The sequence below is a fragment of the Leptodactylus fuscus genome, chromosome 6, assembly GCF_031893055.1.
Source record: "Leptodactylus fuscus isolate aLepFus1 chromosome 6, aLepFus1.hap2, whole genome shotgun sequence".
Lineage (NCBI taxonomy): Eukaryota > Metazoa > Chordata > Amphibia > Anura > Leptodactylidae > Leptodactylus > Leptodactylus fuscus.
Window position 1 is genome coordinate 19,541,446 of NC_134270.1, and position 55,967 is coordinate 19,597,412.

The 55,967-nt window shown below is 45.3% G+C and overlaps 1 protein-coding gene across 2 annotated transcripts; it reads right to left on the reverse strand.

Annotated features, from left to right (window-relative positions):
* Positions 1-3,175: 3,175 nt before the first annotated feature.
* On the reverse strand, positions 3,176-34,866 carry FOXK2 (forkhead box K2). 2 transcript variants are annotated; one of them, XM_075279440.1, is made up of 10 exons: positions 34,431-34,866; positions 11,747-11,941; positions 11,420-11,567; positions 11,193-11,339; positions 10,714-10,907; positions 8,551-8,726; positions 7,048-7,344; positions 6,749-6,958; positions 4,890-4,949; positions 3,176-3,389 (listed from the first exon to the last, which is right to left on the reverse strand). In XM_075279440.1, exons 1-10 carry the CDS (start codon positions 34,727-34,729, stop codon positions 3,181-3,183), a joined length of 1,935 nt encoding a protein of 644 aa, XP_075135541.1. In that variant the 5' UTR covers positions 34,730-34,866; the 3' UTR covers positions 3,176-3,180. The 2 variants fall into 2 exon arrangements, with proteins under 2 accessions (XP_075135541.1, XP_075135542.1); XM_075279441.1 differs by lacking the exon at positions 4,890-4,949 and having other exon boundaries at positions 34,431-34,865.
* Between the last annotated feature and the right edge of the window lie 21,101 nt (positions 34,867-55,967).

A 55,967-nucleotide genomic window follows, 5' to 3' on the forward strand; every position in this document is an offset into this window, starting at 1 on the left:
CATATGTCTACATAGGAGCTGCATAGACTTTTTTTTTTAGCTGAATTTTTTATTTTTTTTACACTATTTTTGAGGCTGCACAAAAGTAGAGCAGATTAAATAAACCAAATGGTCTGAGAACGACTCACAAACATGTTGGTACAGATCGGGCCAGCAGCTTGGCCTACTGGTCAGCCCAAATACCAGCACGTCTCCACTGACGTCTCAGTCTCACGCAATGGCCCAAACTGGAAAGCGACAACTCACAAAGCAAACAAAAACACAAGAAAACCAGAACTAAAAATATTTATATTCTTGGGCCGAGGTCAGCAAGGAGTATGAGATTTTGCATGAAGCATAACATGGTTTACACCAAACCGACTGACAAAACCGAGGACGGTTGTAGGTCGGCCACGTGGACGGATCCGAGGGGCAGCGGATCGGCGGCAGGTTGGAGTCTCCAGTCTCATATTCTACATCACCGAGGCCATGGTTAGAGGTTCCAGAAGTTTCCTTTGTTGCTATAGAACGAGAACTGCATGACGAAACGCAGGACATCTCCAGAGCTGGAATCCTAAAACAGTCACTGTGCAGAACAATCCAGCATTTTATTGACCCTCAAACAGTCCATGGGTCCACCAAAGGTTAAGTATAGGGTTAAAAAAAAATAAAATAAAAATATATATATTAAAACTAAAAATAAAAAAATTGCAAAAAGGAACAAAATAAAATGAAAGAAACCAAATAAAAAAAAAAAAATTAAAAAAAAAAAAGTTAAATTTATGGAGAATCAGTCACCGCTCCCAAACTTTAGTAAAAACTTAAAAATTGTATTGTGCAGTCCGTTATTTAGAAATTTCCAGGAAGAACAAATTAGGAGTCACGGGTTCCTGTGAAGAGGCGTGTCTAATGTTGACCAATCAGCTAAGAGTAAGGACTCGTTCACACGGGCACAGAGGGGGCGGATTATGGCACGTAATCCACGTCATAACCCGCCCCTTGCAACGGTGGTCTATGTAGACATAGGAAAAAGAAGCGAGCTGCCCTTTCTTCAGGCGGATTCCGGGACTCGTTGAGCCGCGGCGTCCGCCTCCGTCGGGGTCGGCCCATTCGCGACAGTCTTGTTTTGACCCGAGAGTGACTCTCTGTGTAAAAATACGCCTGAACGCTCCCCGTATGAACTTAGCCTTACACTGTGCAGACATGCCCCCAAACTGGTAACCAAAAGGCAACTCATTCATACATTTCCAAGAGGAACAACAGAGGGACATGAACCCTTAGATTCTACGATTTTATGGGAAATATAATTTTTTTTACTTTGACACTTCGGAAGAGGTGACTGACCCTTTATTAAAAGAAAACAAGATCGAACTGGAAAAATGTTTCATGTAAAATATCATACTCCGAGGTTTATTGAATGTCAAGATTATAAATATTTTAATGGTGCCATTAACAAAAAAAAAAAAATATATATATATATATATATAAATAAAAGCCACCGTTTTCCATCATCCAATCTCCATTCATTTACATGGCAGGCCAGTCATGGTTATAAAGGAAAATATCATGATTGAGTCATTAAACAAACAAAAAAAATTAAAAATTAAAAATCCAAAAAAAAACACTGCAGCGGAAGCGAGGACAGTGCACCATTGGAAACAAAGATACTGAGAAAATTTTTGTGTGTGTTGTCTTTTAAGCAGCATGTACGACCAAGACGTCTCCCTGTATGAAAAAAATAAGATTTATGTGCCGGCTGTGGGGTCACAAGTGTGTTTTTTTGTTTGTTTTTTTTTAACCCAAAAAACTAGTAACGGAAACCAAAATAGACGCTACAGGAGAAATTGGCTTTGACAGTTCCAGTGTTCTGAGCCTTTTTTTTTTTCCCTGAAAATTTACCCTCGACACGTTTTCTTTACTATTTTTTTTTTTCTCGTTTATTATTTTTGTTTCCTTCTTCAGGTTCGGAATTTTTATTTTTTTTTCCTTTTCTAAATGGGACTTTTAACAGCAGCCTTTTTGCCATTGAAACATACACAATATTAAGCAAGATATTTTTTGAGTTTTTTTCCTTTTTTTTTTACCTTAGAAGTAAAGTTTTTTGGGGGGAGGAGAGTGTAAGATTGGGGGGAGGGAGTTGTAGGAAGGGGCAGGATAAGGAAGGGGGTAAATTAGGCCGGGGCACAGAACAAGAGGGACGGAGGAGGGGGAGAAGGAGTTAAGTGCAGCTCTGATCAAAAACTGATAGCAGTTTTTTTTACAATTTGTTAAACGTCTCTTACAATTTTTTGTCTTCTTTTTCTTTTCTTCTTTCCGTTACATGCACGCTCAAAAAAAAGGATTTGATCACCACACGTGGTAAGAAACAAAAAAAAAAAAAAGTATCAGGCTAAAAATAAAAAGACCCCAGGAGAAAAAAAAAATTGCTAAGTGTAACATAAGAAGGTCACAAAAAAAAAATCTAAAAAAAAAAATAAAAAAAAAAATTTCTACATTCAGTTTTTCAAAATTAAAAAAAAAAAAACCTAAAAAAAGTCAGAATTTTTTTTTCAGAATATTGAAGTGGCTGGAAATTCTGAAATGTATGACCCATTGACTTGCTGAAGTGGGAATATTTTTTTTATGTTCGGATAATTTTATATAATTTTTTTTTTTTTTGCAGAAAAAAAAAAAAAGTCAAGTAGGGAAGATGTCCGTCTTGTGCGACTCCAAAAAGGGGCAGAAGGAGGGCTAGCTGCCGGTCGTTGAATAGTTACAGTTTCCCTTTAAAGGAACAGATGCGGAATTAGGACGCCGAGCCAGGAAAAAAAAAAAAAAAAAAATTGTGGGTAGGGGAGGATCTGACAATTTTTTAAAAAAAGTTTTCTGATTTGTCTGTTGATCCTTGCACATACTACCACAAGGGGGCAGAAGACGGGGAGTTTAGGATGTCCAGGTAGTTGGAAAAAAAAATTTCAAAAATTTCCCAAGACCGGTCAGATGTGATCTAAGGCCACCTGCGCCAATTCAGTGCCGTTCTACAAAGTCGTTCAATCTCCTCACAGGCCCCCTCCCCTCCCTAGTATCATACGAATGAGACGGTTTTTGGCACCTCTGTGTGTTTTCACTTCCAGAAATGAGGGAAACCGGGAGGAAAAGAATGAAGAAAAGAAAAAGAATTGATGTTTTTTTTTTTTCTCTGTGTGAAGGGAGGGGCTTTTCCTATTTTTGGTTGCTGTCTTGTTCATTTGACGCCGCTGTTCCCTCCGTTTGGGCGTTCTCATTTACAGATATCACTAGGGCCTCGCGTTCTTCCGTTTTGCTCCTCTTTAGCTCCGGCTGGTCGTTCTGGTCTCCGTTCTGCCTCTTGGTAGGGAGGGAAGCGGAGGCCGAGGCGTGGGTGGCCAGCATGTGCAGGGGGCTCGCTGCAGCTGCAAGAGGGGGACAGAAGAGACCAAATTTATAGAATGAGCAAAAACACCCGATATCTACCCAACAAGGTTTCCAAAAAATTACAACGCCCCATACACTAAATGTCCTTAAATCTCCCAATGAATGGAATAAGAATGTCCTGCTGTTCTGTTTTCATCATGGTAACAGACTACAATCAACCCATGTAGTCCAGTCTACTTCACTTTACTGCCTAAATTTTCAGGATCCAAGACCCGCCATCACACTGGTAGTAATCCAGTTACGCCAAACACAGAATTTTGTTTTTTTTAACCACTTCAGTACTGGGCCAATTTAAGAACCAGGACTAACCACATTTTTTCGTTTTTTTTTTTTGTATGTGCGGTTTGAGGGTTATAACATTTTTTTTTATCATTTGCGTTATTCAACTAATTTCTACGTCTTTTTTCGGTGACACAGAGGGCTTCACCTTTAGGTTTTTATTTTTGCATGTGTATATAGCCAGAAAAATATAGGAGGGAAAAAGTGTCTGTTTTTAGAAAATTAAATTTAATAACAGTTCTACACAAGTTCTACTAAAAAAAAACCCCAAAAAGCCCAGAAAAACAAACATTTTAAAATAGTTTTTACTCTCCATTACGGTAATTTTTATTTTGTATGGTGTTGTCAGCGGTGGGGCTAGAACATGCATTATTTTATTTATTTACTCTTTTTTTTTACTATTTTATTTAATTTGTGTTTTTTTCTTTACTTTTCTATTTTTTATTTTTTTTTCCATTGTGTTCCCATGATATCATAATAAACTTTTGTGGACACCCGATTGTTTATTTTTGTTATGGGGGAGGCCGATTTCCCCTGTAACCAGGGCTGGTACATTTGGCCCCAGTTGCAGGAGGAATCCAGCCTCCTGCCCGTTACTATAGAGCTGATCCGAGTCCTCTAGGACCCAGCAGCACTAGCAAACGCTGATCTTGGCAGATCACGTGACTGCCGGGTCAGAGAGAAGCTGCAACATGGCAGTGTATACAGTGTTCATGGAGTGCTGTATACACAGTGATCAGGGAAAGCAGGGATGGTAATGAACCTTCCCTGCCTTCACTATGGGAGCTCCAGTTACAGCCGGCTCCCCGTTTCAGCAGCTGTACGATTTCGTACCAGTACACCCTTGCAGATCTAGACAACCACCTTCCGAAAGTAAACACCCAATGGATGGGTCCGGAAGTGGTCAAGGGTCACTTCTGTACTACTGAGGCTGTTCATTGGTTACAGCTATCACATCATGGCAGGGAGGATCGCAATAGCGACTGGTGTGGTGGGAATCCACTAGATAAGCAACAAATCTTTTGTTTATAACATAACCCCCCCCCCACCTTCCACAGATTCTGCCCAGTCCCTGTAAGGACAGCATAATATAATCGGCCCATGGGGTCATATATATCATATGGAACGATGTCAAAGGCCTATCTGGCATCCATTGCGGTGACAACTATAGGAACACAGACAGACACAGCAGATCCTACCTCGGGCTCCATTTCCTCGCCACTGCCAGGGGCTGTCAATCGGGGGGTAGCTGGAGTTTGCTGAAAAAACACACCCAGCTAAAGATCGGGATCAGAAGACGGGACCAATCAACTGTCCCGCGAGATGTCATCAATAGTGTCAGGGGATTGATCAGATGTGATTGGTTAGGACATGAATCTAAGGTACAATCTGATTTCATTCTCTCTGCTTGCTGGGAATATTCCCGAGATCCACAGGCTGGAAACCGTTCCCGGATATCACGGCGTATGCGCTCTAGACAATCCTCCGTGAGCTACTGATATCAGCGGCAAAGTCTGTTCTTTGCTAATAGTTTGCTACAATGTGTCAGTGCAACATCTTACAACACTGGAGCAAACCCTCAGCTGTAAAAGGTGAGAACAGGTTTTCAGCCTCAGCATGTAAAACTACATTACAATAAAGTGACTGCAAACACCCCAAGTACATCACAATGTGGCAAGACTTGATGGGAATTTAGGGACTACAGTCCTAAGGATGGGTCATCAATATCGGACAAGTGGAGGCCTGACTACTGGCACCCGCCCACAGGTTTCAGCGAGCAGTGTCACAAGACAGAGGTGCAATACCAGACATGGCCACTAGCAAGAGGTATGGCGCTGTATCTGGTAAACATAGAGGACATGGGACATAAAAGGGATTCTACCATTAAAATCACATTTTGTAGATCAAACGTATAAATAGCTTTAAGAAAGACTATTCTTCTCCTACCTTTAGATGTCTTCTTCGCGCCGCCGTTCGGTAGAAATCCCGGTTTTCATCTGTATTCAAATGAGTTCTCTCAGCACTGGGGGCGTCCCCAGTGCTGCGAGAGAACTCTCTAGCACCGCCTCCATCTTCTACTGGAACGCCCCCTCTCGTGTCTTCTTCCGTCCTGAGTTTCGGTCTTCTAGGCCTCAAGACTCGGGCAGAGCAGATTGTGCATGCCCACGGCCACAAGAAAAATTGCCGCTTGCACAGAAAGTAAGCAGACATTCTCTTGTGGCCTGTGGGCATGTGCAGTTGGCTCTGCCCGAGGCCTAGAAGTTTGAACCCAGCTCCGGAAGAAGACACAAGGAGAGGGCGTTCCAGAAGAAGATAGAGGCGGCACTGGAGAGTTCTCTAGCAGCACTGGGGACGCCCACAGTGCTGCGAGAGAACTCATTTGCATACCGAAGAAAACTGGGATTTCTACCGAACGGTCGCGCGGACAAGACATCTAAAGGTAGGAGAAGAAGAGACTTTCTTAAGGCTATTCCTATGTGTGATCAACAAAAGATGTGATTTTAATGGTAGGATCCCTTTAATGCTAGGTTCACACTACGTTTGGGTATCTGTCCTTCAGTTCCACTTCGGGACCCAAAAGACAGAAACCCTGCCCGCTTAAAAAGCAGTTACCTGCAGAAACCCACGGACCCCATAAACTATAATGGGGTCCAAACGGTATAGAACCGGCCCCCACTGGAGTCTGACCCCCATCGATCAGATAGTGATGACTGGTTTCCAATACTGTAATCCCCTACTGAGCTGACAATGAAAGGGCGACACTGCTAGGAAGGAAGGCAATGGGAACACAGTACAAAGGCAGAGGGGGCGGCCTGGTACCCAGAACATGAAGAGGGTGAAATCCATAGGGGCCATCACCAGGGAAAAGCACAGCTCACTAGGACACGACTTATATAAGAACTCCCTAATATCAGCCTATAATCCCCTGGTGAGGATGGGTAGTGACAGTAACATCAGACCCCCGATCACCTAATACCGAGGACCCCTTTAATACTAGGACTAAAGGCTATGAAGTCCTGCAGAGCACAGTGTTGGAAGGGACTGTTCCGGATCTTACCTGTGGTGACCTGTCCTTGAATGGCGGTGGTGATGGGCACGACATGCGTCCCGTTCTGTGTGACCGCTTTGATAGGGAGCTGGTGTTGACCTAGAGGAGCTTGCTGCACTATAGTGACCGTCTGCAGGGGGGCGGACGACGATGTCTGGATGATCCGACTCGCTGTGCTGAGAGCTGAATGACTAATTGCAGGAATTGTTTCTACTTTCACTGCAGGAGGAAGGGGAGAAAAAAAAACACAAGCTCAGGATGAGCGCTCGGATCCTAGTCACTGACCGCAGGCTGGCTACACCACTCACCTTTGACCTCCTTGTGGTCTCCATTTTCTTGAGGCTCTATTTTAGGCTGGGCGACCACCGCAGCTTGTGCTACCACTGCCTGTCCGCCCACTGTGTAGGTGTTGACAGGAGTGAGGCCCGATACGTTGGTGACCGAGACGGCTGGTATCTGGTGGACCACGTGGACAGTCTGCATTACAGTCTGCTGGGACGTGGAGGTGGTGACCGGCGTGGCCACCGCGTAGGTAACTGGTTTTATAGTCTGTGGGAGCTGCCGTTGCACAGTGATGAGGACTGGCTGGCTAGAGAGGGGAGATCCTGAAATGAGGAGGGGGCGGAAAAATCATTACTGGCGAGCAAAGACCAACCACGGTACACAACATAGCAGAAGCCGCCCAGACCCCGCAGAGACCTGCTGTCACAGACGTGCCGGAGGAGGACGGTGTCTCCCCCAATGGATCTATGACTGGAGGTCTACTGGCACACAGCCTAATGTCGGGGTCTCAGCAAGTCTATAAGTCTAGGGGTTCACCAGTCTAAGGCCCAAGAGAGACTATGACAGGTCAGCAACCTTCAACACTCCAGCTGCTGTGAAACTACAACTCCCAGCATGCTCCATTCACTTCCATGGGAGTTCAAAGAACAGAGCAAGTGTGCATGCTGGGAGTTGTAGTTTTACAACACCTGGAGTGCTGATGGTTGCCGACCCCTGGGTCTAGGGGTTCACTGGCCAAAGGACTGACCTATATTGTACCATATGTGGCCCGTATGGCTCTAAAAGGGGCTCCATCATTGGATTTTTGTCGTTTGAGATAAACATATGCCTGAATAGGCTTTAGAAAGGCTGTTCAGGTCCTGCTAATCGTTTTTGAAAAGACCCTCCCCCCCCCCCCCCCCGTTTTAATGAATTAACGTTAGAATGTATATGCAAATCAGTCCTACCGTGCACCCTGGGCGTTCCATGCACCCCTCTACATCATAGCTTGTTCACGCCCTCCTCTCTTGCCTCTTCTTTGTTAGACCTCCTCCTCCTTGCGATTCACCGCCTCCAAGTGTCTTTATTCCCGTCGGTTTCGATCAGAATCTCGCGCATGCGCCATTTTTGTGTAGAGAACTGTGCGACCGTACTGCGCATGCGCAGCATGCTCGCATAGTTTTCAGGGGAACTGAGCATGCAGTGCTCTACCCAAAAATGGTGCGGGAGCGTGTGCAGTAGCGCTGCGCATGCGCAAGATTTCAGTCTTTTCAAAAATGATTAGCAGGACCTGAAGAGCCTATGCCTTCAGGCATATGTTTATCTCAAATTACGAGAATCCAATGATAGAGCCCCTTTAAAGGGTTTGTTTCAAATGTTAATAAAACTGAATAACTTAAGACAATTACTAAACTCATTTGTGAATTTGGCCAGAATCCCCAGACCCTCAGAGAATTAGAAGTTCTGGCCAGTGACCTGACAAGTCTAGGGGCCTGTTTATTAGAATTTGGACCACCAGAAGATAAAAGCGTATACGCCAATAGCCTTACCTGGAGCGCTCTGTGCAAACCGTGCTTCCTGGATCACTGCAAGCTTTGGCTGGATGGTGCTGGGTTCGGGATCCATGGGGACTGGGGAGCCCTCTCTGGACAGGCTCTCCGGAGTTTGGACACCACTTGAATGTGCAGACAAGACACCAGAGTGGTTGGGAGACGCTGGTGCACTCCTGAGAACGTGATAAGACATGTGGAAATGAGGATTTATCATTCAGACATTAGGACATCAACAAACATGGGCTGGTCTCCAATCCCTGCATGTAAGACGCAAAATGCACCAAAGCTTTTAGTCTCCCTCCTGACTGCTGCTATTCTGATGACTGCCACAAGGGGGCGGAGGAGAGCTGAGAAGGGATTGAATTGCAGGCACGGCTCAGTAAGCGGTTGCCTGGGAAGGGATAATGTGAAGGAAACCGGAGACGAGCAGACAAAAGCCGAAGCGTAACTTGCTCTGATGAAGGACGATGTAGACGTAGGTGGGGGGGGAGAGGGCCATGGAAACAGAGTCACAGGATCTAACGCACAAGCTTTATCCAGAGATATCACCACATGAAGGAAAGCAGAACAGGACAACCGTACTTGGGGCTTTTAAAGGGTTTCTCTAGAATTTTAACAAAAAAAAACAAAAAACGGCAAAACTGGAATAAATAAAATAAATGATAGCTTTTACACCCCTCATCACTCCGGGGGGTCCCTGCTGGTCTTTGCTTGCTTTGATGCAGTGATGACCTGTCATCCACGTGACCACTACACTGTCAGTCATTGGTTTCCATGGCCATTCAGATGAACCAGACAGCATCACGTCATCAAAAATCAAAGATGGTGGGAGCATCCTATATGTGCAGTATACAATCCTGACCCCGACCATACAAGTGAGAATGATCCAGATCTGTCAGACATTGTCCAATCAGAGAGGCTCCTGCAGATTGATCTGGTGATCTATATACCCTCTCACAGCAGCCAGTAGCGTCTGTTCTGCCTCCCCTATGGCCTCCGTCCTGCCTGCTGTAAGGGGAAAGCATACCCTGATGTATGGCACATCTCACCGGATCACACCGCAGGAGCCGCTCTGACACGGTCACAGTTCAGGATCACACCAATATTCCATCCCGGGAGGGGACACGTCGCTGGAGAGACTCATTGGCATATTGGGCAACAACACAAGTGACATGGACAGGGATGAAAGGGGTTTTCTGGGATAAAAAGATTGATGACCTGCTCTTAGGGTGACATCAATATCAAGTTAGGGATGACACCCGGCACCCCCACCGATCAGCGGCCTAATCACTAGTTACCAAGTGCAGCCCCAGCAGTTCCTGGCAGCTCCAATAGCTCATTGAACATCACGTACACAGCGATCAACAAAGCAGGGACAATAATTAATCATCCTGCCTTCCGTCCTGGCTTTCAATCTTCTACTGTATAAGCGGCCATTTTCTTGTGGCCCAGGCATGCGCAGTTGGCTCTGCCCAAGGCCTAGAAAATTGAAAGCCAGGACGTAAAACGACGCAGGGAGACGGCGTTCCAGAAGAAGATAGAGGTGGTGCTGGAGAGTTCTCTTGCAGCATTGGGTACGCCCCTAGTGCTGTTTGAGCTCTGAAGACCGCCCCCAGTGCTGCGAGAGAACTCATTTGCATACCGGAGGAAACCCAGATTATATACCGAACAGCGGCACAGAGAAGACTTCTAAAGGTAGGAGAAGAATAGCCTTTTTTAAGGCTATTCCGATGTATTAATCGAGAAAAAAGGGAATCCAATGATAGGATCCCTTTAATAAGAGCCGGCTCCCTGATCCTATAGCGGCACGAGCCCTGTAGTGCTTAACTCTGCAAGGGCGTACAGGTGACCTCCGGAATGTGTATCGTCAATAGGTAGTCAGTATCTGGTTAATAAAGATCCAGGATCAGTGACAAGGAACAGAAGAGCAGTGTGTAGGCCGCAGCAGACAGGAGAGGGGCTGGGGGACTAAGTCTCAGATATTCCTCCTGACCTGCGGCTTTCTTACACATAATCCCATGTACACACTGTACAAAGTATCCCTGAACTAGAAAACTTCTGTATCACGAGCTGGACAGTGCAGTAAATACCGCCAAACTGAGAACAATGGAGGCCCTACCCCCGCTGTACAGGAGTGCGGACTGCACAATGTGTCCGTACCTTGAAGAAAGAGGTCCTAGAGGGGTCCTGAAACACGGCACGCCCCGGGGCCTTCGTTTCCTAAAGGCTTGCTCTATAAGTTTGCTTTCCGAGGCGGGGTCTATCCTCCAGAACGAACCTTTCCCAGGTTCTTCTTGGGACCGGGGAACTTTGATGAAATATCGGTTGAGAGAGAGGTTGTGACGGATTGAATTCTGCAGGAAAACAGACAGTGTGAATGTAACGTCCGTCCGGGAGAGAAGACTGCACCGCACCCCAGTGACTACAGGGGGCGCTTTTCATCCCACAACACACTGTTACATCCATCCATGGGATGATCAATGTCAGCAGCATCCAATAATGGCCGACTGTATAGATATCCCCTCTGTGGGGGAGGGTCGATGCTACGGCCTAGCCTGGAGGTACCACAGTAAAGTACAGGCCCTACACCACAGATATGCCAGGACTTACCCTACACGGGCGATTTGGGGGGCACCCACCTGCCAGCCTTTGTCCGCTGTCCTGTAGTAGGGGTAGTTTTTTGTGATGTGCGTATAGATGCCGTTTAACGTGAGCTGCTTGTCGGGGGCCATTGTGATTGCTTGTACTATTAGCTGTGCATATGAGTAGGGGGGCTTAGAGTCATCCTGCAAAATACAAGAGAGCAGGGGGTTACCTACTACACACTGGGAGGCGACACACTGCCAATAAACACACGGTCACCTACCTTTGGGCTGTCTCCACCAGAGGCTTCTTTGTCATTTTCCAGCTGGGAGTTGTCGGCCATTAAATGTAGGTCTGCAGCAATCACACGGCCCATTTTATACCCGGATGAGCCGGCGCCGCGAGGACTTGACGGGCAGGAGTTTGCAGCACTGGTGAGAAAACACCCCCCTAATGAGTCGCATATAAGTTATAATCTGCCGCCATAGTCATTCTAAGTGTATCTGTTAGTGGAAACCGTCAGCAAGACTGCTGCAGCACCCACAATGGCTCAGAAGAACTCCTGTAATATGCATTTGGCTGTAACAACGTCAGAGATGGCGGCGCTTACCTGATCGTTCCGGTGGGGGAGGGCAGTGGACTGATCAGATGAGCCATGTTGTCTGGAATGTTTATGGTCAGGGGGGAGATCTGAGGCTGCACCGGCTTGATGGGGGATTCGGGGGCTTCCTGCTTCTCCTTCTTGTCACATGAGAGAGCCGTAAACGTGATCTTGATATTTGTGCTGGGAAACCTGAAGGTGCATCTGTGAGGAAAAGAGAAAGGGTTAAGGTAAGAGGACGCGGAACACCAGCAGAATAGTGAGCGCAGCTCTGGAGTATAATACAGGATGTAACTCAGGATCAGTACAGGATAAGTAATGTAATGTATGTACACAGTGACTGTACCAGCAGAATAGTGAGTGCAGCTCTGGAGTATAATACAGGATGTAACTCAGGATCAGTACAGGATAAGTAATGTAATGTATGTACACAGTGACTGTACCAGCAGAATAGTGAGTGCAGCTCTGGAGTATAATACAGGATGTAACTCAGGATCAGTACAGGATAAGTAATGTAATGTATGTACACAGTGACTGTACCTACAGAATAGTGAGTGCAGCTCTGGAGTATAATACAGGATGTAACTCAGGATCAGTACAGGATAAGTAATGTAATGTATGTACACAGTGACTGTACCTGCAGAATAGTGAGTGCAGCTCTGGAGTATAATACAGGATAAGTAATGTAATGTATGTACACAGTGACTGTACCTACAGAATAGTGAGTGCAGCTCTGGAGTGTAATACAGGATAAGTAATGTAATGTATGTACACAGTGACTGTACCTACAGAATAGTGAGCGCAGCTCTGGAGTATAATACAGGATGTAACTCAGGATCAGTACAGGATAAGTAATGTAATGTATGTACATAGTGACTGCACCACCAGAATAGTGAGCGCAGCTCTGGGGTATAATACAGGATAAGTAATGTAATGTATGTACACAGTGACTGTACCAGCAGAATAGTGAGTGCAGCTCTGGAGTATAATACAGGATAAGTAATGTAATGTATGTACACAGTGACTGTACCTACAGAATAGTGAGCGCAGCTCTGGAGTGTAATACAGGATAAGTAATGTAATGTATGTACACTGTGACTGTACCAGCAGAATAGTGAGTGCAGCTCTGGAGTATAATACAGATTGTACAGGTGCCTCCTATACAGGACAACATGCATGCAGACATCTTGGACACACCATTTAGTTTGCAGTAAACATGCAGGTCACATAGGGGGCGCACAATGTATTATGATGTAATGGAGTAGCCCTGTGTGTTGCCTGTACACAGGTCTCTTAGCCTTGCAGGCCCTGGACTATGTATGTTCCCACGTGCTGGCAGTCAGCCAATGAGGGGAATGAAAATAGCACAAGGGACAGAAGCAACGTGGACGCTCAAGACAAAAACTGCCCAGCGACACCTTATCTAAGAGCAAAAATAGACCAGCAGCCTTATTGGGACAGGAGGGACAGCGACGTGTCCTGTAAACACTGCTGACGCCGGCTTCCTGCTGGAGGGGATACGTACAGGGCTACATGTAACCCCTACCCACTGTATACAGATCAGACATGGCTAATCAATCCTGCACGTAAACAATCCCCTTACATCACAGCCACATGCTTTATGGCAGTGTCCATGAAGTGGGAGGAGCCAAGACACCAAAAAGGTGCAGAGTCTTCCCCAGCACCTAGGACTATTGATGCTGCCCAATACAATTTGCCAACCAATACAATGCACTTTTGTGCCCGATGTTTTGTGCGGCCCTTACGGACGGCGGGGTTTACGTTCTCTGCACATTTTGCGGCATCGCCTTCTCAGACCTACAGAGGACATGGCGGCGGTAACATCCCTGTGTGCAGGGAATCAGCAGAGATTTCGCCTCTGTCTTACACCATCCACCTCTGCGGCGGTGCAGACTGGTTAATCCCGGAGTGGAAAATACCACAAGAAGCGGGAACGCGATACAGGAGCGGCCGACGTTAACCATTTACATGATCTCACAACTAGGCAGCACAGAAGTTCTACAAGGACTTGACATGGCTGCGCCGTAGTCCATGACCGTTACTGACAGCCATAGCTCCATTCAGGATCCAGGGAGAGCTGAGTGACCATCCTCAAAAAACTGAAAAGTCATAACAGTGGTTACTTGATAAAGAAGTTGTGATTTGGGGGAACTCAGCAGAAAGGGTTTAATATGCCTGCAGCGCCCCCACAGGGGAAATGAAGCATTACACGGCGTCCATTCACATAAATGAAGGACAGGATGAGGCTCCAGCAGACCCCCCTCTATTAACCATCTAAGTCACATTGAAATTGCAAAATCCCTCCCAAAACTGGGGCGGATGTCCATTTTAACCCTATAGCGGAGTTATTTAAAGTGACAGCGCATCCAAAACTGTAGCTGGGTTAAAGGGGTTTGACACCTGGGCCCCCCGGCCGATCAGCTGCTTAAACAGACCCCGGCGTCTAGGCAAGTGCTGCAGTACATTGTATAGTGGTCGTGCTTGGTATTGCAGCTCAGCCACGTTCTCCTCATTGCCATGAAACCAATGAATGTGATGTCACATGGTCAGGGAGCGCCGCTGCCACGTCAAACAGCTGATCTGTGGAGGCCCCCGGGTGTCAGATTCTCGTTGATTGCCTATCCTAATAAAAGGTCATCCATTACAAAGTCCATAGGAAGATGGTAGGATAACCAGAACAAACATTTCCTAAAACATCACCCCCATCATTAGGAATCACTGCACGGATGATACTATTAGTTGTGACTGGAATGGCCCTTTAAGACGACAAAGCTTTGGAGCGAAGCAGCCAATCGCAGGGCAGGATTAGGATGTGGAAACGGGCACTTAATCACTTCCTCTGAAGATGCCGGATTAAACCTCCAGGATAATCCTCGGCTTCTTGAAGGCGACGCACAGGGGGCGCGTCCTGCCCCGGATAGAATCAAGTATACTAATATTTATCTACTCCAGTCACCTCTAAAGCTGCATTCAGTCTACAGTTCATGTATTGTGGGAGTGCTACAGAGCAGCAACAATTACACTCTCTGCAGCCAGGCGGTGATGGGGTTAACCCCTCGGCACGCATCGGTCCGCAGAGAGCAGAGTCGGCGCCGCTGGAAGCCGTAACACGAGGCTGCAGCGATGTTCTGCGGAGAGTCAGACAGCTTTATTTCCTCCTTCACCACACCGCCACGCTCGGAGGAAGCATTTGGCGGTCACAGATCGGCTCCCATTGAGCCGCAACGTAGAACGGAACAGAGTCCAAAATTTAAAGGGGTGCTCCGCATCACATCAGACCTGTGCTGGTGCCAACCATATAAGAGCAGCTACAGTCATGGCACAGCCTCTACCCTGAAGTGGCTGATAACAGGGAGCAATAGAACAGGTGCAAGCGATTGTTCTCTGTTATCAGCTATTTAATACTGCAGCTGATCGATAGCGTTCCCATACCCTATAGGGGACCATGAGAGATGCTATACACCCCCGGGCCACGTCTGACCCCCCACCAGTGATGAGGAAGCCTCGGGATAATGTCGCCTGAAGGCAGCACAGCGGCGGGGAGGCCATGACTGCATACGAAGGGTGAAGGAATTCACAAGGAGACGGCAGAAGCGTACACAAAGAAGCCGGGCCCGGCCCCTCCACGTCGTGGGCAATCAGTTACTGTAGAAACCAGGCGCCCCACATTCCTGATGTGCCCCCCCCCCCCTCCCAACCAACCAGCAGAGGAAATGCAGAGAACCGCATGGAAGCGGCTGCACAAAGGGCGACACCACGGCAGGGGAACCAGGACCAAATCTGGAGAAAACAGCCAGGAAAACACTCTCTAGTCCTCATAGTCTGTCACAATGTGTCAGGGCAGGGAAAAAGGTATCGGACGGCGAGATCCAGGCAGAGTAATTCATCTCAATAGGAGGGTCCACAAAACCTGTCCGATCTGTGGTGTGAATAATGTCTTATCTAGTTACAGAGCCGCACATATATATATATATATATATATATATATATATATATATATATATATAACCCCCTATACAGAATGACCGCACGTGCAATGTATTCAGACTCACACCAATGAGACGAGAGCTAGGTCACATTCTCCTGAAATACTCTGCGCTGATGGGGACCCTGCTCCTTCCACTAGGCAACCTTCTACTAGAACATTCCTCTGCTGAAATACTCTGTGCTGCTGCAGGCCCTGCTTTTCCACTATGTCTTAGTCTTTGACCATCCACACATCACTACATTCCTCTCCTGAAATACTCTGTGCTGCTGGAGACTCTACTCCTTCTACCATGTAACACGCTCACTAGGTCAACGCATCCCTATCCTGAAATCCTCTGTGCTGCTGTGGACCCTGCTCCCCCACTATGTGATCTCTCACTAGATCAGCACACTCCTCTCCTGAAATACTCTGTGCTGCTGCAGGCCTTTTCCCACCATCTTTGACCATCCACACATCACTACATTCCTCTTCTGAAATACTCTGTGCTGCTGGAGACTCTACTCCTTCTACCATGTAACACGCTCACTAGGTCAACACATCCCTATCCTGAAATGCTCTGTGCTGCTGGAGAGTCGAGCATTTTTTCACTGCATCTTAGTTGGTGTCCCTCCTCCCAATTGGCCCACGCCTCTCCTGAAATACTATGCGCTGCTGTGGACCCTGCTCCCACCTCCCCCACTATGTGACCTCTCACTAGATCAGCACACTCCTCTCCTGAAATACTCTGTGCTGCAGTGTGCCATGGCTTTTTTTTTTTTTTAACTACATCTTAGTTGGTGGCCCTCCACACGTCTCTCCTGAAATACTCTGTGCAGCGGTGTGCCATGCTTTTTATAACTACATCTTATTTAGTGGCCCTCCACACGCCTCTCCTGAAATACTCTGTGCTGCTGGGGATCCTGTATGATTTAAAGTACCAAGGCCGCAGAGATTTCTTTGGTTTAGAGGTCAGTGATGTCACCATGTAGGCTCCCTCTCTGCTGTTAGAGGGCGCTGTGGAGGAGCAGATCAGGCTTCCTATAGGCAGACCTATAGACCAGGATGTCATACAGGATCTCCAGGCCACAGGCGCAGTCAGTTCAAATACACTAGAAATCCATTTGCTCCCATGTATGAGAATCTATCAGTGTTTGGTCTCCCCCAGCCTCACATCCTCCGAGACCGTCTGCACCTTTAAGGGGTTAAGAATCTGCTTCCACAATATCGGAAGAGGCCCGGCTGTTGCTATAGAGATCTCATTCTCTCGGCCGCGGCTCTGCGGTGACATTGTTCTTAATTCAACAGCTTCGCCGGGCAACGACTGATGAGAGGACCCCGAAAATGGCGAATCTTATAGCTATGGCTTCCGGGCCACGACACTAAATCTAATGAGCGGTAAAGACTCCGGCATGTCGAGGGCCAATGTGAGACCGAAGTCTGAGCCCCGATCCATGTGTGGCCCCGCTCATAACAGGACGCAACCACCAAGGCCTCCACTGGGACCCGACCTAATCTCATTGTAATGGAGGACACAGAGGAGAAAGTAACAAATAACTGGGGCACAAAGACTGGGACATAGCGCAACGCCGAGCACCGAGATAGGAGAGAACTGTATATACACACACAGTATAAGACATACATATAACTGCTATAAGACTGCTCCTATGTACAAGAATATAACTACTATAATACTGCCCCTATGTACAAGAATATAACTACTATAATACTGCCTACATGTACAAGAATATAACTACTATAATACTACTCCTATGTACAGGAATATAACTACTATAATACTGCTCCTATATATAAGAATATAACTACTATAATACTGCTCCTATGTACAAGAATATAACTACTATAATACTGCCCACTATGTACAAGAATATAACTACTATAATACTGCTCCTATGTACAAGAACGTAACTACTATAATACTGCTCCTATGTACAAGAATATAACTACTATAATACTGCTCCTATGTACAAGAATATAACTACTATAATACTGCTCCTATGTACAAGAATATAACTACTATAATACTGCCCCTATGTACAAGAATATAACTACTATAATACTGCTCCTATGTACAAGAATATAACTACTATAATACTACCTCCTATGTACAAGAATATAACTACTATAATACTACCTCCTATGTACAAGAATATAACTACTATAATACTGCTATGTACAAGAATATAACTACTATAATACTACCTCCTATGTACAAGAATATAACTACTATAATACTACCTCCTATGTACAAGAATATAACTACTCTAATACTGCTCCTATGTACAAGAATATAACTACTATAATACTGCTCCTATGTACAAGAATATAACTACTATAATACTGCTCCTATGTACAAGAATATAACTACTATAATACTGCTCCTATGTATAAGAATATAACTACTATAATACTGCCTCCTATGTACAAGAATATAACTACTATAATACTGCTCCTATGTACAAGAATATAACTACTATAATACTACCTCCTACGTACAAGAATATAACTACTATAATACTGCTATGTACAAGAATATAACTACTATAATACTACTCCTATATACAAGAATATAACTACTATAATACTACCTCCTATGTACAAGAATATAACTACTATAATAGTACTCCTATGTACAAGAACATAACTACTATAATACTGCTCCTATGTACAAGAATATAACTACTATAATACTACTCCTATGTACAAGAATATAGCTACTATAATACTGCTATGTACAAGAATATAACTACTATAATACTACTCCTATATACAAGAATATAACTACTATAATACTGCTCCTATGTACAAGAATATAACTACTATAATACTACCTCCTATGTACAAGAATATAACTACTATAATACTGCTCCTATGTACAAGAATATAACTACTATAATACTACTCCTATGTACAAGAATATAACTACTATAATACTGCTATGTACAAGAATATAACTACTATAATACTGCTCCTATGTACAAGAATATAACTACTATAATACTGCTCCTATGTACAAGAATATAACTACTATAATACTACTCCTATGTACAAGAATATAACTACTATAATACTGCTCCTATGTACAAGAATATAACTACTATAATACTACCTCCTATGTACAAGAATATAACTACTATAATACTGCTATGTACAAGAATATAACTACTATAATACTGCTCCTATGTACAAGAATATAACTACTATAATACTGCTCCTATGTACAAGAATATAACTACTATAATACTACTCCTATGTACAAGAATATAACTACTATAATACTACCTCCTATGTACAAGAATATAACTACTATAATACTGCTCCTATGTACAAGAATATAACTACTATAATACTGCTCCTATGTACAACTACTATAATACTGCTCCTATGTACAAGAATATAACTACTATAATACTACCTCCTATGTACAAGAATATAACTACTATAATACTGCTCCTATGTACAAGAATATAACTACTATAATACTACTCCTATGTACAAGAATATAACTACTATAATACTGCTATGTACAAGAATATAACTACTATAATACTGCTCCTATGTACAAGAATATAACTACTATAATACTACTCCTATGTACAAGGATATAACTACTATAATACTGCTCCTATGTACAAGAATATAACTACTATAATACTGCTCCTATGTACAAGAATATAACTACTATAATACTACTCCTATGTACAAGAATATAACTACTATAATACTGCTCCTATGTACAAGAATATAACTACTATAATACTGCTATGTACAAGAATATAACTACTATAATACTGCTCCTATGTACAAGAATATAACTACTATAATACTGCTCCTATGTACAAGAATATAACTACTATAATACTGCTCCTATGTACAAGAATATAACTACTATAATACTGCTATGTACAAGAATATAACTACTATAATACTGCCCCTATGTACAAGAATATAACTACTATAATACTGCTCCTATGTACAAGAATATAACTACTATAATACTGCTCCTATGTACAAGAATATAACTACTATAATACTGCTATGTACCAGACATTATAAACACTACTATACTGTATTGGCTGATACCAGAGATTGCCTTCCCTTGGATTGGACGCTTCTGTCTGGATTATCAGTTCTGCTACATCACATCACACCATGTGCACAGAGGAGGATGTAGTTATGTAATACGGCCCCGAGGCTTCGGTCTTGTTACCACACCTACATAAACAATAACAAGAGGCCTCATCACACAGAACAGTCCCACAAGACGTCCAAGTATAAATACACACAGTGCTATTCCTGGAGGCCCCAGAGGGGGGCGGTCACCCATACTGCACTACTTGCTGGGGAACCGCCTTCAACTTCAACAGTTCTCTGCAGAATACCAAACTCTTTCCTGTCTGGACAAGGCCTAGAGCTCATCCAGATCCTCCAGTTTCATGAACAGAATGCAAGACTGACAGTGAAAACCAACACTTGTACTTTTTATTACAGGCTGATAAAATTACAGGTTGAGTTTTTCAGTCCATTTTTACATTCCAGGAGAGCCGCCTCCTCTAGCCTGACCAGTCGGCCATCACTTACCATGCAGTCCATATAGCTGTAGGGCAGTAAACAATGCTGGCCATGTGCAGTCACCCACTGGTCAAATGGAAGGGGTGGGGATGGGGTCAGAAGGTCACGCTGGAGGCCTGGAGTACGTGACTGAGTGAACATCGCAGGGTGCAGATGGCCCCTCCATGGCTTCTCCTGCTCGTCCTGGAGCTTGAGTGTTATGTTTAAGTATTGCATCAGCCTCTAGGGGAATTTGTTTGTTAATGAATACAATGCAAGAACTGAAGTGGCTACTGACACAGACAATTCAGAGGGACTGGATTCATTTCTGCTCTATGAGCTGAGCAAACTGGTCATTGGCAGTCGTGGGCATCTAGCATGGACAGACTGGTGATATAAAGATATCCGCAGCGGCCCCATTCTCCATCAGCAGCACACAGAAGTAGGCCATGTGTGCACAGCTGGAAGGAACACACTGTGACAACACCGCCCCCCCTTCACAATACGAGATGGGAAACCGCAGCAGGAAGGAAAGGCACACACCGAAGTACGGCCCTGCCGAGGAGAAACCGCAGCGACGCGCTCACGCTTTCCAGTAATGTTCTTCAAAGACACAAAGTTGAGCTACGACAACAGAGGTCGTTACAAAGTTACTATTTTAGTGCCAAAAGAGGTGTAGTGCCCCTTTAAGTGCTCAGTTTGTTTCCAGTCTACACACCCTGCATCGCGAAAAGTGAAAACAAGCCAAAAGTTACGCAAGTGTCACCGTGTGCTGTACAGACACGCCGCTGCCGCGCGCACATCACTATGTAAACAACCTGCAAAAATCTACGCTCGGTCCTCCCATCCGTATCTGTACAACCTATAGGGGGCTGAGGGTGAACCAGAAGGCTCAGGATGAACATGGCTATAGAGACCACTCATAGAAGTACACCGAGACAGTGTCAGTCTTCACTGACATTTTGGCATTCTGTTGACAGCAGAAGTCCAGCCAACGGTGTTACTTTACAGTCTCTGAATGAGGCTGTTGTCACTGTAGTTCTGTTGGTGAACCAGAAGGCTCAGGATGAGCAACCAACACCTAGTGACAGAAGTAGGTGAACCAGGAGGCTCAGGATGGTCAGGAGACCCCAACCCCGATCACAGTGCTTGAGACCTACAAGAATTCAAAACGACAGTGACTACCAGAATCTATAAAGTTCTGCTCATCCTGAGCCTCCTGGTTCACCAATAGACAATCAGAACTACAGTGTATACTGACACACACACACACACCTCTGCTCATCCTGAGCCTCCTGATTCACCAATAGGTAATCAGAGCTGCAGTGTATACGGACACACACCTCTGCTCATCCTGAGCCTCCTGGTTCACCTACAATTACTCAGATATATAGTGTATCCAGCACCCATAAAGCTCTGCTCATCCTGATCCACCAATAAGCAATCAGAACCACAGTGTATACTGACACACACCCCTCTGCTCATCCTGAGCCTCCTGGTTACCTAACAATGCCATATTTTCAGTCCAACCACAAAGGATCTAAAGGCTCCAGAGGAACAAACAGAATGTCAGGTTTTCAGTTTAGACTGACACATACAGGCAGAGAGTGAACAGAACGCCAGAATTTCAGTAAAGAGTGAGTGACACAGAGGTAGAGGAATGGGTGTTATGGGGGGGGGGGGGGCAAGAGGCTCAGAAGAAAGACATCCTTTTGGGATTTTAGGGGAAATTGTAGCCACACAGTGGATTAGTCAGGGGGGGATTGTTCCGAGAACATGATGCAAGGCTTGTACGTGTTCCTAGAAATGGAGGCAGCGGGAGCGAGCGCGGGGCCGGCGGCAGCTCTACTGACAGCAGAGAGTGAGGAGCTGCCAATGGACGCTGATCATAGAGCAGAAGGAAGAAACTTTCAGCCATGTCACGGGGGGCTGCAATTGCAAGCGGTGCACTGAGAGGTCCCCTTTATTTTGGGGTGTCCATGAAAGATTTAAGACCACCCCCAGCCGAATGCAAGATCAATGCAGAACAAGAAGCTTCTATTCACTCTGTATCCTAATTATGGTCAAGATCTCTGCTTGCTGTCAGTCCTGCTCACACAGCTGCACGATCCGCAATTCACTGACAGCCAAAGGGGTATTAGCTGCTACACTGGTGTGGCCCTCACAGATTATAATTGGAGTCCTAAATGGAGTGATAGTGGGCATGCTCATATATATATTCAAAGCTAAACTGGTGGGTCCAACTGCAGTGACTCCAAATGATTATGAAAATTGGGGTCCCAAATGGAGCAGTAGTGAGTATGCTTAACCCCAGCTTCATACAATAGCGAGCATGCTCAGTCTATGGGACTCTCAACACCTGGGCCATCACCATTCGGGCAGTTAAATACCACCCAAGCACGGTCAGTTTCATAGACATTGAATGGAGCACTAGTGAGCATGCTCAATCACTGCTTCATTGAATGAAGTTAGTGCATGCTCACTAATATTCCATTTGGGACCCTTGTTTCTGTAATCAGCGATTGGGATCTAGAAGACTCCCTTTGAATGAAGTTGAAGTTGAGCATGCTCACTAACGCTCCACTCAAATTCAATGGGACAGCAAAGTGCTCCGCTGACAGTCCCATAGACGTTTAGTAGAACAGACCACTGAATGAAGTCTAGGTAGAGCATGCTCACTACTGCTGCATATACAGTCTATGGGAGCGGCAGAGTAGAGCACTTTGCTACATTGGTCGGTCAGTCCCATAGACTGTAAATGGACTAATAGTGAGCATGCCTGACCGCACCTACATCCAAAGCTTTCATAATAGGTGTAGGTCCCAGCGCTCCAGCAGTCCGCAGGGGAGAACTTATTACTGGAATACGCCTTTAAACTTTCCAGATCCTACTTTGTCACTAGTAGTCACCAATGCCAGTCAGTGACCAGGCCAGACACTAAGGCGGCTCTTAGCGAAAGCCCATACAAGTCCCTGCAGAGCCTCGCCGACTTACACCGTCTTGGCACGGCTCCTCTTCTAAAAGCGCACAACAAGCTGGCTCTGTCTCCGCCGCTCGCACTCCTGCTACGACTGGGTGAAACAAAGAGGACTGCAGCCAGAAGGAGAGGAGCCCCTGCCAAAGGAGAAAATAGTGCAGGCCGAGACCAGTCCGCTGCCGGCTTGTAAACACAAGTTCTGCTGCTCGGAACGGGGAGAAGGAGGTGCCACAGAGGACGGGCACATGGGGTATAGGATGGGCTGCCATCCAGATCAGGAGGCTGAAACAGAGGGTGTAGTCTGAAGTGGTGCGAGACTACAACAGGGGAGAGGATCTTACCCCTACGTGCCAGTGTAGGGGGTACTCACCCAGCGCTGGGAAAATTCCTTAATAAGGAGATGGACAAGTGCTTATAAAATACATGGAAGGCTTATATAGCAGTCCTCTGCCGGTCTCTGATCCCGCTGATGTTACACAGCGGTCGTGCAATCGCTGCAGCACCTTGCAGACCAGAGAGTGACCTACCAGAGGACCGGGAAGCGAGGACAATGCAAATGTATAGATCATACAAAAAGTAAAGGAAAGAGCAAATAAAACAAAATAAGGGAGGAAGACCCAAAAAATGTATAATGTATTAGTGTTTAAAAAAACATTAAAAATAAAGCACACGAAAAGAAAGCATATATATATATATATATATATATATATATATATATATATATATATGAGAAAAATGCAAAAAAATACTTTAAAAAAAAAATTTAAAAATATATAACCAGTAAAAAACAAACATCCAAAATAAGAGCAAGAAAGACAATACAAAAATAAGACAAAACCCCTCAAATATCTCGTAGGTGAGCGGGGCCAGCGGCGGCAGGAAGCTCATATAGCGCGGCGGCGAGTGTTTATAGTGCTGCACTAGTGACGAGCGTTTCCCCCGGGGCCCGCGCAGAGCGGCCGGCGCTTCCTTTCCAGGGTTACAAACAGTGAGCAATTTTCTGAATGGAGCAACCAGGAGGAGGTGAGTGACTAACGTCAGAGAAACGCTGATGGCGGCCGGCGACCACGGAGGAAGTAAATATTATGGGGCGATGACTCAACCCAGGACTGAAGTCAACGCTCAGAAGAATCGGAAGTTACAGGAGATTACCATAACTGAAGAGACGTCCGGACCGTCCACAGACAGATCAGTTATAGGGGCAGCCACAGGAACAAGTGACAGAATACAGCGCCCCCGGCTGAGGAGGCCGGTAACACAAGACCGACAGCTATCGCCACCAATACGCGTATTCTCAGTCACACCACCACATTCTAATACGCTTTGTGTTTTGCTTCTGCACGTCTCGGCTCGTGGTCAGTGACTGTCTATGTTTACCTGACACTTCTCACAGCTGACTGTTTGTTACAATGGCATCCAGTCCAGACCAACAATGAGGCCCTCGTGAAGCCTCGGCCTACACACTGGGTCGTGTGTATGAAGCCTAAGACTGGAATCTTGTACGCCAGTCTTAATAAAGTCTCCGGAGGCTTCATAACTTGGTCACAATTCGGATGTATACCAGTTAGGACCCGGCATAGTGTTCCGGCACAACCTACAATGGGGAGAGATATTATATGTTGGGCTGAGGCGTCCCCCGCCTCTCCGGAGTAGTGAGTGAAGGTGAGGGATCTTTGCGTCAAAGCAGCAACACATTTTCACCCCCTCTATGGAGCACTTCTACGTTAGGCCCCGCCTCTGTTGCACTTACACGACCAATGCCACAAAGTGATCAAAGTCGGCCCTTGCAGCCAAAAGTATATGACAGAGGACGTCCCTTGTCCCGACCAAGCCCAGAATTGCCGAGCACTCCTTGGTGCACCGTTTCACACCCTCCATCACATCGAGTCCCAGGCCTGGTTGGTGTCAGACCTTTCCATGGGTGAGATTTCGGAGTCTGTTTAGTCTCTGTGAGCCGGAGGTACAATGTAGAGTTAACACTGCAGCTCGGAGGAGCCCGGCTGGAAATTTCCACTCTTCCAGGAGGAGAGGAATGAAAACATCTCCGGTTATAAATATGGAGGCCGCGCGCTAATCCCCCGCTGCACAGCCGCCCTGATAAGGGCGCTGCATGTAAACAATCCCATTGTTCCCCGCCGCAGATGTTATTCCTCAGTGATTGGTGTAAACAGGCGACAGAGGGCGAGACGCGGTGCGGGAAGGGGGCCGCACACTATAGGACCCTGCCATTATACTCATTTGTTTTTATTTAAATAAAGTTGGTGCATTAGTCACCTGTGTGAACAGCGCTCTGCCGTGTACTAAGTGTGACAATGTATCAGGCGGGACACAAATGTAACAAACCCTCAGCTGTGAACAGTCAGCACTCGCCTGTAGTACTGCTCTCCTTCCTCGTCATGGGCTTACTTATGCCAATACACAGTAACAAACCCTCTGCAGTGAGAAGTATTAGGTCAGGACAGATTGTGTAGCCTAACCTGCACAACCAGTAAGGGACCAATACAAGGTAACAAACCCTCAGACGTGAGCAGTGTTAGGTTAGGCCTAGTTTTTAGCAAGAATCCCCATTCCTCCGGCTTTTACCTTAGATATAAAAGTAGCAAAACCTCAGCCGTGAGAAGTATTAGGTCAGGACAGTGTAGCCTAACCTGCACACCCAATAAGAGACTAATACAAGGTAACAAACCCTCAGACGTGAGCAGGAGTTCTTACCTGATACATAGCAACAAACCCTCAGCTTTGCGGACACAAAACTCCTGCCCAGTCACAGTCTCCAGGAGCTTTTACCTGCACTGACACACAGTAACAGACCCGCAGATGAGAGCAGTATTAGGTCAGGTTTTTAGCATAATGTTACTCCCTGCCGTGGACGTCAGGAGCCCTCACTGACACACAGTAACAAACCCACAACAAGAGAAGGCTACATGCCGATATATCCTGCTACAACCGGCCCCAGAGCAAACCGCCAAGTTGTCAGATGGCCCCTCACTATACCCCATGGCCGTTACATAGTGCAGCCATGTACCAATAACCCCGGCCATATACAGCAGGGACACCTCTATATACGGGGAGAAGGGATGACAAATATTTGGGCTTTTACGTTTGTCCCATTCACTGAATTCTTAGAAAACGCACACTCCTGAATTCTGAGAATATCTGACACTAGGGGGCAGTACATAGGACTCAATAACAATTCCACCCCAATACAGAGATTGGTCACCTCCATTAGGGCCCCTGCGGCCGCCTCTACAAACAATAGTGACAATATGGCCGGTCCTCAGAGGTCACTGAAGTCCATCTTGGCCACGTAAGAGCCATCGCTGTAACAAGTCACTAAGTGAAAAGCCTCCCCCTCCTCCATATTTCACGGTCGCCTGTGAGTTGCTGAATAGTGGAAGGAATTGCAGCAAATCAGCCATAAAGTGCAGGCAGATCACAGAGATACAGAGTGGGGGCGCCACTGAGGAGCAGAAAAGTCTCCAATAACACGGCAGAGACCAAACCTGCTCTGGTATTAACATGGACACAAAACCTATGGCCGCCGGGGGTGTCATGGCATGGAAGGAACAGTATGCGAGCCGCACATCACCAAGCACAAGGGCAGGCGTCAGATAGACATGGCAGTGGTGGAAACACGTTCTGTGGAGGGGCCGACCATGATACACTATAGGACGTCTGATGGGCCAGTATGGGGTTGGTGGATACCAAGAGAAAGTTACCTGTATGACCGCATTGTGGAGAAGGGGGAGAAGGCTATGCGGGTGTTTTTCAGCAGTAAGAAGACCAAGATATTCTGGACAATTGTCACTTCTAACTTTGTGGCAAAAGCTTGGAGGAGGTTTCTCTTCTATTCCAGAATGACTGAGCCCCAATGTACAAAGCAAGGCCATAAAGACATGGATGGCCACACAGAGCCTCAGCCCCATCCAACACCCAAGGGATGAACTAGAATGGAGATGGTGAGCAGGGTACGCGAAAATCTTGCAGAAGGCCGTCCTATATTATAGCCCAGAGCTGCAGTCACTGTGTACATACATTACATTACTTATTCTGTACTGATCCTGAGTTACATCCTGTATTATACTCCAGAGCTGCACTCACTATTCTGCTGGTGCAGTCACTGTGTACATACATTACATTACTTATTCTGTACTGATCCTGAGTTACATCCTGTATTATACTCCAGAGCTGCGCTCACTATTCTGCTGGTACAGTCACTGTGTACATACATTACATTACTTATCCTGTACGGATCCTGAGTTACATCCTGTATTATACTCCAGAGCTGCGCTCACTATTCTGCTGGTACAGTCACTGTGTACATACATTACATTACTTATCCTGTATTATACTCCAGAGCTGCGCTCACTATTCTGCTGGTGCAGTCACTGTGTACATACATTACATTACTTATCCTGTACTGATCCTGAGTTACATCCTGTATTATACTCCAGAGCTGCGCTCACTATTCTGCTGGTGCAGTCACTGTGTACATACATTACATTACTTATCCTGTACTGATCCTGAGTTACATCCTGTATTATACTCCAGAGCTGCGCTCACTAGTTGTATCCAGTATAGATACTCCTCTGCAGTGTAAATACATTACAAACCTCTCTAATAGTTTGTTACAATGTATCAGTGCAGATAATTTCTCCCCCTGTACCTCTCCATATAAGCTCACGCTCTGCTCTCCAGCCCCCATGTTGGGGCACACGTGTTGCTTATCTATCAGGACAGGCTGAGAGGATGTGGATGCGTTTCACAGCTCTCGCCACAAGATTCGCAGCATCCTGTTGGCACCTTGACATAAATCACAGAGGTGGAAAAACAACAAGTTAAAACCTAATGTGAAGCGGCCCCCTCCTCCATCACCAGGTGACAGGACACGAACAACCCGGCTGACTGATGGATGGCCTAGACACCACCTATAGTGTGTGTGTATAATATATATATATATATATATATATATATATATATATACACATACACACAGTATATAGGGTTGGGACTTGTAGTATTACTGTAGGTACACAACAAACCACCAGGGAGGGTTCTTTGTGTCAGACAACAGAAGCATGAGTGCAGCTTTGGCTGTGATTAGAGCAAAGGATGTGACTACTTAGAGGGCAATAAGATAAGCTGAGCAAGGTCAGAGAGCAAAGGGGAGAAGATAATCTCGTGACCCGGCCCGATGTGACCTCGGATTAACAGCGTCATCTGCTGACATATGGGCTAGTATATAGGAGGTCACTGTACAGGACACAGAGTGATATGCGGGCTGCAAACAGCTTAACCCAAAACTTATCAGTGCTGATACTTTGCCACAATGTGTCAGTGCATGTAAACTATCACCCACCGCAGTCTACACAGGATGCAACTGTAACAAACCATCCGCTGTGAACGGCTCGGGTTCCATTCACTTAGCCTAAGCAGAGCTCCTGAAGTAGTGACTGCAAACACAAGGCGTGATGTGATAAGTAACGTCCAGGGACTACAACTCCCAGCATGCTCCATTCACTTCAATGAAAGTCTGAGAAGGTTTGTATGCTGGGAGTTGTAGTTGTACAATAGCAGAGAGGTGAAGGCTGCCAGCCCGGGTATCAGATTATTTTACAACTATTCATGTTACCCATTCTGGGCTCCGGTCACATCCAAAGCTGCATTCACAATACTGAGTTTATTTCTCTGCAGCAGAGCATTGTGGGAGTTGTAGTATTTACACAGCGAGCATTGGTGCGCACATTGTGGCTCAGAATGGTGAACGCAGCTCTGGATGTAACTGGAGCATGATGTTAAAAAAAAAATATACCAGTGTAGAAGAGGTAAAGAAAACCGAACCAGACAGCCCTTCATTACATCTCAGACGCCATAACCGCTAATCCTGATAATTGTTCTGCAGGCCGTGTCTGGACCACAGGGATGACATGGGGGAGCGAATGTACCAGACTGCTGGTGTCAGACAGCAGCGCTACCTCAGCGGCGGCCATTGAAGAGTCGCTCACAAAGGCACAGCCCATAGGGAAGAACAAGGCGAAGGTCAAGTAAGGGTTAATACATTTACCTGCACTGACACATTGTAACAAACTATCAGGAGGTAGAAGACTAGTAGATAAGATTGGACTGGAGATCATAGTGGGGGGACTGGTCAATATTGGTGGAGGTCTGACACCCCTGTGGATTAGCCCCCTGCGGTGCCCCCTGTGGTACATTATATAGGGGTAGTGCTTGGTATTACAGCTCAGCCCCAGGGCCTGAGACTTAAGTATAAGATCACTGTCCTGTAAAGTGTAAGGACTACCTCACACAATGGCGATGTGCTGTTGTCAGCCCTCCATGATGTGCTCTATAGGCCCGAACCATCTTCTGTCCCTCTGTAACCTCTATTCACCAGCAGACAGAATACAGACGGGAACCCAAGAGCGAAAAGTAAGTCGGGTGATGTCAAGGAGCAGATCACTGAGAAATAAGTAGGTTACACTGAAGCTTTAGGGGCCACCTATGGAGCCTCCATCCCCTATAGACATCAGGCTGGCCTGCCTATACCTGCAGCTGCCCATTGCCACAACTTACAGACATCAGTGCTTTCTAAGGATGCATTCACATGTAACACACGTGTTGCAAAACCACGCGGAAAATTACCCTCCTGACCGCAGCCTAGGGGCGCAGGCACAGAGTGGGCTAAGACGGCTTTGGGAAAAAAACTGCATGTGGTTTTGATGCAAGTCATGAGAAGACGATCGAATCAAAACTGCATGTGTTTGGGCAACACGGTGGCTCAGTGGTTAGCACTGTAGCCTTGCAGCGCTGGAGTCCTGGGTTCGAATCCTGCCAGGAACAACATTGGCAAGGAGTTTGTATGTTCTCCCCGTGTTTGCATGGATTTCCTCCCATTCTACAAAGACATACTTAAATAAAACAAACAAAAAACCTGCATTTTTTTTTTTTATCGCACTATGTGACCCCAGCCTATGTATCAGCAGTAAAGCTCATGGCCGTCGCCCTGAGAACCTCTCATAGTAATGTTTGCGGCTCATTAATGCAATTAAAAAAGCATAAATTATTAAATATTAACGTGACCTCAGACCGGCCCCCACCTGAGTGTTACCCTTATTGTGTCCCCCCATTATTAGAGCAGCGGTGAGTAGAGGTGACTATGTTTCTATGGTTGTCTATGAGTACACACCGAGCATCTACAGGCTCAGCCAGGATTTATGTAAATGCTACAAACAAGGCTCCGCGTGGAATCGGCGGCACAGAAATAACCTGACAACACGTCTCCGAACTCCAAGGAATACATCCAGACACTATTAACCCTCTCAGCACTGGAGCACATGGAGGGTGCACGCTGTACACCAGGCCAATGCACAGTACTGCTCTAAATTGTTATAGAGCCACTGGGGCCCCCTACATTCCATACTCCGCCTTGCTTGGTTCCTCCACACAGCAGATCACATATACATATACATCACAAGTTGGATAGAAATCATCTGCGGCCCCTACATTGCATTACAGACGCCATCATAGCTCAGGAAGCCTTTCCCTACAACTATGCATTGTGCTGTCCCCCCTGTTATGCCTCCTGGAAATCTATGTATAAACTGATAGGAGAGTAAGGGGGCGTGTCCCTGCTCACTCTGACAGGGACCAATCAGATCGGACTGTGACGACACAATCCTTTGATAAGAGTGAAGTTCTAAGTTTCCCAGAGGAGTAACAGAGGAACACCACACAAGGTTAGACAATGCAGAGCTGTTATATAAAGGGTTTGTCCTAATAAAGACACTTAACCTCCATCAACAGGATAGGAAATACATGTCACATGACCACCGGGACCCCAATGATGAGGAGGATAGGGGACTGACAGTCCCTCATGTTTCGTCCATGTGACCTGCGCTCTATTCACCGCCATGGGGCTACTGAAGGTTACAGCAATCCCATAGCAGCAGACGACATGGCAATCGCACTGGTGTGTTGTTGAAATGGGGGCTCCATTCTGTATCATAGTCAGACCCTGGACAATTTGATATAAACCCCCCCCCCATCCCGTGGTTAAGGGTCTTTAATGACAAACCCCTTTAAATGTAGGATACACCTATCTACTAAGAAATATGTCAGCAGAGGTGATACACGGATATACCCCATGTATGGATTATTTGGATGTTCTCCCTCCCCCGCACACTACTCTATCCGTTCTTTAATAACTGATGAGCTGATAAAACTTTCACGATGTAAATAGTAAAACCTAGAAGCGCGTGAGCGTATAGATGTGCTGGGCGATATACCAGGAGCACAAAGCATGATGGGAGGAGAGAGTGTAAACACAGCCCTGCCGTCAATGAATGGAGCAGCTTGTTACAGAGATGACGGCGGCTCGCCAGGGCCGGGGTTGTGTTTTTCTGCCCCCACTGGCTTGTACCCGTCCCTGGAGGAAAGGGGCAAAACAAAAACATTTCCAACCCCCTGGAGGACAAGGACATGATAAAGACAGAACATTCACAGTGTCAAGGACTTGGCGCAGATGGAGAAGGTTGTTGTGTCCCAGATCCAAGGCCTTAACTATTACACAGAGATGTCTAGACCGAGAGGAATCCGGCCGCGCAAGACTACAACTCCCAACATGTCCTGATAGCCCGAGGCTACAAAGAGCATTTATGGCAAATAGTCCCCATACCTATAAACAGCGCAACGGGATCACTGCGGGAAACAGGTGAATACAATCTATTACTATCTGTTATCAGCCATGTCAGGAGAGGAGAGGCCGACTGTAGGACAGGTGAATACAATCTATTACTATCTGTTATCAGCCATGTCAGGAGAGGAGAGGCCGACTGTAGGACAGGTGAGTACAAGCTATTACTATCTGTTATCAGCCATGTCAGGAGAGGCCGACTGTAGGACGGGAATACAATCTATTACTTCCTACAGTCAGCCTCTCCTCTCCTGACATGGCTGATAACAGATAGTAATAGATTGTATTCCCCTGTCCTACAGTCGGCCTCTCCCCCTGACATGGCTGATAACAGATAGTAATAGATTGTATTCACCTGTCCTACAGTCGGCCTCTCCCCTCCTGACATGGCTGATAACAGATAGTAATAAATTGTATTCTCCTGTCCTACAGTCAGCCTCCTCTCCTGACATGGCTGATAACAGATAGTAATAGATTGTATTCACCTGTCCTACAGTCGGCCTCTCCCCTCCTGACATGGCTGATAACAGATAGTAATAGATTGTATTCCCCTGTCCTACAGTCGGCCTCTCCCCTCCTGACATGGCTGATAACAGATAGTAATAGATTGTATTCCCCTGTCCTACAGTCGGCCTCTCCTCTCCTGACATGGCTGATAACAGATAGTAATAGATTGTATTCACCTGTCCTACAGTCGGCCTCTCCCCTCCTGACATGGCTGATAACAGATAGTAATAGATTGTATTCCCCTGTCCTACAGTCGGCCTCTCCTCTCCTGACATGGCTGATAACAGATAGTAATAGATTGTACTCACCTGTCCTACAGTCGGCCTCTCCTCTCCTGACATGGCTGATAACAGATAGTAATAGATTGTATTCCCCTGTCCTACAGTCAGCCTCTCCTCTCCTGACATGGCTGATAACAGATAGTAGTAGATTGTATTCCCCTGTCCTACAGTCAGCCTCTCCTCTCCTGACATGGCTGATAACAGATAGTAATAGATTGTATTCCCCTGTCCTACAGTCGGCCTCTCCCCTCCTGACATGGCTGATAACAGGGAATTAACTAACAATCACTGGATAGAATATCTTTAGGAATATCTTCCCATATTATATAGCAGCAGATCACAAATCCACTTTGCAATGGAGACAACTCCTGACAACAAACCATAGCCCAGGGAATCTATGACCACAGGAGCCATTACTGGCCCCGCCCCCTGATGGTAAATGATACTTTGTTGCAGGATTCAAATGTAACAACAAACAGCTTGAGAACATCCTGATACATTGTAATTGCTCAGACACAGGGCAGGGGCTTAGGGGGTCAGGTAACAGGGGCTCCTGTCATTCAGCAAGCAATGCATTGGAGCCCTGGGGGTTCACATACTTATATATCTGGCTACTCATTTCCCAGCATGCTCTGTGTTTACATACAATCAAAGTGTGAACATTTCCTTCCAGTCACCTCGGAGCCCCCATCCTCCTGCAGTTGGTAACACCCCCTTCATTACTGATCCTGTCCCCCATTCCAAGGTACCCTGTAACATTAGCTACCTCCCCCCCCCATATCTGTACATCCCTGCCCCCACTTACAGTAACTCTCTCATTCCATTACATCAGACCTCTATTTTACCCCCCTTCTCCCTATTTTCCATTACATGCCACTTCCTACCCATATATTAGCCCCCTACTCTGTATTCCCCTCACATTAGATGCCTACTGTAGCTTCCCCCCATTTCCTTCTATGCCTCTTCCATCAGTACACAATTGTACCCCTTCCCATACAGACCCCAAACACTATTTTGCCCCCCCCCCATAGTTCCTTCCATGCCTCTTCCTCCCCTTACATTAGCCCCCTACTCTATTTTGCCCCTTATTTTCCTTCCATGCCTCTTACATCAGTACCCCCTCCCATGACCCTTCCTGCCCATACAGACCCCAAACACTATTTTGCCCCCCATAGTTCCTTCCATGCCTCTTCCCACCCTTACATTAGCCCCCTATAGTTCCTTCCATGCCTCTTCCTCCCCTTACATTAGCCCCCTACTCTATTTTGCTCCTTATTTCCCTTCCATGCCTCTTACATCAGTTCACAGTTGTGCCCCCTCCTCATATATTTTACTTCCATGCCCTTACATCAGCCCCCCCGGTACTACTTGCCCCCTCCCCTTAGCCCCCCTATATTTCCCCACCATGCCCTCACATCAGTGGCCGTGCACTATGTCGCCCCCTCCCTCACCCCCCTATTCTTAGGCTTTCGGTAAAACCTTTGTCTGCTCTACACCCCATTTCGCTCCTCCCGCCCCCCCCCCGACTACAGTCGCCCCATATCCTTGTCCTGCAGGCCGCCATTACTGCCCCTCCCCCCTGTTCTCATCATTGTGTCAGTGCCCCCTCCCTCCCCGAAGAACTGTCAATCCTCCTGTCAGCAGCCCCCTCCCACCCCCCAGGACCCCCGGGTACTCACGCTCGGGGCAGCTGCAGCGGCGGGGCCCCCCTCCTCTGGAACACGCCGTCCACGAACACCCCATTCTTGCCCAGGCAGCGGAGATAGAAATCCCCCCCGCCCTCCTCCTCGTCCCCGGCGGTAAAGATTTCCAGGTGGCGGCGGGAGATGAAGCTGGAGTGTCCCATGCTGACATCCACTGAGCCCTGCGACGAGTTCCGGCCTATGGTCACCGAGCGCTTCTTCATCAGGTACTCGAACTCTCGGCCCTCCAGCCGGGCCACCACCGACACCCCGCCGCTCATCACCACCGCCGCCATCTTGTCAGCACACACGGAGGGGAGGGAGGGGACGGACGGACGCACGCCCGGGGGCGGCTGACGGGAGCTCCGGGGACCGGCGGCGGCGGCGGCCAGCAAGAGAAAAGGAAAGGGGGAGGCGCAGCCTAACGTGAAGCGCACGCAGCCGACGGGCGGCAGCCAATAGGAGGAGCCGGCTTGGCAAACGTCACTGAGAGGGGTGTGATCCTAGCTGTTCGGTTGAGACGTGCATTGACTGGAAAGAGGTCATTAGAAGGCGGGGCTTAGCGATAGGTTGAAGCGTGCTGAAGGCTTGTTAATGACAGCAGTGGGCGGGGCAAGGACGGGTTTGGTTGCAGCGGGCCTTGGGGGTTGGTTGTGGCGGAGAGAGCGGCCTGGGCCTGCAATGTGGACGGGAGGGGTTTATTCTATCAACAGCATGGCCGGCCCGATAGCACACCAAGCACGGCCACAACAACAACAAACAGCTCTGGAGGAGGCTCCGAGGGTGTGTGTGTGTGCCCGGGGCCCAGCCACATCTGCCCCATCTCAGGGCAAATAGAAATTGTCGCAAAATGACGACATGTCTGACAGGAAAACACGGTCCAACCATAAATATAGCACAGAGATCCGACATGATTTACCTCAGAGCTGCTGCCAAACGTGGAAATGGCTGACAGGGGTACAGTGTCGTACAAATACACTGTAAATACACAGTTACCTCAGAATGACAGGAATACAATACATTAATGCTTAAGGGATGTGGCACTATAGCGCATTTACCTCAGACATGCAGCGAAATAACACATTTACCTCAGAAATGTAGCAAAATATCTAATTTACTTCAGAAATAGTGTTAAATGATAAATTTACCTCAGAAAAGCAGCAAAATATTACATTTACCTCAGAAATAGAATAAAACAATATGTTTCAGAACTGAATTTAATCTCAGAAACTAGGAAAACAATACATTTACCTCAGAAAAGCAGTAAAATAACACATTTACCTCAGAAATGTAGCAAAATAACGAATTCACTTTAGAAATAGTGTTAAATGATAAATTTACCTCAGAAATGCAGCAAAATATTACATTTACCTCAGAAATAGAATATAATAATGTTTCAGAAATGTGAATTTAATCTCAGAAACTAGGAAAACAATACATTTACCTCAGAAATGTCGCAAAATATCACATTTACCTCAGAAACGGAGCGAACTGTCACATTTACTTCAGAAATAGAGCAAAATAATACGTTTCTGAAACGTGAAATATCAGATCTTTCTTAGAAATATAGTGAAATAATTAATCTCAGAAACTAGGAAAATAAATTTACCTCAGAAATGTAGTGAAATATCACATTTACCTCAGAAATGTAGTGAATTTTCACATTTCAAATTAAATTTCACATTTACGTCACAAATAGTGTTAAATAATACATTTACCTCACATATGCAGCAAAATATCACACTTACCTCAGAAATGCAGCACAATATTACATTTACCTTAGAAATAGAGCAAAGTAATACATTTCAGAAATGTGAAATATCACATCTTTCGTAGAAATGTCGTGATATAATCTCAGAAACTAGGGAAATAATAAATTTACCTCAGAAATCAAATAGGCTTTATTGGCACGTCCGATTGGATATTTGGCATTGACAAAGCTAGTAAAGGGGGGGGAGTTGGAGTCGAAGGGGAGAGTATGGGGGGGGGGGGGCTGATTTGGGGTATAATAGTCCATGGAGTCTCAACTTCCTCTTAGTTGGTGACTTCTATATGGTGGGGTGGGGCAGTATAACAGTCCATGGAGTCTCATATTCCTCTTAGTTGGTGACCGCTATATGGGGGGGGGGGGCAGGTGGTTTGGGGTATAACAGTCCGTGGAGTCTCATCTTCCTCTTGTTTGGTGACAGCTGGACACGTATTGGGCAGCGATCTCCACAGTGGCCTCTTCTTCTCCCAGTAGGATGTAGAGTTTCCTCTTCTCGTCTGCAGATATGAAGTCAGGGATGTGTATGAATGAATGTGTATCAATTTCACTACAGAAATGTACTGAAATATCACATTTAGTTCAGAAATGTTATTACGTAATACATTTATCTCATAAATAATGTGAAAAATTCATTGTACTTCTAAAAAAATAAATACGAGAATATATTTACTTCAGAAAAGCTGTATAAGCTTACATTTATCTCAGAACTGCAGTCATATATCCATGAAAAAGAAGCAACAACATGGCTGCACACTTGAGATTTGCTGCAGAAATGTGGTTCCATTCATCTGAATTTAGTTGCCTGGGCCACAGCCACATAGATTTCTGCAAGTCTCATTTGGAAATGATAGCAACATTTATGTTGTGTGCGAATATATCTTAACACACGTTTGCCTTTTGGGATTTTTTGTGAAGTTTCTGACAGGGATATTAAAAAGTAATGCATCGAAATGTAGCAAAATGTCCAATTTACCTCAGAAATGTGGTGAAAGATCACATTTACTTAACCTTTTCGCTGCCAAGGGTCTCTGGAAATTTTGCACCTCCAGTAGCCACAGCAATTTTCACAGTTTTGAGATGGACAAATCAAACCTAAATTGCAACATTAAAAAAGCATCCAACCCCCCCATACCTATATATTTTCTTAAAGTAGACATCTGCAGCATTGTCAGAATGCCAATTGGTACTGTATACGAACAGGCACCTTCATGCAATTTTGATTTAAAGTGAATGTTTTATGAAAAAATGCAAATAAATGTATATTAGTTGTTAAAAGCAGAAACCAAACAAAAAATTAAATGCACCAAACCTCCTAAAAATAAGAGTTCAACATGTGCAGAGTTCATACATATCACTATAGCCTGAACCCGCATGCACGTGTCTTCAGAAAATCGCTAGAACTGGAAGGAACAAAATTCTGCTTTGAAGCTGGAAATGTTAAAAAAGTATCATCCTATAAAATGTAGGGATTACACACCATGAAAAGCAAGTGAACCCCTAAACCCTATATATTTTTTGAAAGTAGACAACCTGAAGATTACAAATGTCTTAATGGATCATCGATAGCCACATCCACCTTCATGCAACTTTGCGACCAACACAAATAATTTTTTGAAAAAATACGCTAAAACACATATTTGCACCTAAAACTCATGTTCAATCTCACATTCATATACAAAATACTTTTAAAATAATAGCGTATGGTGTATACAATGTGTATATATTATATGTACCGCAAACATCAACTACAACAAGAGCTCGGACTCCCAAAAACACGAATACAGAAGACAAGCAGGATTTTGCTGTTGTTCACTAATATGTTAAAAAGCTATACTGCACCTACCAAACTGTGACTGTGATACCAAAATCTAACTTTTTTCAGAGTACACAGCATACCGTATATAAAAACACAATTTAATAGTTTATATATACAACCACCTTCATTCAACTTTGCCGCAAACAGAGATTGCTAGCAAAAATTGCTCAAAAATTCAAATTTGCCACTAAAGTGCAGCTCAAGAAATCCCTTTCTGCAAACACAATGTACTGTCAATAAAACTGCAATATGTGAGGAGTTCATACATACCACACATGTATATATTTACAGGGTCGGGTGTTAAAGAATCGCCAAAATCTCAGAAATGCGCCATCCCATTTTGTGCATGCAAATTAAATAGGACTTTACATAAAAATGTTATTTTCCATCCCCCTATAAAAATTTTAGCAATCTATACGTTCATCTCTAGTGATAATCGTTATTACTATTATTTTAGTGTGTAACGGACATCACTAGAGACGTATTTTACTGTAGAAAGCTCAGGTATAGACAGGACAGGGATTGGGTGAAATGTAAACTTTATTTGCGACTTTATGTATATGTTGTGTAAGTGTTTGGTGCGACTTTTTTTTTTGGCTTGCGACCTGGACAATGGTAAACGTCTGGGTCACAGCGCCAATAACCTTCCTGGTTATGTTCAGGAGGTATAACATAAGAATACCCCACTAGAAAAGCTCAGGGGGGAATTACATTATAACTGTATGTGACAGAGACAAATGTATAGTATACGCTCTGATTGGCAGGAGAAGGGTTAATAGGGACAATAGAGTCCCTGCCACCCCCCTCCTGCTGTCACATACAAGTTATGCAGAGAGAGAGATCGTTTCTCTGTCTCTCTCTCTCTCTGCTGGGCTGCTCCGTGTCCCTCTTCCTTTCTTGTTAGATCGCAAATTGCTTGCTTAGACAGGAGGGGGGGGACACTTTGGAGCTCTATATCTTTGGACTGCATCAACATATCTTGATGCTTTCAATTGCATTTTAAAGAGGAGAATCTCATCTTTAAAATATCAAGAACTCGATGATTGGATGTACAGTTTTGGAGAAATTCACTGTTGAAACGCTGTCGGGCATTGAGATCTGCAGTTGGATCTCAATGCCAAATAGTGTTTTCAACAGTGAATGGCTCCAAGACTGTAAGTAAAATCATCAAGTCCCTGGTATCATTTTAAAGATGAGAGTCTCTTCTTTAAAATGCATTTTAAAGCATCAAGATATGTTGATGCAGTCCAGAGATATCGGCATTAGTAGGGAGGACGTACTAAGAACGTCCTCGGCTACTAAAGTGCCACCTTGGGAGCACGTACACTGTACGTGCCTGGCAGCGAAAGGGTTAAAGCAAGTAAGTAAAATATTTACCTCAGGAATACCGTAAAGTCTTATATTTACCTCAGAACTGCAACAGTATGTGAAATTAACCTAAAGATGCAAACGCATGCAACTTCCACATCAGAAACCCCACAAATTTACCTAAGAAATTAAGCAAAAAGCAAACATTTACCTCAGATATAGGGAGGTGTTTTCCCACTTCACCTTGAAAAAATGAAATCAGGTGATAAGTTTACCTCAGAAATGTAATGAAATTTTGTGGTGAATTTACATTAAATTCTTTTCACATTTTTGGTTTTATGTTACAAGTGGAAGCCACAACACTGCCCTGAGGGGTAACTCGAAGCTCCTGGGCCCTAATGTAAACTGTGTAATGGGGCCCCCACTTATTCTGTGATAACTACACAGTCCAGTCATATTAATGTGACCACCGCCTACTTTTGACGTCAACGTTAAATAACCAATTGCAGAAGGCCGTGTCATCAGCCATCTGGGTGCACTCATCATTGTGGAAGGCACGATGGATCAACACAAGTATGCATCTATCCTTGCGGACCATGTTCACCCCTACGTGCAAATTGTTTTTCCTCAGGATGATGGCATCTACCAGCAGGACAATGCAACGTGTCAGAAAGCTCGCAGTGTACGTGCGTGGTTCGAGGATCACCTCGATCGGGTTGTTCGTGCCATGGATGTTCAACCGCGTAAACTAGTGCAGCTGGCCACGGCACAGGAGTCGGCATGGCTCAACATCCCAGTGATCATCATCACAACATCCCTTCTCCTCTGCACGCCTCGCAGCAGTGCGCTCTGCCAAAGGTGGTTATTCTGGATTTTGACAGGTGGCCACATTAATGTGACTGGACTGTGTATAATACTGGTATTTTCTTATATTGCAGAGAAGCCTTTGGACCTCTTGAGACTCTAGGACCCAGTACGGCGTTACTTCTGCACCCCAAAATAGCTATGCCCCTGACACATCCCAGTATCTGATGCATGATGGATGCCACCACTGCCTGTTGGATCCTATTGACTTACAAAGAAGTTTTCTGACGTCTGCCAAAGTGTGAAAAATAGCTTCACCAAAGCAGATGAATGCAGTAAGATTTACTTCAGAGAGCAATTATTAAATTTACCTCAGGAATTTAGTGAAACATGGAAAATGACAGAAATGTAATCTAATAATAAGACTGGCTTGACACGGCCATGTCCAAGCCAGGAAACACGGTCCGCAAATTGGCTTCCTGCACTGTTCATCCGAATTTGGCATGTAGTGAACTGAACTGTGTGAAGTCAACCTTAACGTAGAGTTCACATTTACCTCAGAGTTATGGTGAAGTTAGAAGACATCTGACAGAAATTCCTTAATATATATTCACTTAAAGCTGTTTTCCAGCCCCAAATGGATTTTTCTTACTATCAACAGGAGTTGACAGTAGTCCTATGTAATAAGGTACCTAAGTGGTACCTACAAATACATGGAGATACTATGTTTACCTCAGAGTTATGATAAGATTAGATCATGTTTGGCAGGAGAACTATAGCGTCATAAATTTTTCTTAAAAATCCCAAATTTATCTCAGAAATTACTTAATTGGTAGGGATTCTACCATTAAAAACCTTTTTTTCTCTCAACACGACGGAATAGCCTTAAGAAAGGCTATTCTTTTTTCTTTTAATGTAGATTGTGAGCCCCACACAGAGCTCACAATGTAAATTTTTTCCCTATCAGTATGTCTTTGGAATGGAAACCCATGTAAACATGGTGAGAACATACAAACTCCTTGCAGATGGTTTTTTGCCCTTGGTGGGATTTGAACACCAGAACTCCAGCGCTGCAAGGCTGCAGCGCTAACCACTGAGCCACCGTGTGGCCCCTGAAAGGTTATTGTTCTCCTACCTTTAGATGCTTTCACTCCGCTGTTCAGTTAAAATCCTGTTTTTTGCTGGTATGCAAATGAGTTCTCTCGCAGCACTGGGGGTGGGCCCCAGCGCTCAAACAGCACTGGAGGCATCCCCAATGCTGTGAGAGAACTCTCCAGCGCCGCCTCCATCTTCTTCAGGAAAGGGGTCTTCAAGCGTCTTCTTCCGGGGGTTGGCTTCAAACTTCTAGACCTCAGGCCCACGGCAAAGCCGACTACGCATGCCTTCCAGTCACAATAAAATGGCCGCTTACACAGTATTGTAAGCGGGCCATTTTCTTGTGGCTGGTGGGTATGCACAGTCGGCTTTGCCCTAGGCCCGAGGCCTAGAAGTTTAAAGCCAGCGCAGGAAGAAGACGTGTGAAGACTAGAGATGAGCGAACACTATTCGAAACAGCCGTTTGAATGGAAGTGGTCGGCACGCCGACTTTGCCGGCGGCCGGCCGCTTAACCCCTTGCGTGCCCGCTACGTCCATTCATTTCTATGGGAGCGTGCTATTCGAAATGACTTATTCACTGAAAAGAGTAAAACATAACTTTTATTGTTCGTTTAAAATATCACCCAAGTACTCTTTGTGAAAGAATAAAACACGAACCACAGGGTGTTGGATAATATGGGCATAACTTGATACTGAATTTGCCCTCAAATGTATCCAACCCCTTGATGTCAATTTCCCATAACACCTGTTGATGGCTCAGGTTCAAGCTATTGATGCTTATATATGTTTGATACATATGGGTTAAATGTAACTATTTACTGCAGTGGGTGGCAGGGTTGCCGTGTATAACCAACAACCCTGCAGCTTCCGTCATAGGTATACTTAAATGATATCCCCACTGAAATTGTGCGAATTGACCTCAAGTCCCAGCCAGTCCCACTAAGTCCCACTAATCTTAGATTAGTGCCATATGATCCATCTGACATTTGAGTATATACATGTGGAGAGGGATCTTAAGTGATCTTGGTATTCATCCATATCATGCGCTTATGTTATTTCCTGGGCGCTGTGGATGGATACTCTGTTACACGTTGGGTTGTAGTTTCGTATCCGATGGTAGTTTATGACTGACAGATTTGTGGTTCTCTGTATAATTAAACATACTTACCTTGTCATCGTTAGATATTTATCTTTTATTCCGTCTTGGAATTATTCATATTCTATGTACTTGCAACATCTAGTTACTTATCGATAGCCTTTCTTGTCATCCAAAGACTGGCAGGGACTTGAGGTTCGCCAGCCAGGATTACGTAGGATCCACTTGCGCGTCTATTACCAATGTACACACCCCATACAACGCATCAGAAGCCCAGGTGGTGGGCGCGACCAATGGGAGCGCACCACCTCAGTTGTGGGACGGATTGGGGGCGTGGTTAAATTATAAAAGCTCAGACGACCGGCGCGCACGTCGGCAGCACATCCGAGACCGCGTCCTACCATCAAGTATGCGGTAAACTGCAGTTTTCACTGCAAATCACTATTAGAAACAACCTTCCCATAATTTCCTCCTGATGAACTAAGAAGGGCCGTTAGTGAAACGCGTTGAGGAGAGCCCTGGTCTGAGATGGACCGACAGGGATATATGGCCATTGTGCCTTGTTTTATCTAGCTAGTTAGTAAATGATACAAAAGAGTTTATCTTACTAGCTTAACTATTTGCTGCTACATGGTTTATTTATCTCCAACATATAAGAGTTGGGAGCTATGTGTGACAATTTCAGTGGGGATATCATTTAAGTATACCTATGACGGAAGCTGCAGGGTTGTTGGTTATACACGGCAACCCTGCCACCCACTGCAGTAAATAGTTACATTTAACCCATATGTATCAAACATATATAAGCATCAATAGCTTGAACTTGAGCCATCAACAGGTGTTATGGGAAATTGACATCAAGGGGTTGGATACATTTGAGGGCAAATTCAGTATCAAGTTATGCCCATATTATCCAACACCCTGTGGTTCGTGTTTTATTTTTTCACAAAGAGCACTTGGGTGATATTTTAAACGAACAATAAAAGTTATGTTTTACTCTTTTCAGTGAATAAGTTTTCTAGTTAGAGTAATGACCCGTCAGTGATATTTATTCGAAATGACTGTTTCGAATAGTGTTCGCTCAACTCTAGTGAAGACCCGTTCCTGAAGAAAATGGAGGCGGCGCTGGAGAGTTCTCTCGCAGCATTGGGGATTCCCCCAGTGCTTTTTGAGTGCTGGGGCCCGCCCCCAGTGCTGTGAGAGAACTCATTTGCATACCGTCGAAAAACGGGATTTTAACCGAACGGCAGGGCGGAGAAGACATCTAAAGGTAAGAGAAGAATAGCCTCTCTTAAGGCTATTCCGCTGTGTCAAGAAAGTAGAAATCCAGTGCTGTATCCCCAACATGGCAGTAGAGTTGTGTATGACTCTGTGGTCACACTGGGATATGTTTAGAACTGTTTGATGGACGCCATATTTAGCAAGCTCCTCCCAGGGGCGTGGTTTCCGAGATGCAGTCAGTGCAAAAGTTTTTAGCCATTTTTCCATTTCAGAAAGCAACAACTGTGATTTCACTGTTCTCCGTTGTCAAGATTTTTGCTTGCATGACTTCTCTCTCCAGATTTTTCAAGTGGAATGGGGGATAGAACCCCCAAACAAAAAGTGAGCGCTGGTGTGAACCGAGCCTGAGGATTTGTTACAGATTTAGCCAGTTTAGACAATACATTATTAGGTATATACAGCAGTGACACAAATCTCTCTCCTTATAGTCTGTTACAATGTATCAGGGTAATTACGTACTTGCTTCCGAAGGCTCCAGCATACACCTGGATACACATACTGTGATATTTACGTCCTCTGTAGGATACGCTAGGTCTCGGCGATTAGTCCAAAAATTGATTTTTATATTTGCGAGTTTCTACCTGCAGTTTAGTTCAGACCGAACATTTCTCCTAATTGCAACGGCTATTATTATACTCTAGGGTCCTGTTATACCCCAGAGTATAAAAAGTGGAGGACCTGGGGGAGGGTGAGCAAACATGAAAAACAGTGTTAGTCCCGGTTCATATCTGCGTTCCGGGTATTCCGTTCCCTCTCCGCATGAAAAATGTGGAGGGAAATGTCCTGCAAACCACTTTTCTCTCGCATTTTCCGTATGGAAACCATACGGACCCCCATTATAGTCTATGGGGTTTGGGGGTTTCCTTAAGTAACCGCTTTTTTATGCAGATTAAGTGGTTTCCCAAGTGGAAATCCCAAATGAAAACCCATAGACAGATGTGAACAGGGCGTTACTCACCTCTCCTGGGCTCTGGCACGACTCCCTTTTCACTTTGGCGCTTCTAAATGACATCAAGGACCACTGAGGCCTTTGATTGGGCGGGTCACATGGTGTTGTGACTCATAGACACAAGTTTGACCATGTTAACCTTGTGATTGGGCCTCAGAGGTCTCTGACATCAAAGTGAGCAGGGAGTCGTGCCTGAGCCCAGGAGAGATGAGTAACACTGGTTTTTATGTTTGATGACCTCTCCTGGGCCTCCGATCATTATACTCTTAGGTCTGAAGAGACGGAACAAAACCATAGGGTGAACCTTGTGAGGTGAATCTCGCAAGGTTCGCCCATCACATATACGGTAAAAGGGGCGTGACTAATCACCATTAATCGTAAGCGAGGTGAAATGTCCAATTAATTGGGATTTTGATTGAGTCATAATCGCCCAGCCCTAGGATATACTGCACAGTGTGTGGTTTGTGCCGTATGCAGCTGCATCGAGTAACAAAGCCATCACACTAACATTGGACCAGCCCTATACATTGCCATTAGGAAATTGCTGCTGCAGCACATCTCTCCTGTGTTTGTTGGTGCAGCTCCGGAGGTTGAGCGTAATCATAATATGAGCGTAGAGGATTTTATTAGAAGCAGAAGTCACATGTCTGAGGTAGAAAGGTCAGGAGCGCCCACATGTGGTGCTGTGTAATGGAATGTAAACATCGGATGGTATCTCCAGGCTGTGCTGTGGATACATGAAGTACTGCTAAGAAAATACTCATCACAAGATGTCAGATCTTGAGGGTCAGGGGGGTGTAGCATTGCGTCCCCTTCACTGTTTCGCACAGCACAGTGACACCCCGAACCTTGTTCAAGGGAATCACATTATTAGACCATGGACACATTAGGTGGGATTGTAAGAAGTTATGAAGTCACCAGTGACTAACACCCAGTGACCTACACTACCAGGATTGTGGATGGTCAGTAAGTTTTCCGACAACTTAGTCTTATTTCTTAGATCATATGATTTTGGACCGATATATAATGCATTTTAACTAAAAGTATTACTAGCTGGAAAACCTCTCTAAAGTTGCTGCCACTAGGTGTCTCCCTTCTATATAATTTGCAGTCTGCTCCCTGCCCCTAGGCTAGTTTCATCCTCAAAAATGCAAGACGTGCTCACATTGAATGGAGTTGGGAGAGGCTGGACTTTTCACTACTGAATGCAGAGGGGAGGGGTTGATTCTCCACATACCTCTGCAAACTGCTCTGTGCGAAGGACTGAACATTCTCCTCCTCTAAAGAAATCTCATCCACACGGGGTAACTAAAACAGGTTAAGTTAATGGCTATCGCTCCGTCATTGATGTAACCTGTTTCAAAATGGCGACTGTCACTTCTGAGTACATAGTGCGCAAGCTTGAGCACTAAGATGGTGCTTTGACTTCAGAATGGCTTATACGCATGTGCGCTTTGTCACGTAATCTTGCGGGTTTTGACACTTCTATATGTGGATTTTTGTACACATATTTTATGATGTTTATTACACTATATAATATGGATGTGATTATATTGCACTATATATGTGATCCTGAGATTTGTCCTCGATTGTTATTCAGTTCTCACTTTATCTTGCACACTATAAGAACTGCTTGAAAATGGCTCAGGTACAGTATGTGCTGAAACTTCACTTGTGTATTTGGGGAATTAAAACCCCCACAGTTTTTTCACTACTTTATTGGAGTACGGCCTATTTTTATATTTTTATACTGGACCTGCCTGTATCCTTGGGCTGGCACCTGTATACTCGTGCTGGTGATGAATATGTTTGGACTTTATTTTTTGTTGTTAGATATAGAGATAAATAATCCTAAAGAGATAAAGTAAATGCTCAGAGGTCAGAACTGGAGATAACTGCAGACCGCTCATGGATAGATAGATAGATAGATAGATAGATAGATAGATAGATAGATAGATAGATAGGAGATATACAGTGTTGGTCAAAAGTATTGGCACCCCTGCAATTCTGTCAGATAATACTCTCGTTCTTCCAGAAAATGATTGCAATCACAAATTCTTTGGTATTATTATCTTCTTTTAATTTGTCTTCAATGGAAAACCACAAAAAGAATTGTCAAAAAGCCAAATTTGATATAATTCCACACCAAACATAAAAAAGGGGGTGGACAAAAGTATTGGCACTGTTTGAAAAATCATGCGATGCTTCTCTAATTTGTGTAATTAACAGCACCTGTTACTTACCTGAGGCACCTAACAGGTGGTGGCAATAACTAAATCACACTTGCAGCCAGTTGAAATGGATTAAAGTTGACTCAACCTCTGTCCTGTGTCCTTGTGTGAGCACATTGAGCATGGAGAAAAGAAAGAAGACCAAAGAACTGTCTGAGGACTTGAGAAGCAAAATTGTGAGGAAGCATGAGCAATCTCAAGGCTACAAGTCCATCTCCAAAGACCTGAATGTTCCTGTGTCTACCGTGCGCAGTGTCATCAAGAAGTGTAAAGCCCATGGCACTGTGGCTAACCTCCCTAGATGTGGACGCAAAAGAAAAATTGACAGGAGATTTCAACGCAAGATTGTGCGGATGGCGGATAAAGAACCTCGACTAACATCCAAACAAGTTCAAGCTGCCCTGCAGTCCGAGGGTACAACAGTGTCACCCCGTACTATCCGTCAGCGTCTGAATGAGAAGGGACTGTATGGTAGGAGACCCAGGAAGACCCCACTTCTTACCCAGAGACATAAAAAAGCCAGGCTGGAGTTTGCCAAAACTTACCTGAGAAAGCCAAAAACGTTTTGGAAGAATGTTCTCTGGTCAGATGAGACAAAAGTAGGAAAAGGCCTCAACATAGAGTTTACAGGAAAAAAAAGAGGCCTTCAAAGAAAAGAAGACGCCCCCTACAGTCAGACATGGCGGAGGTTCCCTGATGTTTTGGGGTTACTTTGCTGCCTCTGGCACTGGACTGCTTGACCGTGTGCACGGCATTATGAAGTCTGAAGACGACCAACACATTGTGCAGCATCATGTAGGGCCCAGTGTGAGAAAGCTGGGTCTCCCTCAGAGGTCAGGGCTCTTCCAGCAGGACAATGACCCAAAACACACTTCAGGTCAGCACTAGAAAATGGTGGTGAGAGAAAGCCCTGGAGACTTGTAAAGTGGCCGCAATGAGTCCAGCCCTGAACCCCATAGAACACCTGTGGGGGAGGAGAGATCTCTTGGTGGCAGTTTGGAGAAGGCCCCCTTCACATCTCAGGGGGGACCTGGAACAGTTTGCCAAAGAAGAATAGTCTAAGATTCCAGCAGAGCCTTGTAAGAAACTCATTGCTGGTTACCGGAAGCGGTTGTGCGCAGTTATTGTGTCTAAAGGTTGTGCTACCAAGTATTAGGCTGAGGGGGCCAATACTTCTGTCCGGACCATTTTTGGAGTTTTGTGTAAAATGATCAATAATTTGACTTTTTTCATTCTTTTTTGTGTTTTTTCATTGCAAGCAAAATAAATGAAGATATTACCAAAGAGTTTGTGCTTGTAATCATTTTCTGGAGGAACACGAGTATTATCTGACAGAATTGCAGGGGGGCCAATACTTTTGGCCAACACTGGATAGATAGATGATAGATAGATATGAGATAGACAGACAGAAAGATGGATGGATGGATAAATAGATAGATAATGTTCAAAAAAGGGAAAAACTCCATATAGACATACAAAAGTGTAGATTATATTAGTTAGACTGATAGATAGACATGCGATAGATCGATTGCTAAAAGTAAAAAAGTCAAAGTAGCACAATGTGAATACAGAACAAAAGTCTACATGCCAGTATAGGATCTACTATAGTCCTGTGATTGTATAATGTCCATTATGGATTCTGATGATATTACAAGTATAATAAATTAAGTTCTTGAAAGTCATTTTGGAATGTTGTCCATCTTGTTCTTTATTTCTTTACTCTCTATAATTAGAGATGAGCGAGTACTGTTCGGATCAGCCGATCCGAACAGCACGCACGCATTGAAATGAATGGAAGCACCTGGTACTTCCGCTTTGACGCCGGTTGGCCGCTTAACCCCCCGCATGCCGGCTACGTCCATTCATTTCAATGCGAGCGTGCTGTTCGGATCGGCTGATCCGAACAGTATTCGCCCATCTCTATCTATAATGTCCTCTATGTTAGTGACTCTCTATAATGTCCTCTGTTAGTGATTCTCTATAGTGTCCTCTATATTAGTGACTCTCTATAATGTCCTCTATGTTAGTGACTCTCTATAATGTCCTCTATATAAGTGACTATCTCTATATACAGCTTGCTGTCGTCGCTGTTCTGTTCTCTGTCGCCGCAGGTGTCACAGCTGTGTTGTAGTTACAGGAGCGGTGTGATGTGCTGCATCCGGTACAGATACTGACGCACTCGGCCTGTCCACCTTCCCCGTCATCTCCTCCGGCAGGATCTCATCTGCTGTAGATAGTGGCTCTCCTCCAGATACTCCAGATGGCCAGCGTCCTCCTTCCATCATAGTGGGTGTGACTGTACACATGTACCCTATAATCCAGAACCTGGGACCTGCTGGATTACCAGACCTTCTAGATTATTTGATTTAGGACATGCTTATAGTTGTATTCTGGTTAGAACAAGTTATTCCAAATCCAAAGTATCAGGTCTAACTTGCTGATGAGTTGGTGGCCGGTTGCTGAGACCCCCACCCATCATGAGAATGGGGTCCTGCTCCTGGAGCAACAGGTCGATCATGTGCACTTTTGCCCCATTCATTCTCTATGGGACTGAAGTAGATAGTCTAATACAATGTACGGCTATCTCTGGTAGTCCCATAGAAGTGTACGGAGCGGCTGTGCATAAGTAGCCAGTCACTATATTCATTTGGGGTACAAGGGGCCCCTGTTGTTGTGATTGGTAGGGGTGCTAGTTATTACATCCTGACCAACGCTGCGGATAGGGGGTAACTTGTTATAACTGGAATACGCCTTTAAATTTTAAGACACAAGGACCCTTGCAGTATGTGTAGTGGCAATGTGCAGACATACAGGGCTGTCACCTATATCCTGTCACCAGTTACACGCTGCAGATCTGCTCTGACATTGATCAGGTTACTTATAGAATTTACAGCCCAGATTTACATGGCTCTTTCCTGCCATCTAGTGGTAGAATAGACATCGTGCAGCCAGTGTAGTAGCAATCAATATGTCCTGCTGATGTGAAACTACATCTCCCAGCATGCCATAACAGCCTGCAGCTAAGCTATGCAAATGAATGTGTGCAACCAAAAGAACTACATGTCCCAGCATGTCCTGACAGGGTGTATTGAGGGTATATGTATGGTGTATAATAATTAGATCACCCACCTGACTGCTCACCCCCTCTGCAGCAACTGGGAAGTGTAATAATACAGGGTGAAGGGGTATCTATGTGGTACAAGAGGGGGAGCCGGGTCTTCTCAGCCGCTGTCTGCCCGAGTACATGGCAGGATATCCCTCACTATAACATCCTCAGGCCCTAGTAGGGCATATGAACAGAGATGGGGCCCTGTGTTGTATGATGAACGGGGTCAGCACGGATGGCACATGGATGATATTTGTGTATTACTTGTTCCCCCATTTATCCATTGATTTCCTTCAGTGGGCCAGGGCTGCAAAACGAAAAAGTCCTGAGTTTTGCCCCCGGCACACAGACCCGTGATAATACACAATGGGGCCATAGAGAATAATGGGTCAGTAAGCTAGACGTGAAAAACCCAGATAGCACAAAGCACACGTGTCCTTGGAGCCAGGGCCATAACTCACAAAAACTGGGCCCCATAGCAAACTTTTGACATGGACCTCAGGCACCCACATGGTACAAAGGTCCCTAATTAGGACACGCCCCCGATTGGCAGATCAAAAAGTGCCCCTATATGGTCTCTACATACTATAACACCCCCTTTTTTTTTTTTTTTACTCCCATACGATACATGACCCCCCTTTTTTGGGCCCCTCACACAGTATATGTCCCTCTTTTTTCAGCCCCCTACACAGTATATGGCCCTTTTTGTTTTAGCCCCACACACAATATATAACCCCATTAATTGAACCCCAAACTATGGCCCCCTTTTTTTAGCCCCTACACAGTATAGCCCTCCTTTTTTTGCACCCCACAGTATATGGCCCCCAAAGTATATACCCCCTTTCTTATGGTCCCTCCCACAGTATATGACCCCTTTCCCCTCCACACAGTATGTAAACCCCCCCCCCCCTTTTTTTTTACTCTTCCCCACAGCATATGATCCCCCTATTTATGGCCTCTCTTTTATACCCTCCCACACAGTATATGACCCCTTTTTTAAAGCCCACTTGCGGTGTATATCCCCTTTTCCCCCCACCACCACACAAAGATACTTTTTACTCACCTGTCCACACTCCTGCCCTGGCCGCCTTCTAGGCGGTGCTACACTTACTTCACCATGCTAAAGAACATCAGGATACTACGTATTGCAATCTGGCAGTACAGAGTTGGAAGTGGAGGGCGGCCAGGACAGTTGAGTAAAAAGAATCACCGCCACTTATTGCAATAAAAAAATAGGTTGCGGCCGATTAAAAAAATTTTTAAAAAATGCTGCCCCATAGGCAATGACCTTAGGAGGTCGTGTGCACCATGCTGAATAGTGTTAAGGATGTGATGTCGGACATATGGGGCTCCCTGGAGGGCTGAAGGGGGAGTGCAGGCGACAATGGGCAGGAGCAGGGATCGGTAAGTAAAGAGTGGCTGTTACCTGCTATGGCGGTAGTTCTGGCACTGCATGGAGCCTTAGGATGAGTTTATAGATATATGATTTATAGATTATACATGCAATTCTTACCACTTGCACCCAGGAGGCTGCCAAACCCAAGGTTCAGATAAATGCAGCTAAAGGCAATTTTATTTTTAATGGCCACTGTGAAAGCAGGCTCCCTCACTATGCTATCCCCACACAATCGTGCTGCCCTCTAGCGTATGCGAAGGCTAGTTGCAGCTTGTATTTACAGGTACATGTAAAATTCTACTGCCGCCGCAGGCTGCTTCTAAATTGGTGTGAGATTTGGAGCCTGGGTTCCTAGGTGGCCACCCAAAAAGGTCCTATTATAATCCACTACTGAAGAGGTTGTCCTGGTGAGACAATCCCTTTAAGCGCTTAGGATCAGAGTACTAGTATTATATCCCTATAACATGAGAAATGCAGATTCATCAGAGGCTGAAACCTGTTTTGACCTGAGGGTTTGTTACAATTGAATCCAATCTAGATTGTCCTGTGTCGGTGATAAGAATGATCACAGCCTGTATTCTTCTCCAGAGGCAGAATCACAGTTCTGGTCATTACTGATGGAAACAGTCAGCAGGCTTGCTTTCATACTCCACTTAGCTAATCTCCTATAATGTTACTTTGTCCAGATGGCTATAGAGTCTGGTGTAAAGATGACACTTTAAGGGGTTGTCCAAGACTGACCTTAGGATGGGTCATTATTTGAACCCAGTGGGGGCCGACACTGCGACCCGGGCCCAGCACCATTCAGCTCTTTTTAGTACTGTGTACGGACCAGACAGCTCTGTATACTGTGTAGTGGTCTGCCAGCACTGCTACAGCTCAGCTCCTATTCACATGAATGGGCGGTGTTCTGTATTAGCGGTGCACGGCTACTGCCTAGTATATGGTGCCATCTGCTAAGGCTAAAAACAGCGGACTGGTGCTGGATCCAAATATGGGGACCCCGGTGGGCTTACATTCTGTACATCCTGTTGAGGATTAGGACATCCCCATTGCTAGGAGGGTTTCTGTAATAGAGGGCCCATTCAGTTTAGGTCTATGCAGGTATAACCAATACTTTTAGGCACGCCAAGGCTTTCCCTAAGTGTCTGCATCTGTCTTATTCTGCTCCATGACGTTTTCTGTGTGAAATAGCAAAATTGTTGTGACCAGAGGAACATGTCAGGAGCATTTTTTCTTCCAAGGCCCTTATTACACAGTTGCACACTGCACCAGTAGATGGCACCAATGAGCCAAGCCGCCTGGCATCCTTCTGGCAGGCACAGTCAGCGCCCAGGCTCTCTGTAGTGGCTGTTACATCACCGCCTCTTGTACAGTATGTATACTTACAGTAAGCTGCCTCATCCAGACATGTGCTCATAATACAGGAACATTCCCATTACATGGCAAGGCTGCAGGCTTTGGATTCCAAACACTAGGTGGCGTTGGTGTGTCTCTGTATAATGTTGCTGGGTGTGAAGTTTGGAAACACTTCCATATATTCCTTTTTGGGCAGTAGAGGGTGAACTAGCACTAATGGATTAGGTGTCAGTAACCTGCGGCACACCAGGTGTTGGGAAACTACAACTCCCAGCATGCTCCAGTCACTTTGGTTTGAGTTCTGAGAAGAGCTGAGCGAGTGTGCATGCTGGGAAATGTAGTCACACAACAGATAGAGTGCCGGAGATTGCTGTTCCCTGTATTAGGACAGGATAAAGGGATTGTCCGATAGCAAATATCACAACAGGGGAACCTCTGGTGCTTCTGATTTATCCCCCGCCCGCCAAGCACCTCAAACCCACCAGCATAAAACTGGCAGAAACCCATTACAGTCTATGAGTACTATTCAAAACTCCCGTTTCGAATAGAACGCTCCCATAGGAATGAATGGGAGCGGCCGGCGCGCAGGGGGTTAAGCGGCAGGGGCTGCGTCCATTCATTCCTATGGGAGTGCGCTATTCGAAACGGTAGTTTCAAACAGTACTCGCTCATCTCTATCTATGGGTTTAGCAGGCGCACCCAAAAGACAGAGGGCACGGCACAAGTGTGACCCTAGCCCCAGCTGCATGGAGAACCCACTGACATAGTATCAAGGCTATGGGCAGCAGGGCCATGGGATGTGCTCATGGCCGTTCCTTTTGCTGCTCCACTTGACCGCAACGTCTCCAATTTCCTTCACTTTTTGCAGAAATAAACCTAAATCTGTACTCAGGACAAGAGTAGGATGTTGTGTAATGGACAGATATGTGACACGCATAATGAGCCTCTCACACTAATAGAAGCCATTACAGCAAGTGCATTACCGTAATTCTCAGACACCATTATCGCTTCCCCTGATCCTGAACTAATTGTCCCGCTATTTCCCAATAAGCCGTCAGCCTAATGTTTATGTGAATAGACAGACATAATCCTCCTCCTGCCTTACTTTAGGGCCCAATTCACACAAATTTTTTATCTGGTTGCTGTCTATTAAAAAAAACGGACAGCAGGTGGACCCAATATAGGATAATGGACAAAGACATTCACGCGTCACGAGAATCACAAAAGAAATACATTATGGTATGTAACCTATTCCATAGATTCATTATCATTCTAGGGTCTGACTAGCATGGCCTATCTGTGATCGGTAATAGCGGTAACACACGAACGCCATTGACGCTGAGTGAGACTCTGGTGCAGTTGTGTACATGGCCTTAGGTGATGATAAAAAAAAATGGATGGGTGCTCCCTTACTGACTCTTAAAAGGCCAGTGCGTGCCAATCACTGTTGTCCAGACCTTATTTAATGTAGCACCACAGTACACCTGAGTAATGTAGGTTCTTAGGCGTTACCGAAGCCACCGAAAAGCAGCAGAGGAAAAAGTTCTGCACAGTGGCCAAAATTATAGGCCATTCCTCCGCTTTACCGCCACTGCCCATCCATTTGCATATAAAAAAAACCCTTATTTGGCCCACACATAGTATAACGCCCCGTTTACTCGACCCCCGCGCAATATATTATCCCCTTTAATGATCCCCACACACTATAACATCCCCTTTAATGGCCCCCATAATGTAGTACCCCCTTTATTGACCTCCATACATTATAAAACCCCCGTTACTGACCTCCACAGTACTTAATGAACCCCTGGGTATCCTCACGTCCTTTGGTGGACCCCAGGCGTCCTCTTCCGGCCTCTGATTGATATTACACATCACTAGGGTTACCGCTGTGATTGGGCCTCAGCAGTCACGTGGAATGCACCGATGTGTTGACACTAGTGGCGTTACGTCTTCATTCTCCACTTGACCATTGAGGCCTACTCACAGGCCTCAGCGACAACTCGGCGACCCAGAGGTTGGAAAATGCCAAATATGGACAACTGGGGCCTGAACCCATGCTGTCTTCCCTGATCTTCTGTCTGTCTACAATTTTAAACATATTTTACCAGCCTTTGACCTTATCCCATAGTCATCTACTCTTTTACTTGACCTCTGTTACTTTGCACAAGCCTATCTATAGCCCTTGACCACCTGCCACCTACAACAGGAACCCTACGAGAGGTAGTGATCTGCTAGTCTCCCTACAGCAAAGTCCACATCCCCATCCCCAGGCAGACTGCTTAAATGGCACCCCAATGTCAACCCATTTAGGTGGTACACTGGGTCCCCTACCCCCTGCCGTTTAAAGTTGGATGTATCCCAATATAGTAAAATTACACAAAAACCATGACAGAATTGTGTTTGCCTCCATTCTACTCCACAAATAAATATTTTCCACAATACATTATATGGAACAGTAAAAGGGTCATTAAAGGGGCTCTATCAGCCTTTAAAAAGGCTATTCAGGCACCGCTAAAGTTATATTAAACAACCCCCCCCCCCCCCCCCCCGTTTTAAAATAAAAACCCTAAAAAACAATGTGATCTACTTACCCATCGTGCATGCTGGGTGGGCATTCAGGGTGCGCCGTCTTCTTCATCCACGCCTCTTCTTCCTCCGATGTCCTCGGGTCCCGTCCTCCTCTGGCGATCGCAAACTGACATTGATATAAAAAAAACGTCCTGGGCGCATGCGCAATAGCCGTAGTACAAGCCGCATGCTACTGCGCATGCACCCAGGCCATTTTTTTATATCCATGTCAGTTCGCGAGCGCCGGAGGAGGACGGGACCCGAGGACATCGGAGGAAAAGGAGGCGTGGATGAAGAAGACGGCGTACTCTGAATGCCCGCCCAGCGTGCACGATGCGTAAGTAGATTCTTTTTTAGGGTTTTATTTTAAAACGGGGGGGGGGCCCGAATAGCCTTTTTAAAGGCTATTCACGCATATGTGGGGCTCTATCAGCATGATTTTGCTGATAGACCCCCTTTAGAACTACAATTTATCCCGAGAAAAACAAGCCCATAGACAGTTATGAGGAAGGATAAAAACTAAATGAGAAAATGAAAATTGTCCCAGTCTTTAAGGAGTTAAAGGGTTTCTGGTGCATTCGCCAAACAAGGAGGATGAAACAATATGAACAATGAAATACCGCACCACCATATTGTTGCGAAACCTTTCATTACAGCACATGTATTTTTTCCCAGTTCGTAAACATAACAGCGAGCGTTGGCGCCACATTACTGTCCAGTGCTGTCTCCTATTGGAGTCCTCATTTTTCCATC

Excerpts from the sequence above, each read along its gene's own strand:
- FOXK2 (XM_075279440.1), bottom strand. The coding sequence starts at position 34,729 with ATGGCGGCGGTGGTGATGAGCGGCGGGGTGTCGGTGGTGGCCCGGCTG. Across the intron at positions 11,568-11,746 it reads TCCCCCACCGGAACGATCAG|TGCTGCAAACTCCTGCCCGT; the intron begins GTAAGCGCCGCC and ends TTTTCTCACCAG. Across the intron at positions 7,345-8,550 it reads GTTTGCACAGAGCGCTCCAG|GATCTCCCCTCTCTAGCCAG; the intron begins GTAAGGCTATTG and ends TCCTCATTTCAG.